The 68,621-nt window shown below is 47.7% G+C and overlaps 5 protein-coding genes across 10 annotated transcripts in view; 1 reads left to right on the forward strand and 4 right to left on the reverse strand.

The window, feature by feature from the left end:
• Window positions 1–6,486: 6,486 nt before the first annotated feature.
• Window positions 6,487–9,525, reverse strand: DNAJC22 (DnaJ heat shock protein family (Hsp40) member C22). Its single transcript, XM_016151771.2, has 3 exons — window positions 9,408–9,525; window positions 7,746–8,703; window positions 6,487–6,844 (listed from the first exon to the last, which is right to left on the reverse strand). Exons 2-3 carry the CDS (start codon window positions 8,583–8,585, stop codon window positions 6,791–6,793), a joined length of 894 nt encoding a protein of 297 aa, XP_016007257.2. The 5' UTR covers window positions 8,586–8,703; window positions 9,408–9,525; the 3' UTR covers window positions 6,487–6,790.
• Window positions 9,526–19,676: 10,151 nt separating this feature from the next.
• C1QL4 (complement C1q like 4) lies at window positions 19,677–23,831 on the forward strand. The gene is made up of 2 exons (XM_016151857.2): window positions 19,677–20,915; window positions 23,034–23,831. The coding sequence occupies exons 1-2, from the start codon at window positions 20,379–20,381 to the stop codon at window positions 23,211–23,213; spliced, it is 717 nt and encodes a 238-aa protein (XP_016007343.1). The 5' UTR covers window positions 19,677–20,378; the 3' UTR covers window positions 23,214–23,831.
• Window positions 23,832–24,458: 627 nt separating this feature from the next.
• On the reverse strand, window positions 24,459–31,044 carry LOC107514245 (trophinin associated protein). 6 transcript variants are annotated; one of them, XM_036237053.1, is made up of 15 exons: window positions 30,837–31,044; window positions 30,429–30,583; window positions 30,147–30,333; window positions 29,464–29,621; window positions 29,243–29,380; window positions 28,969–29,051; window positions 28,413–28,465; window positions 27,849–27,970; window positions 26,781–26,897; window positions 26,590–26,673; window positions 26,446–26,505; window positions 26,053–26,187; window positions 25,261–25,891; window positions 24,792–24,985; window positions 24,459–24,631 (listed from the first exon to the last, which is right to left on the reverse strand). In XM_036237053.1, the coding sequence occupies exons 2-15, from the start codon at window positions 30,570–30,572 to the stop codon at window positions 24,584–24,586; spliced, it is 2,154 nt and encodes a 717-aa protein (XP_036092946.1). In that variant the 5' UTR covers window positions 30,573–30,583; window positions 30,837–31,044; the 3' UTR covers window positions 24,459–24,583. The 6 variants fall into 6 exon arrangements, with proteins under 6 accessions (XP_036092946.1, XP_036092945.1, XP_016007253.2 ...); XM_036237052.1 differs by lacking the exon at window positions 30,837–31,044 and having other exon boundaries at window positions 27,849–27,952; window positions 30,429–30,830; XM_016151767.2 differs by lacking the exon at window positions 30,837–31,044 and having other exon boundaries at window positions 30,429–30,830.
• Window positions 31,045–42,722: 11,678 nt separating this feature from the next.
• On the reverse strand, window positions 42,723–52,689 carry PRPH (peripherin). The gene is made up of 10 exons (XM_016151765.2): window positions 47,883–52,689; window positions 45,656–46,274; window positions 45,219–45,279; window positions 44,920–45,015; window positions 44,369–44,536; window positions 44,144–44,269; window positions 43,844–44,064; window positions 43,686–43,735; window positions 43,385–43,464; window positions 42,723–43,127 (listed from the first exon to the last, which is right to left on the reverse strand). Exons 2-10 carry the CDS (start codon window positions 46,195–46,197, stop codon window positions 43,062–43,064), a joined length of 1,410 nt encoding a protein of 469 aa, XP_016007251.2. The 5' UTR covers window positions 46,198–46,274; window positions 47,883–52,689; the 3' UTR covers window positions 42,723–43,061.
• An 11,989-nt stretch (window positions 52,690–64,678) lies between these two features.
• LOC107514243 (tubulin alpha-1C chain) overlaps window positions 64,679–68,621 on the reverse strand; it is a 6,383-nt gene continuing 2,440 nt past the window's right edge. The window contains exons 2-4 of the mRNA XM_016151763.2: window positions 68,087–68,309; window positions 67,796–67,944; window positions 64,679–65,768 (exon numbers count right to left, since the gene is read on the reverse strand). Of these exons, the coding sequence (XP_016007249.1) occupies window positions 64,794–65,768; window positions 67,796–67,944; window positions 68,087–68,309 (1,347 nt within the window). The 3' untranslated portion in view covers window positions 64,679–64,793. The remainder of the gene's footprint in view (window positions 65,769–67,795; window positions 67,945–68,086; window positions 68,310–68,621) is intronic.

A 68,621-nucleotide genomic window follows, 5' to 3' on the forward strand; every position in this document is an offset into this window, starting at 1 on the left:
TAGCTGAAACCCTACTTAATTTTCTGCTTTTGTTGTTCACAATCCACCTTAGCAAAACAAACAAAACCAGATGGTTAAACGAGTTTCAATCCCTTGCAATAAGTATGAGAAAGAGACGGCAAAGAATGAAGAGAAACAAAAAAATCAGTTTCTCAGGCTGTGAATTTCAAAAGCCAAAGCAGTGGCATGAAATATGTGTTCAAGCAAAGCTCTAACATGAAAAAATACACTGCCTCGAAGTCCCCTAGGAGATCAAATGACAACTAGAAAACATGCTTCAGTCAGAGCTTGCCCTAAATAACATCCCAATTCAACTTTACAGTTGCTGTCTCCATCACCACAAAGGGGGAGGACTGAACTCTGGTAACGAACCTACTATGGAGGTGCCACTACCAGAGCCTAAAAAGAAAGGAAGGAAAGAAAGAAAGAAAGAGAGAGAGAGAGAGAGAGAGAGAGAGAGAGAAAGAAAAAAGAAAGGAAGAAAGAAAGAAAGAAAGAAAGAAAGAAAGAAAGAAAGAAAGAAAGAAAGAAAGAAAGAAAGAAAGAAAGAAAAGAAAAGAAAAGAAAAGAAAACTCAAATGAGATTATTTTACCCTTGTGACAGCCTTAAGGCGCCATCTGGAGTTCTTAGCTAAGACTGCAATAAGTTAGGAACACCGACTGTCAAGAGAAAACAAAGAAATATTAAATTGAAGTCAGGGAGTCCTCAAAAGCCCCTGGGGTCAGAGTAAATGCAAACATAGCTTTAAGACACAATGCCTAGGAAAAGATCTAAGGGCCTTATTGGCTATGAGCTCAATGAGCAACCAAAAAAAGCTAATAAATTCTTAGGCTGCTTGATTTAAAGGATGATATATTGTCTAGACCTTGAGAACTTAATAACCCCATAGTACCCTGTTCTGTCTGAACACATCTGAGAATTGCATTTAGTTCCGGGTACCGCAATTTAAGAGCAATATTGACAAGAGCCATAAAAATGTTCATACCTTTTGACCCAGTAATCCCACCCATGAGAATTTATTCTGAAATAATTCAAGAGAATAGATGAATTAGAAGCATGAAGATATTGATGCAGCATTCTTTATAACAACAAAAATATATATTAATAGCCTAAATGTCTCACAAACAAGGGGGAGACATATTATACAGTATTAAAATATAAATGATGCGACATTTGAAAAAAATGTGATAATTCATGCTACGAATGGATGAATCTTGAAAATATTATGACCAGAAGAATACATTGTATAATTCCATTTACATAAAATGTTCAGGATAGGCAAAATGTCCAAAAGGAGACATTATATGATTCCATTTACATAAAATGTCCAGGATAGGCAAATCTACAGAGACAGAAAGTAGATTAGCAGTTGCTGGGAGTTGGGGAGAGTAGAGAATGGAGAGTGATTGTTAATGGGTATGGGGTTTCTTTTTGGGTTGGTAAAAACGGTCTGAAATTAGATAGTATTGATGTTTGCGCAACCTTACGAATATATTAAAACCCACAAGATAGTATACTTTAAAAAGATGAGTTTTATGGCATGTGAATTACACCTCAATAAAATACATATATATGAAGATTCATAGTAATATATATAAATGCTCATGATCCCATGAGGGAAAAAAACAGTATACAATTATATCCTTGATCTGATTCAATCATATAAAATTACTATGTAAATTCATGAATGAGGACTAGAAGAGGACATGAATAAATGAAAACAGTTTGATATAAGTGAATTTTTTTATTGCGGCAGGGGAAGGAATGGTGGCCATTATTTTGTTCTTTGAGTAATGAAATATTTTTCTTCCTAAGACAGTGTCCACAAGAGGGCAGACAAAAGATGACAAACCAAACGATTTAACACAAACAGGGGCTGAAAAGAACCCAGAATCAGGTGTTGAAAGCAATCTTAAAGGTCATTTGAGTCCAACTTCCTCATACTGCAAGAAAAAAACTGAGGCCCAGAGTGATGAAGTGGCTCATACCAAGTCTGCCGACTTGTCATGCAAGAGGATGAAGTAGAATACTAACCTCCTTACTTCTCCATCCATGCTTTCTACCAAATTACAGTGCTTCCTAAAACAAGGCAATGTTTAATCTAGAAAAGAGAAGGTTTAGTGGAATACGAGATGAAGGGTCAGTCCTCACCAAGAAAGGGTTTTTTGTTGGTTTTTTTTTTTTTTTTGTAGTAAAAGATGGCAAATCTAGAAAGAAATTGCAGAGAAGCTAATTTTAATCCAATAAAATAACTTTTTAACAATTAAGAGTGTCCAAAAGGTGGGACAAGAAGATAATTTGTTATTCAAGCAAAAGCCAAAATGGTCCCCTCTGAAGCAAGCTATTCTCAAGATTCTACACTGAATATGTACTTGAGATAGAAGCCTTCTCAGTTCTTTCCAACTCCTTTAAAAGATCAATAAATTTCTTTTCTGTGGCGGTGGGAGAATATGAAATCAATGGATTTCATTAAATCAACTCAGGTAGAGAATAAGGAAAACGTCTTGTTCACTGATATCTTATTGTTATTATTTTTAATTACTTTAGCAAATTTCTTTTAACTTATTTTCAGTATGTCAGATCTTTTGGGAAGCATATCCCCAGGAAAAAAATCTCTCAGTGATTATGTCCCAGGGTTGGAAGCAATATAGTATTTCCTTCCAGAGGTTCTAAATTCACATAATTTTATACCATTTCTTCCTTTGAAAAAAGAAAAAATGACTGTTTACAACAAAACTGATGGACCTTGAGCGCATTATGCTAAGTGAAATAAGTCAGATAAAGAAATACAAATACCATATGATCTCACTCATATGTGAAATCTAAAAACAAAAATAAAAAAGCAGCTCATACAGAGAATAGATTTGTGGTTGCCACAGGCAGGGGATAGGTAGATAGGCAAAATGGGTGAAGGTGGACAAAGGTATAAACTTCCAGTTAAAAAATAAGTAAGTCATGGGGTTGTAATGTACAGCATGACAACTATAATAATACTGTATTACCCATTTGAAAGTTGCTAAGACAGTAAATCTTAAAAGCTCTCAATCACAAGAAAAAAAATTTATAACTATATATGGCAATGTATGCTAACTAGATTTATTGTAGTGATCATGTCACAATATATACAAATATTGAATCATTGTCGTACACCTGAAATCAATACAATATATGATAATTATACCTCAATTTTTAAAAATGAAAATAGAAATAAAATGTCATGGCTGACAACACAAATTTATGTCACAACTGTCAGAATTTAAACCCCAGTTTAGCCACTTAAAAGTTATTAGATAAATTACTCAATGTGCTTTGACCGTCTACTAATCTATACAGTAAAAATAATAATAACCTTCCCTGAGGAGTTGGTGAAATTGCTTGATTAACATCACCATATGTATCGTGCTTTACAAGTTGCCTAGAATCTAGAAATAGTTCAATAAAAGGTTATCGAGCTATACCATTGGCTATTAGATATATGAACAGATGCCCTCTGGGGTGAATGGGTGGTTTAATCCTGGCAAGGATGCAATTTCAGTACCTGCTCATAGGCCAGAAGAAGGAAGATGAAATTCAAACATGGTTTGATCAGTCTTTCATACAAAGAGGTAATAAGCATTCTTTAACCTCGTTCTTACTTCTCACCTAGCGTCCTAGCCCCTATCCACAAAACTCTTTCCTGTGGAAAGCTTAATACCAATCCACACTGAAGTGACCAACGAGAATAAGATTTGGGAAGCAGACCACCCATACTGTAGCACCTTACAAAATATAAATAGCTCTGCTTTTCTGCACAGAACTAAGACTCCAAATGTCAGGAAACAGCCTCTCTAACTGAAATGAATCTGCCAAAGATTGACAAGAGAGTTGTACAAGGAGAATCTGCAAGTGAAAGAGCCATTTTACAAGTAGTTCACCATCTCCTTCCCTTGAAATTCATCTTAGCTTCAGAGTCATCTCATTCTGAGGTCTTCTGCCATCACAACTGGCTCAGATGAGCTCTGCCCACTTTAAAAATACAGCCCAAGAATAGCCAAATGCAAACCACTTCTTGTTCCTCATAAACAGCTGAGAAAGGCTGAAATTTTCTTTTCTAAATTATAAAATAAGAAAGAGAGTCTAGACAAGAGTGGAGGCGGGGGGGGGGGGGGAGGACCACTTGTAATCCTACCACAATTCAGCATTCTTATTTACTTCTTTCTAATTGTTATCTGTAAGCATTCATACACTTATTAACAGGAAATGACAGGAGAAAAATTTTTAATGTAAAATATGCTAATACACTCTCAGAAAATTCAGTCTTTCAGGTAGAACCTTCATTCTGTACCAGTTAACTCACTAGACACTCAAGCCCCATTTCCTTACAAAGGCTGAAAATGGGAAAGGTAGCTGCTGGTTGTATTTCCTCACTCTGCATATGCTATCTTTTTTACCACAGCAAATCTTTATAAGTACATATTACTGTCTCAATTTTAGAGAAAACTAAGGCTAAAGAAACCTAAGATCACATATCTAGAACATCATGGAACCAGATTCAAATCCTAATCCTAATCCTTCTCATGCTCGGTAAAAAGACAAGTCATAGGCTGGGAATACCTACAATGCATAAAAAAAAAGGGTTAAGGTTTCTAACAAGCAAAGATACCAACAAAACAGATTTCATGAAGATAAATAGGAACACAATTTTTTTTTAATGTAGATAATAAGATCAAGCAATTCATTAAAGAGGAAGTACAAGTGCCCAATAAACATTTGAAAAGATGCCAAACTTCCCTACCAGTCAAGGGAAAGGCAAATTAAATAAGGAGTTACTACTGCTCACCTATCATCTTGGCAAAAATTTAAGAGTGATAACAGTCCATGTCAGTTATAAAGAAAGGGCCACTTTCTTACACTGCTGGTGGAAGTGTAAATTGTTACAATCTTTTCTAGAAGTAACTGGATAAAATATCAATCAAAATTTTAAATATATATTCTGTTTGACCCTACATTAGCACTTATTAAAATCTAGCCTCAAAAAAAAAACACAAAAAGCACCAGTACACATATTTAAAGATATTTATTGTAGCCTTGCTCATGTTGGAAAAATAGAAACTACTCATCAACAGCTCCCACTTAAATAAATTAAAATATACCCATATTTTTGTAACAAAAACTCATAACAAAATTTAAGGACAGTAAAAAAATTTTTCAAATCAAGTAAAGCCCCTAATCATTCCTTTTCCTCTGTTTCCTTATCGACTATTTTTAATATACTTACATTTTACAGATGTAGTACTACATATCATGTTAATAAGTTACTAATTAATAGCTTATGAAAATGCCTCATTAAAATTCCATATGACAATTTGACAAATCGTAAGTATTTTTCAAAAAAATGGATATCATTTTTGGCAACTTTTAAAAGGTAGGAAAGCTAATTTGTTCTTGAAATTAAAAAAATTAAATTTTTATGTTTGAATGCAAAGAAAAAAGTCTACAAATTTCATTGCTCTAATTGATCAGAGCTTTTTTAAAAATTTGTAGAGAATACTAGCCAAAATAATTTCACTTTTAAAAAATATATACACTTCCCAGAGCTAACTTCCAGAAAAAAAGAGGAGAAAAAAGTATGAGATACACACATACACAAAAAAGAGGAAGAAAGTGGTGGTAAAGGTACATAATTTTAACATTGTGTGCCTGGTCTCCAGTCTTCCTCTGCATCCTGAAATGTTTCCTCTATACTTGACTAGTTACTTGGGAATTAAATAAGGCTCCCTTAAGATGCTCAAGCTGTTGGTTCCCTGGGGTTTCCCCAAAGTCCCTAAAAGGCTTTATGAGATATAAAAACCAGGACTTTTTCCATGAGTCCCCATAAAACAATGTCATGTGTCCCTTTTCCAACATCCCAATGCACTCTATTTACACCTTTATGACACTTAGTTCAAAACATTGTACAAAGTGTACTTGTGTTCCTATCCCTCACCAGACTGTAAGCACCCAGAGAGCAAGGTGTTGTGGCTCAGAATCAGATCCCAAGTTTTGGGAAGACCTGAAAAGTCAGCCAGTCCAACAACCCATTTAAAGTTTGAGGGCTCTCCACAATACACCTGCAAGCAGAATAGTCTTTGATGGGGGACCACCCCCTACACGCAGTGGCTTGTTCCTTTTAGGGGAAAATGTAGCTCCTAGAAAGTTCTCCTATAAATGGAATTTAAATATATTTCTAAAATTTTGAAATTTAACACCAGTCTTACCTCTCAGTAATCCACAGCATAGGTCAAATCCAACTTGTGAAATATTAGAACCTTCATATTTTTCCTTCAACGTGCCAACCCAGTGCTGTGCACATTAAAAAAAATTTTTTTTTTAAGTATATAAACTTCCTCCCTTACTGATCAATGTACCAGGGGTGGGATAAGGTGGTATATGCTCTAAAAGATATTTTATTGATTTTATATGTTTTTTGTTTCACTATGTACTTTCAAGGGAAAAAAAGTCAGAAATACAATAGCCAAAAATTCAGAAATTTAATGCATAAATATATTCTTCCACCACAATAGTTTTTTCATCTCCCCTACAAGCAGATAGTTTCTTTAATGCTGTTGGATGCCTCCACATGGGCAAAACTGGGCTGGGACAATCTGCCCAGCTCTGCCCTCAAGGGGAAGTCTCTTCTCATCTCCAGGATACCCTGGGCTTCCTGGGCTGACTCAGGACTTCATATGCAGCCTGGATCTCCAAAAAGTGCCTTTGAGCCTCTTTTGTCTGGTGTTGGTTGTGGTCAGGGTGCCAGATCTTCACTAGCTCTCAGTATCTCTGACGTATTTCTTCATTTGTTGCCCCCTCTAAGACACCCAAAACCTTAAGAAAACAGATGTTGACAAATTAGAATCCCATAAGTTGTCTGAGTACCTGGGTCTCCCCTTCCTCCTTTACTAAATAGGTTATGATATCTCTGGAGTTGGCTTCTACTTAGGCTTAAAATTTCAGCCTTTTGAAACATGGACAGGCTCTGGATCTCATGGCAAGAACCAGGGTTTGCCTTTAATCGCAGCTACCCACTTTCTAATCTGGAACTTCACACCCTGGACAACATTGCCTCCTTACATGAGAAATAAGCATATATATCGACCAAACACATGTATAAGACTGTTCATACCAGCTTTATTCAAAATAGCTTCAAACAAGAAACGAACCAAAGGTTCATTAACAATAGAGTGGATAAATATATTCTGGTATATTCATACAATGGGATACTATAAAATAAAGAAAATAAACACTTTACAATTGTGTGCAATAGTATGAATAAAGCTCATATACATATGTTGAATGAAAAAAGTCAGACACAAAAGAATACATACTAAATGATTTCATTTATATGAAGTTCGAGAATGGACTCTGAGGAAAGGAGTATAGATTGGGAAAGGAGCATGAGGGAACCTTCTTAGGGATGGAAATATTCCATACCTTGATCTGAGTGGTGTCTACACAGGTGCATACATAACATTAATATATGTTATACCGCAATAAAAAGTAGATAATATACACATATTTTCCCCCACTCATTATTAGAGCCTCTGCACATTCACCCATTGCACAGAGAAACCTCAAGAAGAAACCAGGACATCTTTCTGGGGCCTGACTCAGAAGACATGAAAACAGTACATAAGGGGAACCCACATAAGGGGCACCAGCTCCAATAAGGCTTAGCCTAACTCCTCGAGCCTTCTCAGACAGGAATGAGAGGGGAAAAAAGCCTTACCTGGTAAGCCAGCTGGCGTTTCTCGTCCTGAAAACTATGAACAAACTCATAGAGCTTCTCCCACTCCTGGAAGTAGTTGCTGCTGAAGCCAGGATCTCCCACTAGCAGCCTCCAAAACCAGTAAGGCAGAAGGAGGACAGACTCCATGAGGCGGCCAAGGAGAGGGAAGAAGCTAAACCAACTCAAGAAGTAGCCAAGGGTCTCTGCCACATAGCTGAGGGTGGCAGCTGTGTTGTAGAGGACACTATATGCTAGCGGGCCTGTGAAAGCGAGGTAAGCTAAGCCCAGGCGGTAGAGCCTCACACTGAGAGTGTCTGATCCAACTGAAGCTTTGTAGCGGCGATGCTTCTGGGCCGTGATGCTGGCCGCCAAGCTGATGGGCAGGATGGCTACGGAGCGGCCATAAAACATAGGGGAAGTAAGAAATGCTGCTGCTAGAGTGTTCTTAAAGTCTGAGGTCTGGTTGCCAACAGCGGCCACTAGCAAGACCCCTAAGCCAACTGCCAGTGGGAGGCCCACAATATAGAAACTAGCCATGAAGGAAAGGCTAATGAGAGCCACAAGGCCAAAATAGATGCCCACTATCATCTGGGCAGCAAAGCGAATGGGACTCAGAGGAGGTGTCCCCGTTCCTGAGCTCTGTCTCTGCCCCTGGGCTCTGTTGGCCTGAGCTACAAAGCTTGGAAGCTTCCAGAACTCCAAGAGCCAGCCCAGCCCGCCACCCCCCAGGGTAAGCATCCAAAGTAATGCATGGCTGTCTCGGCCCAGGTACAGGTGGTGGAGGCCAGCAGGGCCCCCTACAGCCCAGAGGGCATAGGTTATCAGGAGTCCCTTGGCCATATTTTAGAGGAAAGGGCTCAGAACAAGTCCAGTGGCACCTGAAATCGCTCCAAGTGCGTAAATATGGGGTCCTCTGTGAGAATCATGACCATCACGGCCCCAGTGTTATCCTTAGACCCTAAGAGATGAAAAAAAGCAGCTGTAAGACTATAATCAGGTCCTAACACAGTAATCTTTTCTACTAATAATAATCGAGTCCAGATCTTCCTGAGTGTCCCTGAAATGCTGGTTCTCCCATACCTTTTGATCTAGCACCTCATGTCTGTTTTTTATAACCACAGCAACCCCAAATTTAGGGGAGAAGAATGTTTTAAATGCCTTCGGTTGAGTAACTAAGAGAACACAGCACCCAAACAAGAAAAGCAGAAGCTTAAATTTTAGACTTCCCCTTAGACCAATGATCCTGAGAATGACTCATGGGGGAGTGGAGTGAATAGGAGTGAATACCATGCCCTTCTTAAATTTCTACACATTTTGAAAGTCCCTGCCCACCACTCCACCCCTCAATCAACATCATCTATGGCGGCCTTCATACACCTGGCCAAAGTTTTAGCCCCTCTCCAGCCTTCCCAGCTCTCCAGGCCATGAAATATTCTCCTAAGGCAAACTTGAAACAGCTCTGGGAAACTACTTTTGACCTAGACCCTGGCACTCCACAATTCAACCACCTTCTTCCCCCGGCAGACTTGGAATGTCTCTCCAAAACAGTCTAATGAATGAATCACCAGAATATCATATCAGATGCCAAAGTGTGCCTGCCAGAGTGGGCCTCATGACTACCAGCCAGCCAGTACCTGTTAGTCTCAAGGTGAGTGTCCATACCTGGGTATCCTGGCTCCCAGGCCCAGCAGACCAGTCATTTCCTTGGACCACGGAGTCAAATGGCCCTTCTTACTCTGCTTCCACTTCCATCTAAATGGACTTTGTCTTTCTGTGTTTGCTGTGTCAACAGAAATCTGCCTTTGGGGCCAGGCCCCTCCCCAAGGCCCTTCCCAGCCTCCTAGGGATCACCTTTCAGCCTTAGGCACCTCTCACCCACCCACTCGGGTAAAGTCAGTTTAAGGTTTTCTGGGCGTAGCCAGCCTCCCCAGGCTCCAAGGGGAGGCGCGCCTGCACCGCCCTGACCACCAGGTGGCGCTGCTGCTCATGGAAAGACTGGTTGAGTCCCCAGACTCACCTTGTTAAGATAGCCCCCAAAGCACTCCGGAGCAGTCAGCTATCATTGTCCTTTTCCACCTCCGTAAATGGGAAGATGTCTCTTCCATCACCTCAGGTTGCACTTTCCTCTCTCCCTACATGCCCTTGAATGGCTCCACTTCCAACTCCTCAAAGGCAGAGACACCCATCAACAGGCTGTAGAGAGATACTCTCCACACACGCGCACCCGAGTTTGCCTCACTGCCTTGCCTCCAGGCGTGCCAATTAGGGGGCACTACATCTAGACCTGAGCCTGAGACATGAGGAGACACCTGATCCAGAGGGAGCCCCAAGTGGACTGTAACCTGCCAGCTCTGGGGAAAAGGAGAACCAGGAGCAAAGGGGGTGAGGGACATCCCACCAGGAGAGCAAGGCCGTAGCCCGAGAGTAGTCTACCTTCCTACTTCTTTGATGCTGGGATGAAGCTGGGATGCAAGATGCCTTCATTTCAGTGTCCTGGGCTCCAATCCTGGTTCTGCTACGTGACCTTGGACAAGTTACGACGCTTCTTGGGTCTGTTTCCTCCTCTGTACAGAAAAGACTTGAATCTCCAAGGTTTCCCAGCCTTGACTTGGGGGTGAAGCGGGCCTGGTGGGCCTCACCCCTGTCGCTGCCTCACAATCAGCAGAGCGTTTCTGTTCCCTCCACTCTCCCAGCCCCCTCAGTCCTTACCCTGGCCCGGAGAGGGAAGGTGGCTCTCCATATTGCCCCTTACGGCGCTGGAAAAGGCCCCGAAGCGACCGGGGAACCGCCGGTTGGGGGTTGCGGTGGATGGGGCGCTGAATAATGAATGAGACTTAATTGGGCCGGCACTGCGCCGTGGCGCACTAAGCTCAGCAAACAGCGTTGGCGGCGGCTGCTGCCGCTGGACAAACAAACTAGCTCCCAGCACTGGGAGCTGGGCGGGAGCGACAGAGGTGGGAGGGGGAGGGAAGGAGCAGGCTTCTGCAGCCCCTGGGCTACAGGAGGAACCCAGGAGTGTGGGGCTGCGCTGGCTTCCCGGTGAGGCATCTCAGGAAGCCAAGACTGGAGAGTGAGAGAAGTGGATTGTGCGGCGGAAGCCAGGGACCTCAGGCAACCTGAGAGCGAGGAAAATACGGAGAAATGAGTGGAGAATGGAGGAGAGAGAGAAGTGAGAAAGGAAAAGGTGCACCAGGGGAGGAGCTGCAGCGGGGCGGAGGAGGGAGAAGAGCAGTTACCTAGGGGAAAGGGAGAGCGATGGAGGAACAAGCGAAGGGAGGCGCCAGGGCCCGGGAGAAGAAGAATTGGAGAAGAGTCAAGGAGAGGGATGGGAGGTGACCGGAATGAGAACAAGAGGGCGGCGGGGCGGGAGTGAGACACCCCTGCCTCCACCTCGGCCTGCAGCGCTCCCGCCCTAGCGCTCTCTCCAGTCGCCCGCACTCACTTTGTCACAATTACGGGGCCGTCACTAGGCCCGGATTGTTTTCCCCAAATTGTTGTTCTATAAACTGGCGTGGGGTGGGGAGTGGGGGGGATCCGATAAGCTGAAATGGCGCTGGGGACATGGTGGTGTATGTACCCACAAGCAGACCGGGGTGGACAGGTGAATCCAGAGACCCACCCGGGAATTCTGGCTGCTGCCCCAGCCTCGTAGCTGATCCGCTTTCAACCATCCTGGCCCATCTCAGCCTCACTTCCTCGGTTTCCCCAACAGAGAACTGCAAGGATGGCTTGGCAGGGACAGTGGAGGCAGTTGTAAGTGGGGCCCAAACTTCCCTGCTCTCCCCACTCTCTTTTGTTCTTCAATACTCCGGTAACAGGGAGAGGGGATCTTTCCGAGCTCAGCTGTCCCCAGAGCGCTGATCACCCTAGCTGAATGGCCAGACTCCCACCCCCAGCCCCACCCACGCTCTGAAGCCCCCAGTTCCGTGCCTCTCGGTGCCCCGTGCCACCTTGCTGTCCTTCGATTCCTCAAACATCTGTTGCGCGCCCCCTGTGAGCTAGAGCCGCGCCAGTCTTTCTCCCCCGCCCTATCCCCACCCCCGCCAAAAACTCTCCCCCGCCATCCGCCCCTTCCTGGCCAGGCTGGTCTGTCGGCTTCTTGACAGCCGGCGCTGAAGCCCAGGCCCCGCGGGAGCGGCCGCAGAGGAGCCGCCGCATGGCTGGCTCCGACACCGGCCTCCCCGGCGGCTCCAGGGGCAACGGAGGGTGGCGGCCGCTGAAGCGAGACCGCAGCTGGCCCTCAGAGTTGGCAGAGCTGGGCGAGGGAGGAAGGGACCCGTGGGTGGGCTTGTGTCCCGGTCTCTAAAGTCTGCCATTCCATTGCCCTGGGGTTCACCCTGACCTGAACGCTGCCTGGATCCTCGCGCCTAGGACGCGGTTGGCTCCCTGTGCCACCTCCCCCAGTCCGGTGATTTACACCCAGGCTCCGCGCAGCGCCGCTTCCCAATCAGGAATATCGACCCCAGGCGGGGCCCCCCGGCCGTATCGATCCCTCTAAGGCTCGGGATTTAAAAATGTCAAATTTGCCTTTTCCAGGAGGGCGGAGGGGCGAGAGCCTGGAGGAGGGCGTCTTGGAGCGGGGCTGACAGCGGGCCATCGACCAGGCGCCTGTGCCCTGAATGAGAAGAGACCTGGCCATAGCCGGGTTCTGACACTGCATGACCATCCTTGGGTTGCAGTCACCTCTGAACGGGGCAGGAAGAAAGCCCTCCTCCTTCTCCCCATTGCAATGGGCCTCGCTATTCCCCTGGACTATTTGTTCCCAGAGGGAGAAGCTCCAGAGGAACAGAGACACCCAAAGGTAGGGAGATAAATTTGGAAGAGATCCCTAAATATGGAGATATGCAGACACAAGAAGGGCTGCAGAGATAAAGATATGGAGGCTGCAAGTGATACCCTAGCTATCAGGACAAGCAAGGAAAAGGGAAGGCGGCTGAAAGACACACTGTAAACAAAACAGGGCACCAGAGATCCAGAATCACCCCAACCCTCTCCCTTGTATACCCAGGAGATTTAGGGCTGGGGAGAAAGCCAGGCTCAATCTTTTGGTGTGTTTGAGAGTGGGGAAGGAGAGTGGAGAAAAAGCCAGGTGATCAGAGTTATCAAGGGAAAAGAATTGGAATATAATTAGCATTATCCTCCCAAGTCTTCAACTAGTAACTGGATCTGAGATCCAAAAGGTAAGGGTCCCAGGCCACTAGCCCAGGCCCCAAAGAAGTGAGCTCCCTTCGAGATCTGATGATCTGCCTCTTCCCTTCCTGAGATCCACCTCCTCCTCTCTGACCCCCATCAGCCTGGGGATGCCAGTGTCACATCTTATATTAGAGACTATTTGTATATGTTGAGACTGTGTATATGTGTAAAGGCGTGGACTACAGAGAACTGGTAGTAACCATGTTCTACCCCAGGACTCAGCAACTGGGTCTCCAGACTTTGGGGGTGGGGGACATACACTGCTTTCAGGAAGCTTGGGGAAGGGATGATGCTTGAGGTGTAGGTGGTGGAAGGGACCAGATGCCCAGACCAGCATTCTCACAGTTAATATCTATCCCCCACCCCCAGCAGCACACCTCAGCTGTCACTGCGCACACTGCCTTCTCCTACAGAACGGAAGACAGAGAGATGACAGCAAGTGGCGCGTCTGGAGCCCGGCACAGACACGCAGGGAGAGATAGGGGCTCATCCTCAGACACTCGCGGCTCACACCTCTACTGACAAAATCAGGCCAACACATCTCTAACGCTGACACACACAGTCACTGACCCCCCCACGCGGGATGCACACCCATCAATGCCTGTCATACACACCACCTCTGTGTGCGCAAACGCGCACAATTCCTTGCAGGTCAGGCTGAAGGGTCTAGTCCTAAGACCTGTCTACATCCTTTCTTAACATCTCAGACCTTAAATCGCCTAACCTGAGGAGAGGGCTTAGGTCCCCAAATTGTGCAACCAGGGCCAGCCACAACAGCTGACAGGCCAAGCTCAAGGAAGTCAAGTATCAGGACCAGGCAAAGAACCCAGAGATGACCAGGCGGTGGGGCTGTTAAACGCCTCCCTTACTCTCCCTCTTCCCCGCACGTCCACTCGCGGGCCTCCCGGCCCGCCGCCCGCCTGTCAGTCGAGTAATGAATGCGCGCTCGGGGCCCCAGGCCCCTCCGGAGTCGTTCATCACTGCCAGCAACGCCCTCTTCTCTGCCGCCCGCCGGAGGGTTAAGCGATACAGGCAGCGAGAGCCCCTCTCCCCCCACCTCGCCACTAATTGTCAGATTGAGATGTTGATTTGTCAGCTGGGAGCTAGCGCCAAAGAATCTGCAGTAAAAATCCAGACTCCTTGAACTTCCTTTCGATTCCATTCTGGCTCACCCAGGCTTGGAGCTTTTCCGGATTTGATGTGGATGGGTTGGATTTCAATTAAGAGATGGGGGATAGAAGAGTAATATAATTCTATTCCGATAGGTGGCGCACCAGGCTACAGACCTTTAGTTTCCCTAAGGGGGCTAGCCCTGGGCGCATTTCCTCTTGAACAGACTTGAGGCCCAAGGACTTCGCGCTCCAGCCGCCCAGCAGAGGACGACTGGGCCACCAGCCTCCCCTCTCCCGCAGCTAGAGTTCCCGCTTCTTCAGTGGAAGCCCTCAAGCAGTATCCCCATTGCCCGCCTTCCGGGAACTCCCTGGGCCATATCTTGCCTTTTCTCTCCTTCAGGTGCCTCCCTCCTTCCACAGTCTTCCGTTCTCCCATAGGAGGCGCCCTGTTGAAGGTCCGCCCTTCCCCTGCCCTAGGCGCCTAGGCTGCAGTCCCACTCCCTCCCCTCTCCGCAGCCCCTGCCCCGGAGCTCCCCCGGCGGCCGGCTGAGTGACGGGCGGCCGGTGATTATGCGGAGCGGGGAGCGGGGTGCGCCGCGGGCAGCAGCGCTGACCCTTCACATTTCCGATCCGCCGGGACCCTCATCCATCCGAAGCTGCTCTTTGTCTGGCCGCCTAATTGCCGGCGGACAGGATGGATGGCGGGACCGACAGCCGCGGAATCCCTAATAAAGGCCGCGGCCGCCGGGGAGGGAGAATGGGAAGGAGGGGGAGCAAGAAGGAAGGGATGGAAGGAGGTGGGAGGAAGCACCCGGCTGCGGCCGCCGAATCAGAGTCGTTACGTGCAGCGCACACTCGAGACAAGCTAGCCTAGGGTTCAGGACCAGGAGTCCCGGGTCGACATGGGTCAGGGCTCAGTGGGTGTGGGGTTCGTTAAGCCTCCTGCATGTTGGAGAAAAGAACTAGGAGCCCCGGTAAAAAGAGCATCGTAAGGCTTCGAGCTTGGGGCTGTCTGCTGGGCTCTGGATCCTCAACGGCAGGCATCCCCCCTCCTCTGCTCACCTGTTGGCCTCCCAGTGCGGGATCCAATATCCCAGCGGAGAAATGAGCGGTCTGACAGCTGTCTGTGCTGCTGCTGCTTACATTTCATTTACTGGAGGCTAGAGCAAAAGAACTGTGGGGGGTGGGGTGGGGAGGGACTGAAAAAGATGTGAAAAGCGAGGCTAGGGCGAGGATCCACACTTGGCCAGGGTCAAGAGCTCTGGAAGCAAATCAGCAGCGCTCTGCGGCCTGACAGACACTTTGGAAGCAATCTCTACCCGCTCCCTGTGGAGCCAGGAGCCGATCCTCTGCCTGGTGGGTGTGGGCATGACCCTTGGAACCCAAGACTTCTCGGAGCTATGTACTGTACCAGAGGCTCCTGCGGGAGATGAGTGGAAGCCCAGTGGTGCACTTGCCCTCTGGCCCGGGACTGAGGCCTGGCTGCCCTCTGTGCAAGGGGGTAAAGTGCTTGCAGGCTCTTGGGCTGTGACTGTTTTCCCACCCGGGATGAGAAAAGGAGAAAGGTCCTAAACCCTCTCTGCCAGCTCACTACCCTTTCTCCTCTTGAGCACATTTCCCTCCCATTCGCTTCATTTCCTTCTGTGCCTTCTCCTCTTTCACCTGAACAGCTCTACTCCACAGCTAACTTTAGCCCACATCCCTTAGCTAGCATTTGAGCGCCTGTTGGTTTGTCAGGCTTCATAGTACTGGGCTTGGAAGATGCGGGACTCGCTGAGCCAAGGTCCTGCCTTGTCGACTTCACACACAGGTCTCTCCTGAGATACATCCCGATCTCACACCCCACTTCTGCTTCTCTCGCCCTTCCACTGCCTCAAGTGCCATTTCTCTTCTCTTTCCCAAGGCACTGAGAAGGAAGCCAGGAGATCATAAGTCTGGTTCTGTCACTTTCAGGGTGATACGGGAGAAGCCATTTCTCCTTTGGGGGCCCCAGTTTCCTCAGCTGTAAAATGGAGACAATATAGCCACCACTCAGGGGTGCTGTAAGGATGCAGTGAGAACTTGCATGTAAAAGCCCTAATATACAGTAAGCACTCAATAATGTTATTTCCTTTTCCATGCTATCGGTAGATAAAGTTCCTTTTTCTTCATACTAGGGGTTTTGTATCAGGCAACTCAGGCTGTTTCCAGTTCTGTATGATCTTAGATGTGGGAACTGAAATCCAGAGTGTGTGTGTAAGGGGCAGGGAGGGAAGAGAACCACATCATGAATAATCCTGAAAGGTGAGGAAGGAAAGAGTGCAAGAAAAAAAAAAAAAAAAGCACTTCCTTAGATCTTAATGGAAGATCAGCCAGCTATTCCCTCTCCTCTTACAGACAAGGAAACTGAGGCTTGTGGAGGTTTCACTGCAAGTGACAGGGGCAGATCACACTCCCAGGATCTTTCCTCATGTTAGCCCTCTATTGCTCATTTCCTCACCCGCTTTCTTCCCTTGAGGGCATCTGGGTCAGTGACAAGGAGTGTGGGAGAATGAACAAAAAGAGAGAATCTTTAAGAAGCCAGGACCTTTCTGCTAGACTTCATAAAATTTTAACATGAAAACTTCCTCAGAGTTGAAGGCACACATCACATGCAAATCATATGCTAATCACATGCTAATCCAAAGTCTAGTCTTTAAAACTCTGAGGTACGCTTGGCTGTTACTGCTGGGGGAAATTCTTGGGAGACTCTTGGTTTCCAGGAAAGGAGAGATGGGGATGGGCTCCATTGGGGTGAAGTTATGGAGTTAGGATTCATTTTAGAATTGGAAAGGAGTCAAGTGTATAATTTGGGGTTAGGGCCAGGGCTAGTGCAGAGTCAAGGGTGGAGGTTAAGGCAGGATTTAGGCTGGGCTATGCTTATAAATAGGGGAGCCTATGGGACTCCTTAAAGGCTTCCTCTCCCCTTCCTTCCCATATCAGCTTCGTCTCCCACCTCTACTGCTCATCCTATATCCTGCAACACACCTTTCTCTGCCTACTTCCCATTCTCAACCACACCACCTTCCTGGGGCCTTCCCGTCTGGCTGCCTGAGGAGCTCTGGGTAAATTGTCCTAGACCCAAGCCTGTGCCCCAGCATTTCTTTTTGAGCCCAGATACTTGGCTTCTGGCCCCAAGAGCACTGACTGGCCTTGACCCTACCGAGGTCTCTTCTTGGCCATTTATGTGACAGCTGCAGGGGAAGCAATAAGGACCTGGTGAGCTGGCAGCTTTATTCCAGAGTGTGGGGAAAGAACAACAGAACATGAATAAATTCATAGAGCTGGCCCCTCGCTCCCTGTGAGCCAAGCCCGCTCTCCCCACCATACACATTCGCTGCTGCCTGCAGCCCTGCTGGTCACCGCAGTTCACGATCTGGGCTGGGGATAGGAGGAGAAGCTCCAGAGAGAAGAGAGCTGGGACCTGAAAGGGGCCGAAGTGAGGGGCTCAAAAAGAGGGCCTTGGTGAGTAGGAGAGTGGGGTGGGGATCGGGCTGAGCAAGAGGACCTCTGGTGAGTGGAGGGAAAGGGGAGGAGGAAGGAGCGGTATGGCAAGACCTGGGGTCGATGGGGCTTGAGGATCAGGCAGGGGAGGCTGATATCAGCTAAGGCCTTCTCTCTCCTCTCTGATCCATCCATCATCCTGCCTGGGGGAGCAGATCCAGAATTAGACATGCACGGGGCCGGCATGGCCCTCAGCCCCCCGAGGAAGACAAATGGCGACAAAGACCTTGAATAAAATTTGTATTTATGGTTGGAGGAAGCCCTTCCCCCACTGACTGCCAATTCTTTCTCTCCTAACCCTTTCAAGCATGTAGGGGCCTCCCTCTATGCAGGCCCAGCCTCAGCAACCACCTTTTCCCTGCATCATTATGGGCTAGGAGATGCAGGGAAGGAGTACAGGAAACGAGAGGTGACAAAATCACCTTCCACCCAATAATCATGCTCTGGTATGCCTTGTGCCCTCTATTTTTTCACATTGTATTTCTATACATTACAGTCCTGGCTGATCCTAGTTTCTAAGAGGTTCTTTGCAGCTGTTCACATCCAGGGCCTCCAAACATCCCCACTTTGCCAATCGTGGAGCCCCTTCTCCAAATCTCTGGCCCTGGGGTCTCTGTGAGCAAGAAGTTTCCCCCAGAGGGGCCAGACCCTAAGAAAGAATGCAACCACTGGTTTTTTCTCTGGACTCTGGACCCTTACAGAGAGGGATCTATCAAAGCTGGTTCTTTCCTGGTCACCTGGAATAGCAGACACAGTCACCTCTCACAGGAGGGTGCCTAGCACTCAATCTGCATTTTGGCTAGGTAATTTGCATAAACAACTTCAAATCCCTTCTCTAAACATTTTTATGTGGGGTCCAGCTTCTCTGGGTTTCCATGTAACCACAGACCTCTGAGGAAGGGAGAAGGACAGTGGCAGCGGTTCTAGGGGCTAGATAAAGTCTGGCACTAGGGCAGGACTAAAGCTGAGCAGGGCTAGGCAAGGCAAGTGGGACAAGAACTTCCTTCTGATTCTTTTCCCCAGTAGACTCTCTACTTTAGTTCTGAGATAGGAGGAGCAATGGCATTCATAGGGTCTCACATTTAAGGACTAAGAGGAAGACAAATATAAAATCTTCCTTCAAATAGCCCTCACGCATACACACAAAGACAATGCACAATCTACAATCCCACTCACCCAGGGTCCCATGGCCATATCCACACTTGCAGACCACTGTCACAATGCACAGGCCCAGAGCCTACCACTATGCCGAAGAAACGCCCCGCCCCCGCATCTTCCCTACGGTTGATATGTCACATTGGAGTCCGAACACGGACCTGGGTGTCTCTCTGCAGCGCGCCATTTACATTTCTCTCTCTATCTGTCAACCTGTCTTGGCTCCCGTCTCTCTCTCTCTCCGTCTCTGTCTCTCCCTCTCCCCCTCTGGGGCTGTCAGTCTCTTTTCCAAGCTTTGTCTCTGTCTCTGTGTCTCTATCTGGTTTTCCCTCTCTTTGATTTCTGTCGCTCCTTCTCTGCTTTTCTGTCAGTTTCCTCTTCCCTCCCACAGGCTGATGTGTTTTCTCACTCTCTCTTGCTCCTTCACTCTCTCGGCTGCTCTGCCTCCCACCACAAACACACACACTGGGGTCGAGGGTAGGGATGGCTGGAGATTTACCTTTTCCAGTTCAGGCCAACATGTACCCGTTGAACCCTTTATCATATGTTATTTGGTTATGGGTACTGAGGGGTGTGGAATGGTGAATTTCTCTTTTCTCACCCTTCTTGTTTGTTGGATTTCATTTTCCTTTTTCTTTCTTTTATCCTTTTTTTGGGGGGGGGGCGGGGAAGGGTCTCTTTTTACCTCAGGAATACCCTTCCGTCTTCCCTGCGTATTCTCTGGGCTCTGGGAATACCCAACTCCAGGTAGAGGGTGAAAGTAAGGATAGGTTGGGGTATAGTAAACCTGCATAATAAGGTTCAGAGCCTGGTAGCAACCGCAAGGCTGGGGGCCCGAAGGTGGGGGCCGCTGCCGGCCCCGCCCCCGAGCTTTCCTCTTTGGACGCCAGGGGTCGCTCCACCCCCCAGCCGCTTACAGCAGCTCTGGCACTGGGCTGCTCACACCACCCGCACCGCGCCCTGGGAGGGAGGGGTGGAAGGTTAGGGACGCAGAGAGGGAGCTCGCTAGCAGGAGAGAGACGCGGGGCCAGGGCTCTAGCAGGGGCTGGAGCCTCGGCTGGGGTAGCAAAGCGGGTCAATGCTCTCCAAGAGCCGGAGCGCAAATCTACGAGGAAGTCCAGTCCGGTGGGCACTACCCGAAGCGCAGAGCCCGGGACGTCCAGAGCGCGGAGAGTAGTCCCCACTCCAGCAAGGAGCGATCCGTCTGGGTAGCTGGGGATCTAGGCGCCGCCATCCTTGAGAAAGCAGCTGTCCCGAGAGCAAGCATCCTAGATCTGTAAGAAACCAGCCGTCCGAGAAGCCGCAGATGTCAGGCGCCCGGGAACGTTAGGCTGAACAGGAGGGTAACAGAGGACCGCGGGCTCTGAACCGTCGGGAGCTGCCCCTGGCTCAACCCACGCGGGGACCTCCGCCTTGACGGAAGGTTTGGGGAACGGCACCGCTGAGGAGGGAACCTGCGGGGGGGGGGGTCGGGCGCAGCCGTCGGGGGTGTTCCGACCCAGGCCTGAGCCAGGTCACCGCCTCCGGGGCTCGCAGAAAGCCCCGGGCCTCCGCCGCCATTGCTCCCAAAAGTGAGGAGGATCTGCTGGCCCTGGCTGCGTCGCGTCTGAGCCGCCGCAAGCGGGTCGCGGGCGCGGCCGTCGGGGTGGCCATGGTGCTGCTTCTGCTGGTGGCTATTCCGCTGCTGGTGCACAGCTCCCGTGGGCCGGCTCACTACGAGATGCTGGGTCGCTGCCGCATGGTGTGCGACCCACATGGGCCCCGAGGCCCAGGACCCGACGGCGCGCCGGTTTCGGTACCCCCCTTCCCGCCGGGCTCCAAGGGAGAGGTGGGCCGGCGTGGGAAGGCAGGTCTGCGAGGGCCCCCGGGACCGCCAGGTCCCAGAGGGCCTCCAGGAGAGCCCGGCAGGCCAGGTCCTCCGGGCCCTCCCGGCCCGGGCCCCGGCGGGGTGGCGGCCCCTGTCGGCTACGTGCCTCGCATTGCCTTCTACGCCGGCTTGCGGCGGCCACACGAAGGTTATGAGGTGCTGCGTTTTGATGACGTGGTGACTAACGTGGGCAACGCTTACGAGGCGGCCAGCGGCAAGTTCACCTGCCCCATGCCGGGTGTCTACTTCTTCGCTTACCATGTGCTTATGCGCGGCGGCGACGGCACGAGCATGTGGGCCGACCTGATGAAAAATGGACAGGTGAGATGACCCTTACTCACCCAGCCCCAGATCCGCGGGGTCGCTTTCTAAATCTCCCTGCACTCATTATGCAACCCAATCCCCTTCCCCAAACAGCGTCACTGAATACAGGAATGCCAGGCTGTTAAGAACTTAGAAATCGTTTCCTTTAGTCAAAGAGAAATTGGGGCTGGAGAAAGGAAACGACCTGTCCAGGGTCTCACAGAGCGTTAGGAGTGGTGTCAGAATTAGAATTCAGGATTCAAAGCGTTATGTCTGCAGCCACCACCTCACACTCCAACTATAGGCACCCGTACACCAAACCTCTTTGATGTCCGGCCCTGCCATTTAGCCTCTTCTGTCCTTCTGCCTTGGGCTACTCTCTCTTCTGCAGCAGCCCTCCAGGACTTCGGGTTTCCCAGCCCTGTTATGGGTGATGAGTTACCTGGAGTCTGGCACCTTGAAATTAGAATGGAATCAGGGACCAGGCAGTGGGCAGTCAGCAGCGATTCCATGGGGGCATTCAGCTTGAATTTTTGAGGAATATGTAGAAAAGAAGGAAAACACTGGCTCACTTGCCAAAGCTCTACTGTTAGCCCCAGGATCTGGGGCCAGTTCTAGAGAGGGGCTAACCCTCAGCTAATACTGGACTAGTAGGCAGGGATGAGAAGTGGTATGACAGCTCAGTGATCAGCCAGGGCCCTTGAAGAAATGGGTTTGGAGGAGGAAAGAGCAAAGGTCAGATAAAGCAGAAGTCTTGGACCCCACCCTGGTCCAGTAGGCTGCACATTCTCCTTGGAAACCTCTGGCCTCCAGATTTTGCTGCTCCCTGCCTCTGTAGTCAGAGTCAGAGTTACTGCCACCTTGATTCAGGAGACTAGCCCCAAATGACTTAGCTGGCAGACTGGGACACACCTAAAGGAGTGATAGGCCACAGGGGTAGGGATTAGGTTAGGTGCCGGGGTAGGAGTATGGTTGGGGTTTAGTGGTGACCTCCAAATGCCTGTGTAGTTGGGTGGTGTTGATGGTGAAGCATCAGGCCTGCTCATCCTGATTGTCTGAAATCTGGATCCTGCTAAGGCTGCAGCACCCTCCTGTTCCAAGACCTGTAGGCATTACATTGGGGTCTCATTCCAGCAGGGCCGCCCCAGGAGCCCAGGGAAAGGGAATGAGAGTGTACGTGTGTTTGTATGGGAGTGAGATAGAGTACGTGTGCAAGGGAGTGTGAGTGTGTGTGTGATGTGTCTCGGTATGGGATGTGAAGGTGTGAGAATAGAGCATGCCTATCTGCTTGTGGCACTGAGTGGGTGTATATGGTCTATGAAGGGTATCTGTGAGTGAGTGAGGGGGGCAGTGTGTACCTGGAGTGTGTCGGTTTGTGGGGGGACATGGTGCCCCTCCACTTTATATTCCGCAGCACGGGCGCTGCAGGCCCTGAGGATGGTAAATAGTGATTAGAATAATGTTGAATAATTAATGAGTTAATAACCATCCCCTGTGGAACAGGAAGAGGGGGGTTGGGGCGGGGCTGGTGGCCAGAGGCAACCAAAAGCAGGGAGCCAGAGTGGAGGAGGGGCTACCTGTTGGGGCAGAAGGTGACCCCTAGATGGGGGCTCTAGAGGCACCTGGGAGGCAAGAATGCATCATTGCATCTTCCCACCCTTGCATACACACAGATACATCTGTGCCTTAACACTGGGGGAAGGGACCACGAGTTTAGGATGCCAAATGGGGTTCAGAATCTTAGAATTTATTCTATTGGCTAATTTTATTTTTTAAATGATAATAATAGCAAAGCCTTACAGTGTTTTGTATATATAGTAACTCATTTATAAGTAGTAATTCACATGTAGTAACTCATTTAATCTTAACAGACTTAGAAGGTAGGCTCTTTTGTTACCTCCCACCTTATAGCTCAAATTGAAGACCAGAGAAGATGTGAAACTTGCCCAGGTCGCACAGCTAATGAATGGCGGTGCCAGTGAAGCTCAGCGATCTCCTGGCCTCTACTTGTCCTCCCCAGCTCCTACAGCCATCTACCCTAGTGCCGTTTTCACAGGCCTAGCTACACCTACTTAGCCTCTCATCACCCCAGCTCCGCACAGGCCATAAGGCGGTTGTTGTGTTCTCTCTTGATAGGTCCGGGCCAGCGCCATTGCCCAGGACGCGGACCAGAACTACGACTACGCCAGCAACAGCGTGATACTGCACCTGGATGTGGGCGATGAAGTCTTCATCAAGCTGGATGGCGGGAAGGTGCACGGAGGGAACACCAACAAGTACAGCACTTTTTCTGGCTTCATCATCTACCCAGACTGAGCCGGGCCCCATCACTAACGCGTCCCCTTTTTCTCCGCTCCCCTCCTTATCCACCTTCACCCCGCCCCACCCAAGGGGCCACCCCCATCCTATGAGAGCCTGGCAGAGGGGCAAACCCTCCCGCTCCTGGAGGCGGCCTTAATGGGCGGACTCTTGGTGTTCCGGGGTATAAGTGGCTGGGGAGTGAAGGAGGCCGGGCCAGAGGAGGAGCTGAGCGGCTTGGAAAAGGAACTGAAGCGACAGTGAGCATCGGGCCTATGAAAGTCCAGAGAGGGGCGGAGGTCGTGGCCCTCTACTGCGCCAGGCTAGAGTAATCTCACTAGCCAGACCTGGCGGCATTTAGGGAGGGAGAGACCAGAAACAGGAAACCAGAATAGGCGGGAGAAGACGTTTGGACTGGGTAGGCACTGGTCCTCTGTCATGACTTTTTCTCAACTTCCCCTCCTCCCCTCATTTCCATTTTTTTGGCCCAGTCTGGCAGCCTTCTTGTGAACTGGAGGAACCAGTGAATTCTTTCCTGGCATTTAAAACTCATTCTGTACAGTCCCCATTTCACCCCCATCCTGGCTTGGCCTTGGGGTTACAGCTGTTGTTGCCTCATCCAATAAAGTGAAGTTAGAGAACATGCGTGCCTCTTAACTGGAGCACAGAGTGGGGACAAGTGGCTGACCCATTTCTTTACTCTTCTCAAGGACTCCCACCCTACCAGAGGCAAAAGTTCAGTTCTTCCAGGCAAGGCCTGCCTCTGGGAGAGAAGAGAAGGATAGTAGCTCAGGGCTTCTGCTGCGATATGGAAAGGGGGAGGCGGGGTGGTTATCAGCTTCAGGGGAGCTTTGAGCCTTACACTGTGGGGAGACACCAACCAGAGTAACACTAACATGAGAGGGTTCAAACGATATGGGTCTGGTTCCTCTGCTTTCTGCCTGATGCAGGAAGAGTTTTAAGAGGAGCACTAATAGGGGATGAGGGAGTTACTGACCACTCCTGGAAGTGGCACTGATCTCAAGAACGGCAAGTCCACAAAGGTCCACATTTGACCCCAACACACTTATAGATCTTGCTGAGCAGTAGGGTGGGCAGGAGTGGGATGACTTCCTCCCTTTGGGCCAGCTCCAAAGTGAGGGAGCCGGGAAGAGCCTGAGAACCCAGGGCTGGCTCTAAGATGGAGGACACTGCCACCATGTGGGCAATTGGAGAACAACAGCAGTAGCTGGCCTAGGTCAGACTAGACGGAAACAGACATTCTCAACTTTGTAGAAACTTTATTAAAGGACAAAAGGGCATCGGTTCCCAATCCCTTGGGGCGGACCGACAATAAATAAGGGCTAAAAGGAAGGAGAAAAGCAGGGCAGGAGCAGAACACAGATGCTTCATGATGGAGAATCCCGAAGGGCAGCAGAACCGACTGGAATAAAACACTGGAGAGAGAAGACGATGTCACAGCCCAACCATCCTTGAATGGAAACAACCCTTCCCCACTGACTAGTGTAAAGGAGCTGAGGTTGGCCCCCTGCCCCACTTCCTACTTCCCACAGGCTTGTTGTACAGGCACAGCCTGGCTATGGATGGAAGTCTCACCAGGGCTTCCTGCCATTCCAGCAATGTAGCCACAGGGTTGGTGCAGACCCTGGAGGGGACTGAGGGTGGAGCTCGGCTGGTGTAGAAGGCGCACTCATCATCCAGGCGTGCCTCATGGAAGCAGTGGATGGCAGTCAGACATGCTTTGAGGCGCTGCCTCAGGGCCAGGGTTCCAGGAGCCAAACTGCTGGGGCCTGGGGGCCAAGGACCACAGAGAGTTCAGGGTGGGCGCTGGAGTCCTATACTCCCACCATTTATTGCCTTTCTCATTCTCCCACCAAGCGCCAAACCAATTAGGAGCACAGGGCTGGAGGCCCAGCTCTGCCCTTCTTCCTGAAGGAGAGCTGGACTTGGGCAGGGTAGGTGGAGGAAAGGAAGCATGGGATCACCTAGTACAGGGCAGGGGCCCCACTCCCAGTGAGAGATGAAGACCTCTTTTGTTCATAACCCCTTCCGACCAACTCCTTACCTGTCTGGCCTGTGGGGGGCCTCATAGACTGGAGTGAGCGGATAGGGGGACTGGCACAAAGTGGGCGCTGAGAGGAGAATATTACGCTGGTGGTCGCTGGAGCCCACAGACTGCAGCAGGGCTGTGGGCTGGACTCTGGATTACTAGGTTCCGGGGAGGCCTCTGATGCCCCAGGCTCTGCCCTAGAGGAGGTCTCTGAGAGTCCAGTCTGCCCCTGGGGGCGGACCTGAAGGGGTCCAGCCTCTACCTGAGGGAAGGCCTCTGATACCTTAGGCTGTTCCTGGGTGGTAGGCTCTGGTATCTCAGGCTCCCTCCTATGACAGGACACTGGGGGGCCTGGGTCTGCTATAGGGCAGAGCTGAGCTACCTCAGGCTCTGCTCTAGGGGAGCACTGTGGTTCTCCACACTCCTCTGCAAGGCAGGGCTTAGGCAGTCCAGATTGTTGTAACAGTTCAGGAAGGTGGAAAGCCCCTGAATCATCCTCTGGGACATTCAGAGTTCTAGGAATCTCAGCCAGCAGGGACTGAAGTTCAACCATATCCAGAGAGGAGGCTTCATTAAGACGGGCACACTTGCCCTGTGCCAGCCCTTCTACCTCCTGTTGCAAAAGCTGCTGCAGGATACTGATGCGCTGTGGGTGGGAAAGAGTATACCCCAGTGTGATGTTAAGATGTGAGTTCAAGTCTCTACCCCACACTGTCCTCTTCTCATAACACCTCTCTTTCTGTTTCTCCCTTCCCCAGCCCAGTCACTGCCCATCAGGCACCAAAGCTGTTGCCGACACAGACCCACCTGCATCTTGAGCTCCTGGAGGTTGGGGGGTGTATTGTGGTGGGGTCCATGTGGAGATGTCACAGGTGGTTTTCCAGGCCCCTCCTGCAACCTTACACAACTCTCCTGGTCAAATAACCGGACTGCAATCTGCTCCTGACACATGAGAAGAGAGAGTCCACATGAGGAAGCCTGGCTGGGGCAGGAAAACCAGCCTGAGTCCCACCCTCATGAGGAAGGGATGAGGTCCCTAATAGACAGGCCCTAGACTGAGATTAGGAGGGACAGCAGAGAAGCAGGGAGAGTTGGAGAGTTAGGTAGCTTTCCAGAGAGCCCACCTGCCAGATACTGCTGGGCCTCAGGCCAATAGGATAGAGTGCAGGATCATGGCATGGAAAGACTTTGGGCACTTACCCAGGGCGGGGCAGGCTCTTCAGGGCAAGAATGAGGGGAGAGGCCACTCAAACATCGGGTCTGGGACAGAAGTGAGATGTCATAACTCTCCCTGTACCTATTCATTCCCTTCCTATGCCAGCTACCTCCCCTTCCCTCTTTTACCTGCTGAGCTCTGGGGGCCGATGGGATGGGCGTGAACTGGGTTTTGGGGTGAATGGCGAGACGCCGCAACGCTGAGTATGAGCTCTGGGGAGAGATGGGGGTGGCTGAGCAAGGACAAAACCTAGGCCTAGCAGGGATCCCAGCCAGACCGTTCTGCCCCTGCACAGCCCCTAGGAGCTGTGGATACAAACCGGAGCTGAGGGGCCAGGGGAGGCGACACGCTGAGCCAGTCCAAAGGGGGATGGACGGGGAATAGATGTTAGCAGCAAACTGCCAGGGGAGGGCATCAGGTTGCAGTTACGACTGTCCTGTGGAAAGGAACAAGTAGAAAAGTGATCCCTACCCCCTCACCTTCCTAGGACTTGCTCTCACTACAGCAGCCCATGTGATTCTTTTAAGACCTAATCAAATTACATCACTCCCTTGTTTATTCCCCCTCTCCATGTCTTCCCACTCAGGCCAAGTAAAAGCCACGGTCTTATACTGGTTTATAAATTCTTACCTACTCTGATCCTGTCATTGCTCTAATCTCACTTCCTGTCATTCTCTTGACTTGGTTCAGCCTTGCTGGTGTCTCACTTTTGCTGATCCTTAAATACACTAGGCATATTCCTTCCTCAGGGCCTTTGCATCTGTAGTTCTCCTGGAATGTTCTTCCTCCAAATATCTGTATGGCTCACTTCCTCAACCTCTTCTGGTCTTCACTTAAATGTCATCTTCTCGATGAGATCCCCTGACTAATCTATTTGAAATTGCAATACCAAACCCCACCCCCACTTCCACTTCCCTTTCAGTGCTTAATATTTTTTTAGAGAGTATTTATCACCATCTGACATACTATACATTTTACAATGTATTTACTTTTTGTCTCCCCCTTCTAGAAGGTGAACTTATTTACTACTGTATATCCAGAACCTAAAACAGTGCTTGATACACAATAGCTGATCGATACATACTTGTGGAGTGAATGAATAAATGCTTTGGTTGACAAATATCAGTTCTCTCAGCACTGAACTGATGGTGAGATGAATATATACTAGACTGTGATCTCTCATTCCCAGTCCCAAAATACCTGGTGAACGGAGGCTAGTCTCGCTCTGGATAGGGCTTGGGCCCATCGGAGTAAATCCAGACCCAATTAACATCCGAGGCCCAGGACTGCCGGGCTCTACCCACAATCTTCAGTGCTGGTTGCTACTGGAGAATCCCCAAGCATCTCCCTTCCCCACTTTCTCCATCCCAGGAGGGTCCCATCTCACCCTAGTGTGGATTATCTCTCGGGTTTCTCTTAATGGAGCCCACTGTGCCAGACTGAGGGGGCGCCCTCCTCCTTCATCAGAGTGAGTGACAACTTCATGTTCTCCTTCAGGGAGAGAGGAAGCTAGGAGACGGGAAATTTGCTGTAGCATTTGCAACACTCACCAAAATCTGGTATAGGCTTTGCAACCTCTAACGAGGGTACATCAGTTTGATAGCCCCCACTGCCCCTTGGGGACCCATCCAGCATCCCTCTGGAGCCCAGAACTATCTCAATAATCACTTATTAATCTGAGCACCTTGAGTAAGGGTGTGATGGCTCTTATGGGCTGAGGAAAGAATAGTGAACAGAAGGTAAATCTTGTAGGAGGTGGCAGGAAGAATTTAGAAATGGAGTCTGCCTTCTTTGTCACAAATGCAACTGGGCCAACCTGGCCTATCAAGGTCTCTTTCTCTCCACCTCCTTCTGATCTGGCCTTTCTCCTTTCCCCCAGCCCACTGAGCTTTCTCATCTTGCTCCCTACTGTAGGCAGCCCTGTTCTCTCCCCATGGCCAGATACACTCACCAGACTGTACTGGGGTCTCCAGGAGCAATCCTGAGGCCTGGCTCACTGAAGTCCTGATGACAATAAGAGAAGCACTAGCAGTCACCAAATTACCAAGTATGAGCTGGGCACTGTGCTGTTTTACAAACGTCATCTCATTTCATTCTCACAACAACCTCTAATAATGACATAAACATTATCCTCATTGAACAGATTAAGAAATTGAAGCTTGGAGATTCAGGCAAGCTTGCATAATTAATAAGTGCCAAGAGTCAGGAATCAAACCCAGATTCCATTTATTGCTACAGTCTGTGCTCTAGCCACTAAAGAAGAGACAGCACCTCTCATTTTTGTATCTGTCCCCCAACAACCTGAAGAAACTGATGTCCTACGGAGGCCTGGCTATGAAGCTCTGAATCCTATTCCACGAGCTCACCCTGGGCAGTCACAGGTTCCCCCACTTCCCCTCCTGGGTTGATGGGAAGTCCAAAAGCCACTGGAGGGCCCCAGCTCTGAACAACCCTTGTATCAAACACTGGATCATTTTTTTTTTTTTAAATAACCTCTTCCTTCTCACCAGTTGCTGCCACCTGTCTCTCTTCTTAGCTCCTGGAGACTGGGGCGAGCGGAGGGGTGAAAGGAAGGTCCTGAAGGTGGAATCTGACTCATAGAAGCAAAACAAAAAAGCAGAATCAGAAGTGGTCCCAAACCTTCGGGCCTCACCACCAACCCCATCTGCCTCCATAGAAACCCTTTGGCTCATCATGAAGTATCTTCTCTCCCAAGGCCCAGCTTTGTTCTTGGAAGGCGCTCCCAGAAACACTGAGTATCAGCCCCTCAAAGCCACTCACCAGAGCCTCTAGTCTCTGGGCACGCAAGGTCCGGCTGCGGGGTCCTGGTCCCTCAAGCCTCGAAAAGCAGGAAGCCCTGGCAGGGTCTAGTCGGTGTGTGGGAGTTCTGGGGGCCGAATATGCAGAGACCCGGGCACCCTGGGACCCCAAAAGAGGCAATCAATTTAGGATTCCCTCCTCAGTCTACCCCAGCCTGATCTCCTCATATCCTGTCTCATTACCTGGCCCCTCCGGATGGTGCCTCCCTGGCTCCCTCGAACCAGTACTCTCTGAGCCAGACTGGGCTGGCGCCCCAGGCGACAGCTCTTCACCCCCTCACCTGACAGGATGGTGGCCAGGGCCTCAGGGTCAGCCACAAACTCTACGACTCCTGGAACCTCTGCAAGGGAAGAGAAGGAATGGTGAGAAGGAACAGGAAGGGGGAAGGCTGAGGGGCCAGGTACACTAGTGTGGTCACCTTGAGGTTCAAAAGTAGCTAAAGAGACTCATAAATTGGACTCAACTCACCAAATGTTCACAGAACTTTGTTCTATGTAAGTTAATACTCTAGGTCCTGGGGCTCAGAGATGAATAAGACAAAGACTTCATCCTCAAGAAGCTATTAGCAAACTATACAGAGGTAACAGACTCAGGCCAAAGTATGGACATGTTATAAAAGAGTATTGCAAGCTATTAGAACACAGAGCAATTGATTTTGACTGGGGAGCTGGAAAAGGTTTTGGAAGTGAAGACATTTTGCTGAAGGAAGGAGAGAACTTCTGAGAGCAAAGAGCTTTCCAGGAGCAGGGATGAGTACTCATTGTCAGCAGGAGACTGGAATGAGTGCAAAGCCCTAAACCCCACTACGTCTATCCCACTCTCCCACCCAGCCAAGGAGACTGTGTTGTAGGCCTCCAACAGGTACCTGTCTGGGGAGAGGGCCCAGGCCTCACATTTTGTCCCCTAGGGCTAGGCCCGAGCTCCTCCAAGGGGTTCCGGAGCTTAGCGCTCCCCACCAGTCTCTCTGATTTCTCTGTTTGATGTGCGGCTTTCCGTCTGGGGCCTGCTGAATCAACGTGGGGACGCTGAACACTGAACTTCTGCTCCAATCTCTGGGGGAAATGAAAACAGAAAGTTCAGCGTTGGGGTGCACTGCTTGTGTGTGCTGCTTTCTGTAGCTGCTGTCTTCATCTACAAGGGCCCTTACCTTTGGATCTTGGTTTTCCTGGTCCAGGGCGCAGGCCTTGACTGTGGGGAGAGGTGGGCATCTCTTCGAGCGGACCGGAATCTTGCTAGGGGTGGGTGATACATTCCGGAGGAGAGGATCCCTCTTGGTTTGGAAGGTGGCCATGACGGCTACAACTGAGATGGGAAAGAAGGCAAGATCAGAGGTCCAAGTGCAACCAGTTCGAGGTTTCGGTCCGGTCCTCACATTCTTGATACTCCCACCGTAGCCCAAATTCATGCTCCTAGAAAACTCGGCGCCTGCAAGGCCGCTCTTCTGGTACCACCTACGAACGACTTGAGCCTACTCTTTCGCCCCGGGACCTTGAGCTGCCTCTCTTTCTTATGAACCTCCACAGCCCTCATTTCCTCCAAGATCCCTGTGCCGCACCTTCCCCAGAATCCCTCAGAGTCGCCCCCACTTCTTCGCTTTCTCCCTGACTTGAATTCTGCAGCAGCTACTTCCCCAATTTGTAAAATACGCCTAGCTCCTGATTGGCTCGTCCGCGCTCCTGCGGGAGGCGCGTGACATCTGACTCAGCCGTCCAGTCCGCAGGCTTCGGAGGCGGGGTCCAAAACAGGACTAGTTGTTGAACCACTTTCTGGCCAGGAAAAAAAAACTGATCTGGTTCAATCAGTCAATCCGAGAGCGGAGAACGGCGTGGAAGGCGGGGCAAGAGGAAGAAGGAGGCAGATCTGAGGCCGGGAAGGCGTGGCACCCCGAGTGTGGGCAACAACGGGCGCCTTCGTACTCTCGCGAGGTCTCGGGACTGGTGAGGGAAGGACCATTCTCGCGGCATTTTGGGCAGGGCCTGTCATCCTGATGACGGATGTCTGTGTCGGCTGCTGGTGGGAGCCACCGACTAATCTCTAACCTGAGTGTGGCGTCAAGCTTTGGGGTCGCCATTACAGACACATAAAAAACATCGTGCCAGGGAGGAAGCATCACTGTCCCCCCTGTACTCTGCCTTCCAACTCCACTACCTATTTCAATTCCTCAGATTTGTCCTGTTTCCTGTAGTCTATGTGTGGAATGCTTTTTGTTTGTTTTCACTCTGCTTATTCGTGCCTCCAAATTGATAGTCACTGTTCCTTAGGCCTTCCTTGAACCCCTTTACTTACACTAACCCTAATCTAAAATGATTCCTAGGTTATATGCTCTCAAAGAACAGTGTTTATTATCTCAGCATGTATCTCAGTTGGTAATTGTATATTCATCAGTGTGAACATAATATGTTTATTAAACTCCATCTCCTCCACTAGACTTCCATGAGGGTGGTGACCCTTTATGTTTGGCTTGCCATCATGTTTTCAATGCCTTGCATTCTGCCCAGCTTGCAAAGGTGCTCAATGTTTGTTGAGTGAGTCAATGGATGAATAATTGATCAAATGAATGCATGCAGGGACAAGGAAGATCTCCAAGAAGTAATATTTGAACCTCCTTTTTAAACAAGTGAACACTATTCTCGTCACTACTTATCTGCAAAGGCAAGAAGACATGAAAGACTATGGAGTGTTCAGAGAATACTGAGTTAGCGGTAAATGCGAAGTGAGAAATAAAACTGGCAAGATGGTCTGAGTTCAGGGCAAGGGACGGTCACATCATTCCACCAACAGGTACTGTGAATGTGTCAAATCCAACCACTAGATCTGCAGGGATGACTACTAACCATGTGCCTATTGTGTGTAAGATCCTTTGCTAGGCATTCAGGATCTGAGGAGGAATAAGGCTGAAGTTTGAAGGATGCAGAGGCACCAGGATGGACAATGTTGGCTGCACAGTAGCTTTATATGATGTTAAGGTAGCACGGTGCAGGTTCATCTTCATGAACCTGGAAACCTGAATTTGTCAGGCTACCCAGAGTAGATCTTCAGACTGATTCACACTAATCAAATTCATGAGAGAAATAAAGTGCTTTACCATGAGTGATATACCATTCAATGACCAAAAATATTTATGCCTGTTCCTGAGGGCACACAGAATCGAGCAAGGTACAAAGGAGACTGATTTTATATCAGAGAAGTCTTTAAAGGAACCAATGCTCAGAATATCTGCCAAGCCTATCTGTTTTCTGCATAGCAGTCAGAGTGACCTACTTCTGTTTGTCTTTGCTGGACCTTTCCTACGGACACTTGAGTTAATCCTCTTCTTTAGGTTAGAACACAGTGTTTTCATAATGTGCTAACCACCTGTCTTGTTTTATTTTGTCATCTGCTTTCATTCCCTGTCTGCTATCCTATTCTCCCCCAAAGACACTATTCATGTGTACTTGATATATGTTCCTAACTACGCATGTATGCTTGTAAAATATGTAGAGTTATGTAAAGTTTCCTATTACTGCTATAAAAAATTGCCACAAATTTAATGACTTAAAACAATACAAATTTATTCTCTTTTAGGTCTGGAAGTCAGAAGTCTAGATTCAAGTGTTGGCAGGGCTCCATTCCTTCTGGAAGCTTCAAGAAAGAGTCTGTTTGCCTTTTCCAGCTTCTAGAGGCTGCAAGCATTCCTGAGCTTGTGGCCCTTTCTTCCATCTCTATACCTTCTTGCTTCTGTCATCATATTTAGTTACTTCTGCCTCCCTCTTATACAGATTCTGTAATTGCATCAGCTCTACCCATATATTCCAGGATGATCTCTGCATCTCAAGGTCCTTAACTTAATCACACCTTCAAAATCCCTTGCCATATTCCAGGGATTCACAGATTTAGGGGATTAAGAGATGCACATCTTTGTGGGGGTATTATTCAGGTTGTTTAGTGTATGTGTTTTTAATTTGCATAAATGGCATTTTTCAGTCAACTTTGTGTCTAGGATCCATTCTTATTACTATATATATATAATCTAGTTCATTGTTTATAATAGCTACATGAGATTCCATAGCAGGCATCCATTGTACTTATTCATTCCCCACTTCTATGAACGTGATAGAGGATTATCTTCTTAAATGGTTCCCTTTTAACCTATTCAAGAACTTCAAGTGGAATTTTGAGGTCATGAGGCTTATACACATTTAACTTCACTAAGTACTGCCAGATTATTTTTCAGGTCTGTAGCTGTTTACACTCTCAATATTACTTGAAAGTTCTTAGTGCCTCTATCCAATCCAACACTTGATACTATACAACTTTCTAATTTTTACAGTTCTACTGGGTACTAAAAGGACTCTTGGTTATTTTAAATTTCATTTCTCTGATTACTAGTGAGTTTGAGTGTTACTTCAAATTATTGTTAGTCAATAGAGCTTCACCGTTTTTGAGGTGCCTACTCATACCCTTTGCATATTTTTTTCCTATTGACTTTCTTGTCTTTATTCTTGCTGATATTTAAGACTTCACTGTATATTCACATATTAATCCCATGTCCACTTTAGACATTATAAATATTTTCATTAGGTCTGTAGAGGAAGATAATTGATTTTCCATCTGGCAACCTTAACGAACTCTTTTTTTGGTGTTCCTAGTTGTCTATTGATTCTGCTGGGTTTTCTATAGAGATAATTATGTCTTCTGCAAATAAAAACAGTTTTATATGTTCGCTTAGAGCCTTTACTCATTGTTGGGTTTTTGTTTGTTTGTTTGTTTGTTGTTCTTGTTTTGTTTTATTTTGTTGGGTTTTTCTTACATCATTGTACAAAACTTCCAATATATTAAACAGTAGCAGTACCCTTGGTAACTTGACTTGTGGAAAACTAAAATTTTTCCAAAGAATAATTTTCTTTTTATTTTTTCCACCTGTTTTTGTGAAACTAACTCAAACTTACAGAAAATTTACATGAATGGTACAAATAACTTTTTTCTCAATCATTTGAGAGTAAGTTGCCCCATCTCCCTCCAACACTTTAGTGTATATTTTCTGCTAACAAGGACATTTTCCTACATAGCCACAATACAACCATCAAAACCAGGAAAAGGACACTAATACATTTCTAACTTCTAAACCTCAGACTGCATTAAAGTTTCACCAGTTTTCCAAGTTATGCTTTAGGTTATTGCTGCTCCAGGCCCTCTCAGTGGACAGAGCTAAGGGATACACTCTACACGCATATGCATGCACACGCACATTTTCATTTATACTTATTTCTATATCTAAATACATTGAAAACCATAAGTTCAAGATTGTGTCATTTACCTGCTTTAAAATACTTCAAAGCTTTCTATTGTTGTTCCAAATATCTTAAGAACTTGCTAAAATAAGGTAAGCCCTCTTCTTATTGCTAGATTTCATTGAGATTAAAAAAAAATCAATGAAAAGACAGATCAGCCAAAGAAAGGTATTTTTTAATGGTTATTTTATTTAAAAATTAATATTCCCAACTGTTAAGTCAGTGTCAGGCATAACCTTCAGCGGTTTCTTAGCCTTCTGGTGGTAAGGTTTATCCTTTTATTTTTAATATTTGAGGTACCTTTGTCTTAAAAGAGGTAGCAAAGATAGATTCATTTATGGTCATGTTCTATGCATGTGGCCTGGTAACCGTTTCCTAGAAGAATGGAGTCAGTATTCTCCTTTTGTAATCTTTGCTAGTGCAGAAATGACTAGCAATGATGACAACCAATTGCAACTTTTCCTTTCTCATGTGCGGTATTAAGAAGTCAGCATTTTCTATTCTCTAATGGCAATCTTTAAAAGTAGCAAACATACTAGTTTGATCAAAGAGATATAAGAATTTTGTTGTATGTTGTCAAATGTATAAATTATCTCCTGGACTAGACACACCTTAATTCAGTAACAATAGTTATAATTTACCAATTCCATTTCTTCTCCAGAAAAGGAAATATTGTAACATGTTTTATCCTAAAGAGTCCTTTGCAGCTGCAATCAGAATCAACCAGTTTTTCAGAGTTGTATAACTTATAAGGCTCTGCACGATCTCCTCCCCACCTCCTCTCCAATCTCATCTCAGACTTCTCTCTTCTCTCATTATATCTTGGTATATGTTTTGATTTATCCAAATGAGTACTTGTAGGGCCTTCCAGTCTGGAGACTTACACCCATCTTCTGTTTTGGAGAATTTTTATTAAAGCATCAGCATTTTAATAAGATCCTCACATGATTTGTATACCTTCTAAAGTTTGGGAAGTACTAGCTTTCTCTATTCTCTCCCACTAAAACTGCTGTTGGATATATTTAGGATTTTCTGCATTTATTATCCATGTTTTTTAACTTATACTTTCTGTCTCTTTGTTTGTATTTTATGGAAAAATACAGCCCTAATTTAGTCTTTATAGGATCTGGAATTCTTCAGATGAGCTGTATAATATATGTTATATATACATATATATACATATATATATACATATATATATAATTTTTTCCTTTATATTATGATGTTCTGACATCTTAAAAAACAAAACAAAAAATTTTCTGACTAGAGAGAGACTGCCTCTTTAGGGTTTGCCATTTCTTAAAGATAGCAAAAGAGCGTTCCTTTGATATGTAAATTAACCAATCCAGAGCCGTACTCCCTCTATCTTGCCCATATACCCCGGGAGGCAGTATTTCTTTGCCTTAATCGTCCCAGGACCAGGTATCAGGCAACTAGGGACCACTGCTATAGTTTAGAGCCTGCCTGAATTGTTCAGACTAGCCAAATTCTAAACTGTTCACCCTGCTCTGCCTTGCCTTTTCCTTGGGAAACTCCAGGATAGGTGGCAGTGGCTTAAGCTCTCCTCTCCTCCCCCACACCGGGTCTTCTGTCACTAGACCAAAACCCACAGCTTCCCCTGTGACCCTGAGTTACCTGTGATGACTTTCTTCTCTAGGACCTGTGAACACAATAGATGTTGTTTTTCCGTGCCTTTGCTGTGTTTCCTCTTGTGGCCACACCTGACTGACCATCACATGAAAGAATACAAGTTAAGCGTTACGCCTAAACAATTATAATATTTATTTCCAAGATCTTTATATGTTTTTTCATAACTTCCTATTCTTTTTTATGGAGATTATATTATTTCTTATCTCTCTAACAATGCTAATTATATTCATTTGAAAAACTGGTTCTACTTGGTCTTAGCTATAAGCGCTTCTTTGTTTTTTTTTTTAATTGAGGTAAAATTCACATAACATAAAATCAACCATTTTAAAGTGAACAATCAGTGAAACTAGTACATTCAGTGTTGTATAATCACCACCTCTATCTGGTCCCAAAACATTTCATCACCTCAAAAGAAATTTTATACCCATAAGGCAGTTACTCTTCATTTTCCCTTCACCACCATCTCCTGGCAACCACCAACCTGCTTTTTGTTTCTCTATTCCAGATATTTTGTATAAATGGAATCATATATATGATATATAATCATATATAAATATATATCTATATCTACATATCTCCTCTTGTGTCTGGCTTCTTCTACTTAGCATAATGTTTTCAGGGATCACCCATGTTGTAGCATATATAATTATTTCATTTCTTTTTATACTTGAGTATTATTTCACTATATGGATAAAGCACACTATTCATCCATTCATCCAGTAGACCAAAACCCACAGCTTAATGGACATTTAATAGATATTTGGGTTGTTTCTACCTTTTAGCTATTGGGAATGGTCCTGCTTTGAACATGCATGTACATGTATTTGAGTACCTGTTTTTAATTCTTTTGGGTTTATATCCAGGAGTGCACCTGCTGAGTCATACAGTAGTTCTATGTTTAACTTCTGGGGGAACTAACAAACTGTTTTCCCCAGCAACTGAATGATTTTATATTCCTACCAGCAATGTATGGGAGTACAATTTCTCCACATTCTCACCAACACTTGTTTTTTTTTTCTTTTTAATAGGATTCTAGTAGGTGTGAAGTGATGCCTCAAGGTTTTGATTTGCATTTCTTTAACCACTAATGATGCTGGGCATCTTTTCATGTGCTTATTGGCCATATGTGTTCCTTTTTGGAGAAATATCTATTAATTTCTTTGCCCATTTTGTAATTGATGTGATTAAGTTAAAGCTTTTAAGATAAGAGAGGTAATCTTAGATTATCTAGGTGCACCCAATATAATAACAAGGATCCTTATAAGAGGGAAACAGGAGAATCAGAATCAGAGAAGATATGATAACTGAAGCAGAGATCTGAGTGATGTGATTGCTGGCTTTGAAGATGGGAAGGGCCACAGGCCAAGGAATGTGGCCATCTTTAGTAGCTAGAAAATGCTCTTCAAGAGACTCTAGCAGAAACACAATGTGCCGTCCCATTTTAGATTTCTGACTTCCAGCGTTCTGAGATAATAAATTTGTTGTGCTAAGCCATGAAGTTTGTAATTTGTTACAACAGCAATAAGAAATTAATACAGGATGAAAAAAGGTTGCAGCACATGCTCAAGCTTTCCCCTTGAAACAGAAAAAAAAAAAAAAACCCTTGATATTTACCCTGCTGGAGAATAATTGAAATTGTGATCCTTAGTTTACAATTTGTGACCTGCCCCTTGTTACCCTCCTGAGGGCAGAGTTCAAGGGCCATATCAGCCCATTTTCCTACCTACAGGATGATCAAGTCCACTCAACTCCGCATGAATCATCTCATTTAATCTTAACAATAAGAGTATGAAGTAGCAGCTATTGTTGTCTCCATTTGGCAGGTGAAGAAACTGAGGCAAAGAGAGGTGAGGTGCCTTTCTCAAGGTCATGCTTCTAGTAAGTAGAAGATCCAAAATTTAAATGTGGATTCTTAACCACTGTGCCATCTGTTAAATAAAAATAATACTTTCCACACTCATCATTAGTTTAAAAATATTTGCTTGAACTATGGAATTATATAACAAGCATAAATGTCAAAAACAGGTTTAGGAACAAATACAGCCAACATTTGTTATGCATTTAAAAACATTCGTTCAACAGTGAAAACAGAAGTACATAGGGGTGAGAACAGCCTATCAGCCCGAAGAGCTCAGTGCTTTGGATATCTGTTGGTATGTCTCATAGAAGGAATGGAGAGTGTCAATTAATCTGGCAAGGCTAGTAAAGTAGGCATCTTCTGTGATAGGAAGTGAGAGCAGAACCAAAGAAAGCCCCAGAAGTCAGCATGCAATTGCTATTAGTCCGTGGAAGCCATTGGACAATTGAAGCCATAAATAAGAAGAAACTATGAGTAAGCAAAAACTAGGATAGAGGGCGATCTCACTTGCTCATTGCGACAAGAGCAATAGCAACAGCAGGACCGTAGGTCAGAGAGCAATGTGTTTCTGTTGCTGAGGGAGTTTCCTGTCACCTCTCAGCCTCGGTGAAGCCCAACAGGGCTGCAGAGCCCATTCTTTCTGTGAGGCCAGGTCACAGAGGTTTCTGGGTTATTGTGAAGCAACTCCCACTCCACCTCAGGCAGCTGCAACTCTTGTCTCCCTTATATCCATGTGTAACCTAACAATGAACTCTCCCTTGCCTGAGATATTTGGTTAGTCTCTGTTCTTTGCAACCCAGATAATTGAACTCCCTCTTCCACTTACTGCTGGTGGCCCCTGAGGAATTACCCCTGCTACAACAGTGGGCACCTACTTGGGGCCCAAGATATAGGTGCCTGACACAATCTGGTTCTCTCTTGGAAGAGTATGGAATAAACGTGGCGACATCCTTGCTTTTGAGATGAACTTATTATAGATATCCTGAAAACTATCTCCCTTCTCCCAATAAGCAGAGTGCAATAACATCAATGTGGAATAAGTTTTCTTAATTACACTCAAATCCCAGGCCTGACTTCTTGAGGTTAACATCAGATCACCTTGATTGAAGTTGGATTTTGAGTTTTTTCTAAACTATTCAATCTTAGCCAAATCTGAGTTTGTGTCATTTCAGTAGATAGCTGGGCTCACTCATGACAACTTGATTCTTTCTGATTCTCCCAGCATCTAAACATCTTCAAGTCTGATCATTTTCATTTTTTTAAACCAAAATCTAAGATAAAAAATGAATTTTACATGACAACCCGGTACATGTCTATAAATATATTGAAAATAAAAGTTTTGCCAGACTCTAAGTTTATTTATTTTTCTTAAAAAATGTTGATCTTGACATAAAGATTTTATAATGATGTTTCATGATCCACAGTTTGAAAATTATTAGTCTAGTTTCTATTTTCTTCAAAGTTTTACTTCTCAAACACAGTTTTTTCTTTGCTCTGGCTCTTTTCTTTTAACAAACATCTTGAGAGAGTAGCCTGCTCTCCCCTTCCACATCTCTCATTTACTCTTCGATTGAGCAGGTGTTGTCTCTGACCCTATCCTGATTGAAAGCTGCCCTCACCGAGGTCTCTAACATCTTCCTTGTTAATTAAGCCCTCAATTTTCCAACTGTTATCTATCCTGGGCTTCCAGCATCCTTTAACGTGGCTAGCCGCTCCCTCCCGAGAGTGTTCTCTTGCTGTGGATTTCTGATGCCACCCTCTTCTAGTTTTCCTACTACATCTCTGCCAGTTAATTCTCAAGATTATCTTCTGCGGCTACTTTAAGAGTCTCCCAAGGCCCTTCTCTTTTCTTGCTTCATACACCGTTCTTGGGTAGTTTCATTTCTTCTCATGTGGGACACCTGAAAGGTGCCATGCCCTTGTCAGCTAAATCTCTCTTCTTTGTATCCAGAACAAATCACAGCCCACAGACTCTGATGTGAAAGTTTCCAACCTTGAAATTTTGCCTACTTGAGAACCTAAACATCCGAAACTCTAAAGCTTTTACCTGTTTTTCTGTAGTGATATTTCTCCTTCGAGGTAATAAGTGCCACTGAATGAAAAGGAGAAGGCAGGGGTATAAAGAATGTGAATGCACAGCCATAAAGAATGATGACATATCGCTATTGTCAACAACATGGATGGATCTTGAGAATATCATGCTAAGTGAAATAAGTCAGACAGAAAAAAACCAGCAGGAGTGAACCATATAATTTCGCTCATATGTGGGATAAAAAACAAAAAACAACAAATGAACAAACAAAACAAACTCACACACACAGACAACAGTATGGTGGTTACCAGAGGGGAAGGGGATGGGGGGAAGATGAAGAGGGTAAAGAGAACAAATATATGGCGAAAGAAGCAGACTAGACTTCGGGTTGTGAGCAAACACATAACATATAGATGATGTATTATAAAGCCGTAGACCTGAAGCTTAGATGTTATTAACCAATGTTACCCTAATAAATTTAATTTTAAAAATGAAGGAATGTGTGCCTGTGTGTGGAGGGTGATGATGGTGGGGAGCCTGAGCAAAAATTGCGGTGGACATTGTGGTTGATTCCTAATGTCTTTCTATACCAGACAATTAGCTCAAGCAAATCAGTGCCTTCCCCCCTGGCAACGGCTATTGCTCCAGGAGTGGACACACCAATGACTTTAGCCAGACAGCCTAAAGGAAAGGATTTATATCTTATACCTGGGAGGAGGTTTTTCCCTTTTCTCTACTGCATGTGAAAAGAGAAGCTTCACCCAATTACCCAGTGGCTTCTGGTAGCCATATTGGGCCTGTGAGCATCCCTTCCAAGGATGCTCTCTTCCAAGGAGGAAGGCTGAGCAGAACCATGGACAGAGCTTGGCTTCTTGATGACATCATCAAGCTTTTGATTCAACCAACATGAGCCTGCCTATCTCTGGCCCCTTGTTACACAAGATAACTACTTTACTTCCTTTTTCTTTTTTAAAGTGGGGTTGTATGCTACTTGTAGCAGAAAGCATTCTTGACAGATTCAGTATCTCAAAGTATCTCACCACACCTAACTCCAGACCCGTGGATCTAACAGCCCGACAGCCCTTCCTCTTGGTTGTTCTATAACATCTCACACTCAATAAGTTTAAAACTGACTTTGTTGTCTTGGGTCCCCTCATCCCCCTGCTTCAATCTTCTCTGTTTCTCTAGGAGTTCTTACCATCTGCCTGGTTGTTAAAGCCAAAATCCTGGGTCATCTTTGCTATTTCCCTTTCCCTCACCTGCCAATCTCTCTCTGGGTACTGCAGATTCGACCCCTTGAATATTTTTCAAATCTATTCAGTTCTCTACCCACCATCATCTCTTGCATATTTCACTCCAACAGCTTCTAAACTGGTCCTCCATCTCCTTTCAATAATTTCTGCACACTACAGCCAGAGTGATCTCTCTAAAATACAGATCTAAATACTTCATCCTCCTGATTAAATCCTCTTCTTTCCCTTTAGGATAAATTCATGTTTTGATATGACATACAAGACCTTCCATGACTGGCCTTCATTTCATCTTTCCAATGTCAATACTATTCCTTCCTTCTATCTTTCACTCCAGCATTTTAGAACTACTTTCAATTCCCAAACTTGCATTCTTACCTTCTGGCTGATTTATCTACCTAGAAAGTTTCCTCCTCCCCCTGCTTCACCTGAATAACTCCTGCTTGTTCTTCAGTGCTCGGTGCGATGGTTGCCACTTTGGGGAAGCCATTCTTACTATAAGCCTGGATAGGTGCTCCTCTTCATCTTCCCACAATGCTGTCTTTTAATCCTGGTCATAGCACTCATCGCGAGATTGGAATTGTCTGTGTACTTGTCTATCTTCCTCACCCCAGACTGTGAACTCCTTGAGAGGGAACTTGGGCTTATTCCCTGCACCTATCACTGTAATTGAGTGAAGAAATTCATTTTAAATCTAGAAGTGGATTTTGACTTGAAGGCAGGGATCATATGGAATGAAGTTGGAGGACAGAATGGAAGTTGACATTTTCAAGCGGGGGTGAGAGGTAGTGGTGGCAGAATCTGACTTGCTGGCTAAATGTCGAGTAGGTTTAGGTCGGTGGCAGGGCCCGGACAGGAAAAAGAGCAGTGAGACAAATAGTGTAACCCACAAGAGATGATGGTGGCTTAGACTAGGGTGGTGGCAGTGGAAATAAGGAGAATCAGACAGTTAGGAAGTAAAATGAACAGAATTGCCAGTGGGGAGTAGGAGCCGAAGAAAGGAAAAGGGTATAAGATGAGGTGAGTTCTAATTTGGGCAACAGAGCTCCTAGTGGTGTCTTCTTCTATGTGGGGAACCTAAAAGGAAGAACAGATTACAGATGGTGGAGAGGTTTATCAGGAGCTCTGTTTTGGACATGTTAAATTTGAGGGGCCTGTGGGACACCCAGAGGCCCCTGGATATTCAGGGCTGCAAATGGGAAATAGAAATTGAGAAAGAATGAACAGAAAGGTAGGAGAAAAGTCAGAAGGGTAGATAGGAGTCATAGATGCCAAGATAGTGGGATTCAGAAAAGAAATGACTAGAGACAAGGGGAAAATACTGCTGAGCCTTTTCCCCACAGGTACCTCCACTTCCATAGACACAAATACACTGGAGGGGTTTCTCTTGACAGCATTTTTATTTCATTTGAAAGTGAAACTCAGAACCTGGCCCGCCCCACTAAAATTGGGATCATGGTAGGAGCAGGATTGACCTGAGGATCATTAGTCTCTTACCAGGGTGAGAACAGGGGTACATATGGGTCATATCTCTATGTTAGGACAGGGAGAGGCCCAGCTACTGCTGGGTAGGTAGGGCTTGGCTATAGGCCAGGGAAGGGGTGAGTTACCATCCGCTAGACACATGCAGAGAGAGCAGAGACTCATTCAAGGACTGATGTTAGGGTGTTAGGGTTTGAGAAGACCTAGGGCAGGATCAGGGAGCTCTGGACCAACAGGTTCAATAGCTGTGAGTAGAAGACTTGTCCAGCTCACTGCGCTGCTCCTTCTGGGACTCTGTCACCACCTGCTGGGAGTAAGGTGTGTGAAGGGTACAAACCATTCAGTACCACCCTTCCTCCAGCTCCTTTTGGGGCAAGATGTCCCCCTCTCTGGCATAACCAGCTGAGAATCCAGTCTATCCGTCCACCTTCTCTATCTCCCTGTCTCCCTCTCACCCCAAGAACTGATAACCCATAATAACCTAAGATCAGCTGTAGCCAGGCTAGACTCAGAAATAATATTGGAAACGATGGAGTTCTGGTCTCAAATGACCCATCTCACCTCCCCATCCCGGGTCTCAATGGTCTTGATTAGAACCATCTTCCGGCTGTGGCTGTCCTGGGGAAGCTCCACTTCAGGCACTGGAAAAAGCAGGTGAGGGGTGGGAGGGAAGAGGCTTGGGATTTCTCTCCTTTAAAACCCTCATTCTCGTATGTGAGGGGCAGAGCTTAAGGGTCGAGGGCAAGAGTAGACCAGGACTCAGTAGTTCACCAGTCTCAGTACAGAGCCATAGCAAGAGTCCGGTCAGCGCAGAAGCGGACAATGAGACAGGAAGGTTGGAAGCCAAGTATAAGAGACTCACCAGTCGTCTTTATATTTAAAGATGCAAAGGAATGGACGGGTACGGAGATCCTGGAGGCAAAGCCAAGTGGTCAGCTACTCTGTGTATGCCACTCCCCATCCATCTCTGAACAGCCCATCCGACCACGCCCTACCGCCCTCCCGCAGCCCCGCTCCCACCGGCTCTCCTCGCCCTCCAGCAGCTTCCGGTAGGTGGCGATCTCGATGTCCAGGGCCATCTTGACGTTGAGGAGCTCTTGATACTCGCGCAGGTGCCGCGCCATCTCCTCCTTTAGCTGCCGCAGCTCCTCCTCGAGGCGCGCGGCGCCCGCCTGGTACCCGCCGGCCTCCAGGGCAAACTGCTCCTCCAGCTCCCGCAGCTGTCTGAGCAGCGCCTCGTTCTGGGGGGTAGCGGGGGTCAGAGGGAGGAACAGCCCTCACAGTCCAACCTCAGGCACAGGTGCGCAACCTGGTACTCACTGTGCCGCGCAGTCCGTCCACCTCGCATGTCAGGCTCTGGATCTGGCGTCGGGACTCGTTCATCTCCTGCTTGGCCTGGCGCAGGGCTTCGTGGTTCCGATTGGCGGCGTCAGACAGGTCTGCATACTGCGGAATGGGGGCAACTCGGGTGTGAGTGGACCGAATGAGCCCTCGCCCCAGCGCCCTATCCCCCCAAACTTCCCACATCCTCCGGGTCTCTCGCACCTTGGACTTGTACCATTCCTCTGCCTCCTGCAGGTTCTTCGCCGCGATGCTCTCATACTGCGCGCGTATGTCTCTCAGCGCCGCTGTCAGCTCAGGCTTCACGGTCGCCTCCACCTCTACCTGCTGCACCTGCTGGTTCTCCACGCTCACCTGCAGGTCTCGCAGCTCCTGCCGCCCAGGGCAACAAGACGTCGAGTTCGCAGCGCGGATCCCACGCGGATGGCGCAGTTCACGCACAGAAAAGAGCAGAAACATTTGAATCAACAGAAGGGGGCGCCAGGGAGTGCAGCGCTCACGGAACTGCACACCCTGCGCACGGTCCGCACTGAGCCCGTGGCTAGATTACCAGGTGCAGCTCCGCCGCTCGCCACCAGGCGGCGCAGGGGCGGAGGCAAACCACCTGTAGGCTGCGTCTACCCAGCCAATGTCGCTTGGCTTCCCCAAGGCAATTCTTCTGCTCCGCCTGCCAAGCTCCCCCAGAGCTTGCCTCCTAGCTCTAACGCGACAACCTCCAACCTCCTAAGCCTCCCTTGATATTTGGGTACACGCACCTCATCATGCAGCTTCTTGAGGAACTCAATCTCATCCATCAGAGACTCAATCTTGCGTTCTAGCTCCAGGCGGGCGAGTGTGGCGTCGTCCACGTCCTTCATAGGGTGGCAGTAGGGGTTCAAGAGCAGGGAGGGCTGCTCAGCCGGGTCCGTTCAGCCCGAGGAAATGCCAGGCCCACCCTGTCCGCCTCTGTAGGCTTCTGGTTACCTCCCTGCACCCACAGATCCCACCCTGAACACGCAGACTAGGGGTAGGGGTGGAGAGACGGAAAATCTATCTACACGGGCCCCGGGTTCACCTTGCGGAAGAGCACGAGATTGTGCTCAGCATCCTCCCGCTTGCGCGTCTCGTCCTCCAGCCTGGTGGGAAGAGCGGGCAGTGGCTGATATGTGGGGGCACCGTCCTCCGCGCTCCCCAGAATCTGGAGTAGAGACTGCGACTTGCCCAGGACTCTGAGGAGGGGTCTTCAGGCTGCCTGATGGACTCGCCCCATTTTCTAACAGTCTGGGCCCCTTTATACACAGGGGAGACATAGTCGCTCCTGCTCCCTCGCCTCCCCAGAGACTCAGCAAAATGATCGGGGTAGGATGGAGCGGGGCGGGGGGCGGGGGGCGAGGATGCTGCCTGCACATGCCTGCCTGGGTTGACCAGGGAAGCCACTCCCTCGGGTGGCTGGTGGGGAGGGAAGCGAGGCGCAGCTGCCTCGACGGCCGCCGCCCGGTCCTGCCCCCTGACCTCTGCTTGAGTGCTGCCAGGTCCTCTGCCAGTCCGTCGCGCTCCACCTGCACCCGGTCGCGCTCGCGGCCCAGCAGCTCTAGCTCCCTGCGCAGCTCGCGCAGCTCCTGCTGGCACAGCTGGTCGGCGCGCGCCGGCTCCTGGCCCCGGGCCTGGCTCAGCTCCCCGCGCAAGGCCGCGTTCTGCTGCTCCAGGAAGCGCACCTTCTCAATGAAGTTGGCGAAGCGGTCGTTGAGCTCCTGCAGCTCCTGCTTCTCGTTGCTGCGCGTGGCCAGGAACTCCTGGTTGAGGGCCTCGGCCATGGAGAAGTCGAGGCGCTCCGAGGGCAGGCGCAGGAGGGCGCCGGCGCCAGACCGGGGGACACGGAAGCTGCCCAGGCGCACCGAGGAGCCGGAGGACGCCGAGCCCAGCAGGCGGCTGCCTGAGAAGCGGGAGCTGGACGAGTAGGAGAAGGCCCCTGGAGACAGTGAGGGCGGTGGCCCGAAGGTGCGGCGGTAGGACGTGGAACTGACGCTGGCCCGGAGGCCCGACGGATGGCTCATGGCGGCTGAGGATGGGCAGTCACCGCTGGCGGAGCTGGTCCCGGAGCTGCAGACCTCTGTGAGGCGGCTTTATAGTCCTGTGGACTCAGGGGGGGAACGGGCAGCTCCTCCCATTGGCCTGACTGTGCGGCTAAGTGGGGAGGGGGACGCCCCACCCCTGCGGAGCAGTAGGAGCGCCGCGCCCTCCCTCTCTGGTTGCTGGCGCACTGCCTACTTGGTTCCCCCTGTTGCTGATGGGGAAGCAAGCAGGGATGGAGACTACAGGCCACAAGGCGGGGTTGGAGGTCAGCGACTTCCAGCAAGCATCTAGAGCAGCAGTCTAGCATCGGCCTGGTTTGAGCTGGGGTCCCTGCCTGAAAGAGCTGGTAAAAATTGGGGGATAGGAGGACTGCAGTTTAAAGGACAGGCTGCTGGCACATGAATAGGGAGGAGGTGGCCCAGGTGGATGGAGAGCTGGCCTGGCTTAGGCCCCAGAGCCCGTGCCTCCATTTGTCCCCTTAAGGCAAGCCTCTGCTTTCACCTGCTGTCAGCTACCCATTTTGTCACCACACCCAGGGAGATATAGGGGACAGGAGGGCAGAAACAGCTGAGGGGGGTGGAGAAGGGCTGATCTCTCTGTAATCCCCAGGGCCCTGTGAAGGGTTGCTGCCTGGCGCCAGCTCCTCCGCTAATGGATTGGCCACTTCCCCTCCCCCGCCTCTGGACACATGGCCAGGGGGTGTCTGCCCAAGTCTCAGCTTTAAAGACACAGCTCCCAAACCTGGATCTACCCCAGAGCCCCAATAAGGTGGGCATACCAGAAGGGGCTGAGGGCGACTGGGCCCACCTCGGGGTCCCACTGGGCAGGGTCCGTGCCCTGCCAGAAGCTGAGCTGAATGAGCCGGTGTATGCTGTCTGGCTTTACTGGATTCTCCCTTCCCCCAACCAACTGCTGCTCAGTCACTGTCTTACGGGAAACAGGGTGATTTCTGAGGTAGGTAGGGGAGGGGGCTGAGGAGTGGTAGCTACTGCCAAAGCTGAGAGATGGATGGACTGGCAGGAACTGGTTTCTGGTATTAAGGACCTGCAGGTATCCAGAGATGGTCAGGGCTGAATGAGGATGAGATAGGAAAAGAGAAGGTGCCCATCCCTAAAGATTTAAGGACTGAAAGCAGAGAAAGGCCCCAGAGCAGATCCACAAGCTAGTGCACACAAATAGATGCATGCATATAATAGCACTGTGTACCTATGTCCACACATATTACACAAACACCCTCCTCCCCTACATATATTTTTCTACCCTCCCCACCCTGGAGTTAGCAGGAAAGCTGATGTCTGGCCTTTGCTTGTAAAATGATTTCAGAATGCAGCAGAGGCTGCCCAGGAATGGACAGAGGCAGCTTGGAAGGTCTGCAGGAGCCAGGGTGCTGAGGCCTGCCGGATTCGGCAGGAGCCACTGAGCTGCAGCCGCTGGGGACTCCAGGGCTCTCCAGCAGGGTCAGGTCTGCTTTGGATTGGCCCTGGGGACAAGAGCTGGGTGTGTGGGGAAGTAGGTTTGGGATTCCGAGTTAGATCTTTGGCTGAGGCAGTGAGGAGGGTGGCTCCCTGGCGGCCAGTTCCTTCAGCATTGCAGGGCAGAGAGGCCTCCTCCTCTTTGTGTGTCCTCTAAGATCAGCCAACGCCCGCCTGCCGGCTCACATCCTTACCGCCTTAGTCTCCTTTCCAGGCTCCTCCTTCCTTCCGGGCCATTAGTCTCTTCCTGCACAGCTGCCAGGTTCTTCTCCTTGATGGGTCGGGTTTGGTTGCCAGGGGAATGGGAAGAGGATGGGAGAGAGGGGACAGATGGATAAACCAGGGCCTGTCCTCTCTAACTCCTGGGAATGGAGAGGGATAGGGTTCTTCACAGGTTGGAGGTAGGGGGTTTGACAGGTGTGAGGAGGGCCTGGGGAAGACTTGGTGCTTTCTGTGGCAGTCCTAGGCTCTGAGCCTCAGCTGCTGTTGGCCTGGAGCCCCATCGATTCCAGCCCAGGCCCTGCCCTGCCCTTGCCTGCTATCCTCAGAGAGCAAACTGGGAGTCTGAGCTTGTACCACATGTGGAGGGGCAGACAAGGCCTAGGAGGACCAGCTCAGGCCCTGTCTTTATAAGGAGCTGCTGGTAGACCTGGGCCTTTGAATATAGAGGCCCCTTGGGCTGGGCTTGAGGAATTCTAGTTGGGGTTCCCATCCCTCCTCTGCTTAAGCTCCCATCTCATCACCCAGATGCCTTACAGTAGGGGGGACCAGGGCTTCTTCCGCAGGGCTCTGGGAGCTGTGGAGGGACTAAGGCTGGGTCTGGTTTGGTTGCTAGGGGAATGGGAAGAGGATGAGAGAGGGGACAGATGGATAAATCAGAGCCTGTCCCCTCTAACTCTTGGGAGTGGGGGCGGGGGAGGATAGGGTTCTTCATAGGTTTGAGGTAGGGGCCTTCACAGGTGGGGGAACCAGGCTTGCTGTCAAAGCCAGGGCCCTGGCATCCAGCTGCCAAGCTTCTCATTTGATTTGACACTCTATTGTACGAATTTAGGCTCATTACTATGTTCTTCCATGTCTTTCCGTAAAATGGGGATAATTGTAGCTTCCATCTCAGTGTTCTTGGGAGGATTAAATGAATAAATATGTGTAAAATACCTAGAATACAACTGAAAATGTAAGCTATTTTTATTGTTATTACTATTATTATTTATCTCCTGAGTGATACTATCAGCCCCTAATGCAATGAGAATCTGAATTTCTTTTAGATTGTCCCTAGTAGTGGCTGTGAGCAGTCCTGGACCGAGTGGAAGGAGCCAAGTACTTCCTGGCTGATGGAGAGAGTGGAAGGTGACCTCATCTTCCTCTGTACTGGGCAAATAATATACTAATGAAGACGTGGACTCTGGGTTTGATTAAGACTGCATGGGTTTGATCCCCGTTCCTCAGCTTAATAAGCTGTGTGCTTTGGTTTGGGTGAGTGATTTAACCTCAATTTACCCCATTGTCTACATCCACAAGTGGGGATGATAATACTAGTGCCTCCCTCATACTGTTGGAGGCTGAAATGACTTACAATATGTGAAGCACTTAGTGCTTGGCACACAGGACTTGCTGTATAAGTATTAGCCAGTGTTATTATTACCCCTCCTCCTTCTGCTGCCCTTGGCTGCTCTTCTGCTTGAAGGCTTGGAGAGAAATGACAATTGGATGCATTCAGAGGTTTGCAAGGAAGGCAAGCAATGAAGTTTAGGTTACTGGCAAGAGAGCTACTGAATGATGGGCCATGGACTCAAAGCTGAGTGAGGAGGGGTGTGTGGGCAAGAGACAGTGGGAGATTGGCAGAGTAAAGAGGTCCATAGCTGGACTCCAAGGCAAGGCCGAGGAAGTACAAAGAAAATACAAGGCCAATGTCATAGTACAAAGAAATTGAAAGAGACACTGAGAGGGTAGGAAGTTGTTTTCAGAGAGCAGGATGCATGAATTCATGATTCTGGAGCTGGGGTATTAATGGATAAGATTCCCGGGGAATTTCTAAGGGAGTGGGCAGCTGAGGCTAAAGTGAGTTGGAGGAAAAGGTCAAAGGAGAGAAGATCAAGGCATCAGCCTGGGCACTGACTAGCTGTGTGACCCTGCGCAAATCACTTGTCCTCTCTGAGCTTCAGTTTCTTCATCTGTGAAACCCGGAGGATGACACCTTTCTCCCAGGGATGTTGTGCGATCTGCATGAGGTATTGTACATAAAACAGCATGTCGTGAGGCTCATAGCAGGTGCTCGACACTGTTGATTGTTTTCTTTTCTTCCCATGTAACAGAAGAAACAGACACAGAGGAGCAGTGTCAGCTGGGATCTCCCTGCCTCTTGAGGTTTGAGATTGGCTCGACCTCCATTCCACATCCTGGGGAAAGTCCAATGGCCTCCCCAAGATCTCTATGCCTTCCTAGTACTTTCTCTTTACATCCCTAGCTCCATGTCCCTGCTACTCCTGTACTAGCTGACTTTACAGCTGACTCTCAAAGTGTCCCTTTGTGGAGCTCAGGACCATCCCTTGGTTCCCATGGTCCTCTTTTGCATCACAGGTAGGACCTGAGGCTCAGAGGGACAAAGTTGCCTGTCTGAGGCTGTGCAGTGAGCTAATGGTGGCTCCCTTTCCAGGAAGGCTCAGCCTGGTGGGTCAGGCCCTGCTGGTGTTCTGTGCTCTGGCCCTGCAGGAGCCAAGATGAGCGTCAGCCAGAAGGAGTCCAGTTCCATTCAAGGTGATCTCTCTTGGGCCGGTCCAGCTGCAGGCTCCCCACTGACAGAGGGGCTCCACCAGAGTGGAATTCTGTCCCCATTATCTTTTGGGGCTCCACTTTTCCAGGTAGGGAGCATTCTGGATATCTTCTCTGTCTCATCATTTCTCTCAATGTATCACATAGTAACTAATAGCTAACGTTTCTTATGTGCCAAGCACTTTTTAATCTTCACAATAACCCTATGGCATAGATATTATTACTATTCCATTTACAGTTGAAGAAACTGAGGCACAGAGAGGTTAAGCAACTTGCCCAAGCTCACACAGCTACTTAACTGTTTATATGTCCGACTCCCTGCCTCGCCCTGCTCTGACAATACGATCTTTGAAAGCAGCAATCAGGTCTTATCCACCTTTGTGTTGGTGGTGTCTAGCACAGGACCTTGTTCAAATAACTTAGTTAAACTGAAAAGTAATCCTGATGCACCTGAAAAAAATCTTTCGTTTGTCAGTCTGGAAAATAAAGAGATGTGTTGCTGCCACCTTCTGGCCATTAGCCAGAATGACATCTGCAGTCTGAATGCAAGGCTAAGGGAACGCAGGAATTTGGAGGATGCTTTAAAATTATTATAACCTTCTTTTCACAGGTGAGGATAATTAACCAAGGGTGTGTAAAATGGAATAGCAGCACTAGTATTAGGATTTTGGAGCCCTGATTTTATTCTTCTTCTGCCCCTACTGCAGCCCCCAGAAGCCAAAAGTCAGAGAAGGAGGGCAAAATCTGTTCCCACTCACCCTGTCCTCTACTGTGTCCACAATCTCCAGTCCTGCCCACATTATCAAATCACTTCTCTGCCTGCTTGCCTTCCAAACAGATACCCATCAAATGGAGAACAGAGCAGCTTATGGCCACAGAATGCTTAACCTTCCTTCTCATGGTCTGGCCTGGGCTGTGACTCAGAATCACCTGGGGATCTGTTCAAAAGCAGATTTCAGTGCCCCACCCAGACCTTCTGAATCCCTAGAATCTGTATTTTAACAAACTTCCTAGATAATTTTTAATGCATGTGAAAATTTGAACCTACCTGGATTAAGATTTTTTTCCTTTAAATTGTCTATTTTTCCCCCATTTTATTTTGATTTTCAAACTCATAGAAAAGTTGAACGAATGTTACTATAAACATTACTATAGAATCTTCCAGATTTACCAACTGTCAGTATTTTGCCACAGTTCATTTGAAAGTGAATTTTAGACAGCATGATATTTCATCTCTAAACACTTCAGCATGCAGCTCTTACAGATGAGGACATTTTCCTACATAACCATGGTACTATTAACATGTTCATTAACCCAATATACAGTCGATATTCAAATTTCCCCAGTTGTCCCCATAATATCCTTAATAGCTATTTTCCCCCAATCCGGATTTAAAGATCAAGAATGGTATTTGGTTGTCACCTGTGCAGAGGAAAGAGCCAGAGCATAGGGGTGAGGCTGGGATGAGCTTGGCATGTTTGAGGAATTGGAGAAGGGTCAGTGAGGCTGGAGAGAGGAAGAGAGAGGGAAAGGTGAGGTTAGAGGAGTGGGAAGGAGTCAGAGCACGTAGGGCTTTGTAAGTCAGAGTAAAGAGTTTATGGCTTATTTTACACGCAATGGAAAACTATTTGAGAGTTTTAAGCAGAGGACTGACTTGATCTGATTTATGACTTTAAAAGGTCAATGTGAAGACAATTTTATATTTGAGACACCCTATAAGACAAAGACTCCTAGACTCTTTGAGAAGTGAGTGTCATTTAAAAAATAAACAGTAGGTATATTACTTTCCTAAGAATGTCATAAGGAATCACCACAAACTTGGTGGCTAAAAAAAATAGAAATTTGGGGAACATTTGAGATCTCCCTCCCTGGCATATGTCATCAGTTTGGCTCAAATAAACATAAAAATTCTCTAAAACAAAAACAAAACAAAATCCCAAAAACAAGTTTATTCTCTCACAGTTGTGGAGGCTGGAAATCTAAAATCAGGATGCTGGCAGGGCCGTACTTCCAAAGGCTCCAGGGGAGAATCCTTCCCTGCCTCTTCCAGCTTCTATTGGCCAGGAGTTCCTTGGCCTGTGGCACCATCTCTAATCTCTGTTTCTGTGTCCCCATGGCCTTCTCCTGTGTCTGTGTCCTCTCTTCTCCCTCTTATAAAGACACCCGTCATTGAATTTGGAGACCCAGGTAATCCAGAATGATCTCAAGGTCCTTAACTACATCTTGCAAAGATCCTTTCCCCCAAAATAAGGTTACATTCACAAGTTCTAGAATGTGGACATATCTTTTTGGGGAGCCACCATTCAACCCGTTACAGCTGGGGGATTGTTCTAGACAAGAAAGAGACTAAGAGATATAACAACTAAAAGCAATGTTCAAATCTATATTGTATCCTGGATTTGAACAAAAATAAAGGCTGCTGGAGCAATTGGTTATTATATGCTTTGGAACTATTATTCTGTTTTGAAGTGTGAAGATGAGAATGCAGTTGTGTAGGGAGACATCCTTGTTCTTAGGAGGTACCTGCAGGAGCATTTAGGTCATGAAAAGTCATGCTGTCTGCAACGCAACCTCTCTCTAGTGGGTCAGTCCCATTATCTTCAATGTCATTGTGGTGCAAGGCAAAGGCTCTGGCTACCAGGTGAGACTGAGAAGAAGCAGTTGCAGAGTTAGCCATACTGCTTATCAGAATAGAGCCCAGGATTCTCGTCCTAGTCTCTGTCCCGACCCGCGGGACTTGTTATTCGTGGGGGCGAGGAAGACCCAGCCTGTAAAGAAAAACGGGCGGAGAAAAAGGAGCGGAGGCAAGACAGTGTTCTGATCAAGCCTCAAATTTTATTTTCGGATAACAAGCATATTTGTACAGCAAGAACAAAGGGGGGCAGGCAAAGGGTACTTGTTGCAATATGATTGGTCTTCAGCTGGTGGTGTGAGGAGCGGTAAGAACAGGGGGAAGTACGAGGTGGAGGGGAGAGCAGGAGCCTATCAGCACCTTTGGTGGTCTGCCAGCTTCTTGGAAAGACTTGTTTATCATGGGTTTGGTTCTCACAGCCTGAGGGCTTGAGAGACCAAGGGCGCAGCTCCCAACATCTCCTCCTTTTCTATTTTAGAAAGGTGGGCCTTAACCGAATGGGGGAACATTGACCTGGTTCCTCCCGTGGGCTACATGTGCCCATCTATTGTTGGCTCTTGGTATCTTTTGGGGAGGAGAGGCAGAGCTGGTTTTAAATGGTGGTTTAAGATACCAACCTCTATGCAAACCAGGTATGTTCTCAGGGAAAAACAGAGGGGACCCTCTGATGGGGGTCTTCCCTTGCAGTAGCTTTGCATCTGCACCCATCTCGATGCCCATACCTTCCCTTGGTCTATCAAAAGGTGAAGGTAGACATTCCTCTGTCTCTTATGTCGTTCCCCGTAGGGAGGGAGCGTTTTATCGCCACCCTCTGGAATACCAAGGTTTGTGAATATCTTCAATGAGGGTGGAAAAGTGGAGGGGGCTCTTCGACATTAAGGCGGTGATAGTAAACTGTGAGATTTTTGCAGCAAAGCGTCTACTTGTTTTTTAACAAGATCTGTTATGCGTCTGAAAGCCCAGGGCCCAAAGGTTAAAAGAAGAAGCAAGCCAACCAGGGGTCCTAACAAACTGGGTAGTAAGGTGGAAAACAAAGGAGAGGTAGAGAACCAGTTTTTGTACCAAGATTCATCCTTTTCTCTCTGTTTCTGTCTGGCTTCTAAACCTTTCTTGACTTTGTCTATGCTGTCTTGGACTAATCCTGTCCTGTCTTTATAAAAACAGCACTCCTCTTTAAGGGCGGCACACAGCCCCCCATCCTTAAGGAATAAAAGGTCAAGGCCTCTGCGATTTTGCAATACTACTTCTGAGAGGGACACCAGAGACTCTTTCAGGTTGTTGAGACCTTCTTGTAAGGCCTGGATATCTTTATCTATTGCCAGACTAAGAGTAAATAATTGTTGTCTTGTGGATACAATAGAGGCTATACCTGTCCCTGCACCGGTGGCTCCCAGGCCAAGAAGGACAGCGAGGGTGATTGCTGCTACAGATTCTCTTTTTGAGCGCAGGGAATTAGAATAAAAAGGAATTAAGTCTGTGGGGGGACGAATAGAGATTCGGGGTTCTAGCATAACTACCACACAATATTCATGATTTTGCGTTAATAACAGAGGGACGATAGAGGGTGTTATTCCAAATGAGCAAGCAAAATAGGTTCCATTAGGGGCTACCATGAATTGATAGGAAGTATTAGGTGCAAGAGAGGAATTACAAATAGGACTTAGTTCAGGGAGGAGGAGCAAGTCGGAGCCATGAACACAAATGCCAATTCCAGACAACTGAGATAGCGTTTGCCCAGGAGAGACTTGTGACTGGGGAAGGCCTATCCTGTGCGTGAGGCCCGAGTCATTAGTATAAATGATTTCTTGAGTTATAATTGCGATGCCCTCATAAAAAGGGGGGACAGGTGAAAAACAAATCCAACAGGTTTCATAAGATGAATTTGTAAGAGATAAGGCTGTGACATTTGCTAAAGACATTAGGGTGCTACCCGTGGAAGGCCCAGCAGGGGGTAGGAAGGCTTGGAATGGAGTGTGTTGGGTAAAAGGAGAGCTGTAACTATTATAAGTGGGTATGGGAGAACTTCGGGGACGAGGGGGAGCAGGATACAGGGCTTTATTCTGCCCTAGGATAATTTTATTTTTCGTATTGGGTATTTTTTTTGGTTAGCCTAACCTTAAACGTGAGGCCCGAGTCCGTCCCACTCACGTGAATCCGTAGACCCCATTCGTGCCCTCTCAACCATCCTTCAAGGGGGGCCTTTTTTCCGGCCTCAGTAAATGTAATAATAAGAGGGGTGCACCATCCTTTTGTCTGATGACTTTTTTGGCATTCTGTTGTAACTGTGGAGGTGTCATTACGTTTAGAGTTATGCCATCCTTTTTTTATAAAAATATAATCCCAAGTAGAGCTAGGATGCCAGTAGGCGTCACCTGTAGTCTCACAGCCCCAGGAGGCACAGAAAAAGGATTCTTTATAGCCACACCTGTAATTAAGGGCCCTATCTCTGTGTCCACCCGGACAGACATAAAAGTCGGACTCCCTAAGGCGAGTTCTCCTTAGGGCTGAATTACATCCCGCAGGGGCATAAAATTGGTCATTAGCACTAGGAGCTTGGGGCGCCTCAGAGAGGGGAAGGTATGTATCTGGCAGTCCCCAACCTGGGGACGCCCCTGCGGCTAGGCGACAAAGGTCTGGGGTGAGTGAATTCCAAGGTGTGGTGGCCGCCAGTGAGGAGGCAGAAAAGGCGACATCGCCTGCTTCATTAATAATCTGCCAGGTGTAATTAAATATTTGATGGGCTAAATTCGAGGGCAGCAGTATACAAAGTAAAAGTAGGAACATATTGTTAAGACTGTGAAAGGCTTGTAGGCTTTTGGGACTAGGAAGTACCTCTTTCTGTTGGGTGTGATTGACCTGGTTAAATGCAGGTGCAGAGTGTGCAGACCCCTAAAAAGGTTAAATTACCTAGTAGCAGGGCCAACCTGCATTTGAGGGGGATTGCTGGGTCGACACAAAGCAGGGTCAGATTCAGGATGAGGAGGAAGCTACGGCAAGGACAAGAGTGGCGGGGGACCAATCGCGGCAGTTCATATTTTTTCTTGTGATCCTCCGGTAACTTTCTGCAAAAGAACACATGGTGAACAGGATTCTCAGGGTTTTGGATCCCTGGGTAGGTTATAAAGTTTGATTAATCGGTCCGGAAGCCATCTAGCATTTTGTGCTTGGGTGTCATAGACGCAAGCATGTCCTTTTCCCCAGATGAGGATGGGGTCAGGGCCTTGCCATTTGTTGGAGAGGGGGTCTCTCCACATGGCCTGTGCATAATCAGTAGCTGTAGACGGATGCCAAAGGCGGTCGGCAGCAGACTTGCCTGTGGCATCTAACGTTAAAAAATTTAGGACAAACAATGCATGATTTAACAGTGTTTTAGAGTTACCTGTTTTATTGTATATGACTTCACCCCCAGACTGTAATTTAAAGAGCATATTTTTAAGAGTTTGATGTGCTCTTTCAACAATACCTTGTCCCTGGGGATTATAGGGGGTACCTGTGATGTGTTTGATGCCTAACTGGGCACAAAACTGTTTAAAGCCAGTGCTACTATAGCCAGGGCCGTTGTCTGTCTTAAGAATTTTGGGTTGGGGGGTAGTCTGAATGGCAGCCCCTACGGCAAGATGTACAGCCTGGGACACTTTGGATGTAAGCGGGTCCGTGGCAAGGTGCATAGCCTGAGACATTTTAGATGTAAATGGATCTACATCGCGACACATACGGAGCATCTCATCAAGGGTTTTATCTCTAGTTTTACCGCGGAGAACTGCTCGACAAGAGGCGTTAGCATTTTCATAGGCCAATTGTTTGACTAATCTATCATTGGATGCCTCACCTCCCAGCGTTCTCTCAGCTGCCTCTAAAAGTCTGCTGACAAACTCACTATAATCTTCTTGGGGTCCTTGAATAATTTTTGTTAATGGGGTGGTGGCTGCTCCTGTGATGGGAAGTGCTCGCCAAGCGCCAAGGGCAGCACTTGTAGTTTGTGACAAGAGGGCAGATGGGAAGCGCCTTTGTTTAGCTTCAGCTGTATATTTTCCCTGTCTGGCAAGTTTTTCAAAGGTCCAAGTTGCAGAGGGGGAACAGGGGTCTCTTAAATTAATGACCGCCGTGGACTGGCAGCATTCTAAAAAGTCTGCCCTCCATGTTAGAAACTGTCCACGGGTAAGCACGGCCTGAACAATGCGGAACCATTCACTAGGGAGAAGTTGACCACCACGAGACAGGGTTTCTAAAACTGACAGGGTGTAAGGAGCATTAGGCCCATATGTTTTAACAGCCATGTTTAGTTCTTTTAAATTTTTAAACTGTAACTTATGAAATTCCCTGTGTTTAGTAGTAGGGGCAGGCTGTTCCTCATCCTCACTTTCGTTTTCTTGGGCATTTTCATTGTCGTCCTCTGAGTCCGTAGCGGGGGCTTCTGAGGTGGCCTCTGAGGTGGAAGTAGGGGGAGGACTAGCGCGAGTGGACCGAGTAAGGACGGGAAAGGTTAAATTTTTACTTTTGGGTGTTTTATTAGTTATCTTTTTAGAAGGTTTTGAGGGAGGGTCAAAGACTGTATTTTGAAGGGTAGCTTGTAGGGAAGTTAGCTCAGCGGACATTTTTAAAATTTGTTTTACCTTTATTATCTGAGTTGAGAGCCTCTTTTCAGCTTCAGAGAGCGTAGAGGGTGAAAGCATAGGGGGCAGGAGGGCGAGGGTACAGGACTGGGAGACATATGGAGGGGGCCTCTGTAGGGGCGCTGAAGGCCAGTCTGGGTTATGATGTCGTGCAGCCTCATCCTCTAAGATGGCTGCATCTCCGGGGTCCAGGGGAGTATCCCCCGGATCTTTAGCAATCATAGGAAGTGTCATTTGGGCCTCCGAAGGGGGGTGTTCTTCGGGGAGAGGGGGGTACAAACAACCCGTGGGGGTGATCGGTGAATGATCGGTCATGTCTATTATCACCGAGGGAGACTTAGAGGGGGGTTTTTCACCGGGGATGGAGGCGACTGAAGTCGCCTGAGGTAAAGGCCGGAGGCAGTACTCCGCAACCGACAATAGTTGTTGTTTATCTGGGTCATCTGACGCTGCCTCTACTATGTCTCTAATAAGTCCCCAATACGAAAAAACAGTAGCAGGGACAGCATCAGGTCCCTCTCGATGTAATTTATCATTTAGATCTCTCCCTACCTTCTGCCATTTTTTGCAGTGTATTTCTGGCCCGTTGACTATGAACCATGGACAAACCTCATCAACAAATATAAAAAACTCTACAAGATCCTTTTTTCTTAACTCGAACTCCTCTTTCTCTAAGGGATTCCTTAAGGTCTCTTATAAAGACCGCTTCCTTTGACAATTTGTGGCCCATTTCTCGGAGACGGACGAGGGGGTACTTACCAAGGACGAGAAACTCTCATGAGCGGTGAAAGCAGTCCTCAAACTTCAAAGTAATGGGGGGCCCGGGCGTCAGGGGTCTATCCAGGGGTCCGTCTCGGCGAGGGTCTGTGCCTCGAGCCCCACATTGGGCGCCACTTGTCCCGACCCGCGGGACTTGTTATTCGTGGGGGCGAGGAAGACCCAGCCTGTAAAGAAAACCGGGCGGAGAAAAAGGAGCGGAGGAAAGACAGTGTTCTGATCAAGCCTCAAATTTTATTTTCGGATAACAAACATATTTATACGCAAGAACAAAGGGGGGCAGGCAAAGGGTACCTGTTGCAATATGATTGGTCTTCAGCTGGTGGTGTGGGGAGCGGTAAGGACAGGGGGAAGTACGAGGTGGGGGGGAGAGCAGGAGCCTATCAGCACCGTTGGTGGTCTGCCAGCTTCTCAGAAAGACTTGTTTATCATGGGTTTGGTTCTCACAGCCTGAGGGCTTGAGAGACCAAGGGCGCAGCTCCCAACAAGTCTCCACTTGATTCTGTAGCTCTCTTATGAGAGACTGTGCCTGATGAAGAGTTTCTCCCCATTTCCTGATGGAAGATGTGCAAGAAACCTGATCCCAGGCCGGGGCCTTGCTTTCTTCATTAGCAAAACAAAGGGCTTGGATGAAAAGATCTTTGACGTTCTTTCCAGGAATATAGGTTGAGTAGAGGACTAGGTAATTAAAAAAGATTTACTAAAGATTGTGGTGGGTCTCAGAGCACTGGTCCCAGGAGCTTCGAGCTCTTTCTTCACAGAGTTATGCCTCAAGATCCTCCAGGTGGGAATGTGTGGCAGTCCCTATACAGACAGGGGAAGGAAGGACTGAGGGAAGTGGGACAGCTTGTCTTGGGATGGTGTGAGCTGAAGCACCCATGTGATCTCATCCGCAGTGGAAGGTTCCGTGTTCAGAACAGACCACAGTCGGGGAGTCCAAGGAGGGCAGGGATTTCCTCCCCAACCCCCAACTCCACTTACTGGAATCGCTCAAAAGAAATTCAGACTTTATGCTGGTCCACTTGGCAGACACCCTCTTGCCACTACACAACTTCCATAAGTTCCTCAGCCTGGAATTCCAGAAGGTTAGAACAGGTGGGAAATTCTGGGATCCCGCAGGTACCGCTCCCTCATTTTCCTAATGAAGATGAAGAGATGGGAGGCACTACCTTAGGATTGCATGGGCTGTGAAGAGATATGGCCCTGGCCCCTCCCTACCCAGGTAGAGGCCTGACTTCTATGAGATAAAACAGGATAAGGACTTATGTCTATCAGGTCAGTCATCAGGATGCTCTTTTCTGCAATCATGACACTCTGCCATCCCTCTCACCTCATCTTCTGCAAGGAGAGGCCAGGTGACAGCTGAACAAACAAGTTCAAAGAGCCTGATGCCTTACAAACTGCCCTCCCTCCCCTCTGCCTGCAGGCCATGAAGGCCCTCATTTGACACCTGGGCCCAGCCAGAGGATCTCCCAGCTAGCGAGGGCCAATTGTCAGCTTCTAGTAGATGTTCTCTCATTCCCTGGGTGAATTCTGTCTGCAGCACACTGCAGTGCAGGCACCTGGCTGGAGGGAAGAGAGGTGATGGAGGAAATGGAGATGAGGGTAGGGTGGGGAGAGAAACGGAAGGGGAGGTAGGAGAAGATGAGGGGTAAGGTAGAGAGGGGACAAGAGAGGAAGAGTAGAGGAAACCAAATGGGCCAGAAAAGGAGAAAAAGCCTCGGGCTTTCTCCTTTCAAGGACCCGAGGGTTACTAGAGAGGGGAACAACCAGTAGAGTGACTCCTATTCATACCCTAAAGCCCCAAGAATCTGGTCTGGTTCTTGTTCCAAGAGTTACCTGGTGCCACCCTCTTGTCTGCACGGGCATTTCAAAGCCCCTTAGGCTCTGGAAGATTTGGGACGACCCTGGGATCAGGGTCCTTCTGGGCTAGGCTTCCTGAGAGGGGGTGATTCTTTCCCAGTGGTCCTCCTTGCTCTTCTGTAATATGCAGATCTGACGACGGCTCCATTCACAGTTGCATGTAAAAGGGAAGAAGGAACAGTTTTGGGGCTTGCAGATGTTCTCTGTATGCTTTCAATTTATGGTTTAAGTTCAGCCAAGACTCCTGGAAACACTGACAGGAAGAAGCAGATCAGTTTACCAGGAACTGCAGGCAGGGGAAGGGCGAAAACCAAGGAAAGGGCACATGGAATCTCTGCTCTCTCATGGCAATGTTTGTACTGGAAAAGGGTTATACAAATTTAATATTTTTTATTATTTTATTAAATGTTTCTATGAACTATTGTGTAAGGCTTTTATATTAGTTAGAATACTTTTGGCAGGAAGCAATAGAAGACCCACAGCAAAGTGTCCTGAACAATAAGGGGATTTATAATCTCACATAATGGAAAACCCAGAGGCAGAGAAGTTTCAGGGATGGTTCATTCAGGGACTCAACATCCTCTCAAGGGACCCAGGGGTTCTTTTCATGTTTCTGCTGTGTCATGTGCCGTGTTAGCTTTTGTCCTCATGCTTCTCCCCTTGTGGTCATAAGATGACTGCAGCAACTTTAAGCATCATGTGTGCACACAATAATATCCAAAATGAAGAATCCTTTCCCTGCATTCCTTTTTAAGAGCAAGGAAATTTTTCCAAGAATATCTTCTCCCCAGCCCCCGATCAACAGACATTACCTCACCTCTCAGTCCCATAAATGTATCACATGTTGGTTCTTTAACCAATCCCTGGCAAGAGAGCTAGAATTACCTCAATTAGCCTAGATTAAGATTTACCCTGGTGGTGGGGAGGCCCAACCTCCCCTGATGCACATGGGTGCCTAACAACTGAACGGAACTGGGCTGTGTTGGCAGGTAAAGCAACCAGCTGGGATAGCTTTGCAGTAGATATGAAACAGTGGCTGTCACATGTGATCATCTCTTCTGACTTGTGGCATGTACTGCCTTGAATTAGGGTTGTGCCTAGGTGATCCGTCTCTAGTCTGAGGGCGACAAAAAACTAAATATATTCCCTGTAGTACTTGGCACAGTGGCTTGCACCAAATAGGTGCCCCCCAAATAATGAACAAATGAATTAAACTTAAAAAGTGAAATAATTTTTATAAAAGTATAATGAATATGGTTACTTTTGCCAAAGGCATTTCCGTATTAGCTTATTAGATGTCAGGCTAGACATCTCCTGTGAACCAAATGAGATATTTGATAAGAACAGAGTGTGAGGAGGGAGGGGTGATGGCAGTGAGATTAAATTTATACCCCTCCAAATTAAACTGATTTGTGAATGTAGACACAACTCTGTGTAATTTTAAAAAGCTTTATACTCTATTTTCATTTTTAAAACAGAAAAAAAAAAGTCTTCTGGTGATGAGACAAGTATCTAAAAGCAATTTCTATTTTATGACAGACTAAAGACATGTTTTTAGTTCTGGAAATTTCATTGCTGCTGAATATTTCTCTCCTGCTGCAAACTCCAAAGAGTGTTAGAGGAGGAAAAAACTGTTTTCCCAGGACTTGCTCAGGACTGACGGACTCAGAGACATCATGCTCTTGGAATGAACCGGGCAGTGACAGGCTAATGAGACGTCGGCAAAGGCGACGTTCTCCATGGGACTGAAGATGGGACCCTTCCCCACCCAACACAATGGGTCTGTTTTCTTTCTGTTACCCTGTGTCTCCCAGACAGCCACCCTGGCACTGGGCTCCAGGAGCCATCTGCCTGGGTTATCTTTGTCAATATCACTTTGTGGCCTCGGCTGACAGGAGTTGACCATTCTGGGCCCAGTGTGTGGGGATGTGATGCCCCAGGTGTGAGCTGTACTGTCTGCACTGTGGCTGGTGTCTCGTCGGCAGGAGTCCAGAAAGGTGGTAGCAGCTACCCTGCAAGGACATCATATTTCTATGATCTGAGAATTGATTAGCTGAGTTCAGAGAGAGGCCTGGACAAAAAAGCCCCCGTACTAGGAAAGCTAGTCTGGCTAGTGGGGACCAGCTGGCTTTGTACCTCTGAAACAGCGTGCTGTCACCTGGACTCCAGAAAGGAGCTGCCGAGAGGAGATCTAACAATCAACAGCATAGTGAGAGCTCCTTTCTGTGGCTGTGGCTCCATCCAATGCCCCACACAAGGGCTGGCCACTGTGGGCCTGTTGCCTGACAAGACCCAGGACATGGCCCTAATCGCCTAGAGCTGGAAAGGCTGCTGGGTGTGGTGACCACTTCCCCTGGCACTGCTTGGAGGCTGCTGGGCAGAGTAGAGTCAGAGTTCTGGGGTCAAATTTCATTTCAGCTACTTGCTCTGTAGCCTTAGGCTAGATACTTAGCTTGGAGCTTTGACTTTCTCAGCTGTGGAAATGGGTGTATCTCCTCACAGGGTGTTATGAAGATCATGGAACCCTCCCACCCTGACAGAACCTCCCCTTCCTCCCATAACACCTTACAGAAGTCCAAGACCTGAAGACAAGCCCTCTCTAAACTTGAACACACCTGACCACCTCTGGCCTGACAGTGGGCTGTTTGACAAATTCTGCCGGAGCAGGGGTATTTGCCAGCTGCTTCTCACATAGGATGACAGGTAGCTAGGCCAGCATACCAACCCCCTCACAGTCATTCTTTCCTCCTCACCACAGCTTAAAGCAGCTATGCCTGGGCCTGCTGGGTCAGTAGCTTCCATGGGGTATATGCAGATTGCTCCTCCTGTCAGTTCAGGCTAGAGCACCCTAAGCTCTCTGCCCACATAGCCAGAAACTGGGGCCCCAGCCAATCTCAGAGCCTGCACCACATAGGCTATCTCCATTTATCCACATCAAGCCTCAGACATTAGCAATAGCTGCAGTTGTGAATCCAGACTTTCCATTTGTGCTCAAGGGCAGATCAGATGATTGTCAGCCACAAAGCAGTGACCTAGACCTTGGGGTATATTTGTTCTTGCTGCAGGCTAACTTCTATTCACTCTCTCACCAACACAATAGAGGAAAAATTATCATTGCAAGGACAAATCCTTCCCCAACCACTGGCACTTAACTCTTCCAATTCCCCAGGCTGTCCTACTGGAACATTTTTTCTCAGCTAAACTCTTTTCTTATCACCCCACCCCCCAACCCCCAATTGCAGCTGCTTCAAGGTTTCCAATCTTTTCACATTTTGGCATAATGAAGTAACTTACCTGTAAGGCTTACTGAGGTCACTGAAGGGGCCTCTCATGGCCAGGGGCGATTAGCACAGGGAGCCCCCGGATCCCAATCTCAGGGCACTGGGCTTGGGAAACACTGGCTCAAAGTATGGATCTCAGGTATCATGGGCTATCATGTGCTCAGCTGAAGCTGAATTATCTGCTCCTTCTCAGCTGAGTCTCCTATCGCCTCCAGTTGCCCCTCTGGTGGCTGGGCTGGGTGGCCGGCCTGTCCGTTTTCATCTCAGACTCAGGCTGCAGGAGGCATCTGGCCCATGTGATAAGCAGGAATAGCTGGCTTTGTACTCAAGGATGTGACAGGGCTACGCCTTGCCCTGGAGGGTTTAAGACTAGGGTTGCTCTCCAGATGAATGATGTAAGACCCTCCCCCAGCACAAAGTTGAAGCATCTCAGGCTAGAAGCAGTGCCATTAGTGTTCCAAGATAGAATGGGTTGTTTTTTAGATGCTCCCTTCCTAAAAGTAAGGGGGCAGAAGTGAGCAAGGGGTAAGGGGCAAGAACACCAGTGGGAAAAAGATTCTGGTAACTGAGCACCGTGAGAGTAAGGGAGCAAAGGTGAACACATCCGCAGCTCTGTACCTGCCCCCATCTCCTGTCACTTGTGTGGCATTTCCACTCTGGTCAGCATCCAAACTGGTTCCTCCCTTCTGCATGAGGCTTGGCCCCTTGGTCCTCCATGTCCATTACTCAGCTTAACCTTATAGGCCATACCACTGGTACCTCAAGTGCCACCACAGACCTACAGATTTGGGTCTACATTTTAATATCTACAGGGTATTCACATCCACACTGAAGTTTGAGAAGCATTGGCCCAATCTATCTGAGCCTGTTGCCTTACTCAAGAAATGTTTTTATTACCATTAATTTGGGCCTGAGTGAAACAACTGAGCACAGTATATAGCACACAGAAGCCACTTGAAATTTTAATCAATGATCAGTTGGATCCTTTGCCGGCCTCCATCTCCAACTGGCCTTGAATAAGTGGGGCAAGTATTCACTGTGATACAGAAGGCAGCTTGACATTAAAAAAAACATCACTTTTATTGACAAGTTAGGGACATAATGGACAACTTCACACAACAGAAATAAGATAGTCCCAAGACACTGGAGTGTAACACTGCAGCAGACAGGTTAATACTCTTCACCCTCATCCTCTCCCTCAGCACTATCTGCTCCAACCTCCTCATAATCCTTCTCGAGGGCAGCCATGTCCTCACGAGCCTCAGAAAACTCTCCTTCCTCCATGCCCTCACCCACATACCAGTGAACAAAGGCACGCTTGGCATACATCAGGTCAAACTTGTGGTCCAGGCGAGCCCAGGCCTCAGCAACAGCTGTAGTGTTGCTCAGCATGCATACGGCTCGCTGTACTTTGGCTAGGTCTCCACCAGGCACCACAGTGGGAGGCTGGTAATTAATGCCAACTTTGAAGCCAGTGGGACACCAGTCCACAAACTGGATGCTGCGCTTGGTCTTGATGGTGGCAATGGCAGCATTGACATCTTTGGGAACCACGTCCCCACGGTACAACAGACAGCAAGCCATGTATTTACCGTGGCGAGGGTCACATTTTACCATCTGGTTGGCTGGCTCAAAGCACGCATTGGTGATCTCTGCTACAGTAAGCTGTTCATGGTAGGCTTTCTCAGCAGAGATGACAGGGGCATAGGTGGCCAGAGGGAAGTGGATGCGAGGATAGGGCACCAGGTTGGTCTGGAATTCTGTCAGATCAACATTCAGGGCTCCATCAAATCTCAGGGAAGCAGTGATGGAGGACACAATCTGGCTAATAAGGCGGTTCAGGTTAGTGTAGGTTGGGCGCTCAATATCAAGGTTTCTACGACAGATGTCATAGATGGCCTCGTTGTCGACCATGAAGGCACAATCAGAGTGCTCTAGGGTGGTGTGGGTGGTGAGGATGGAGTTGTAGGGCTCAACTACAGCTGTGGAAACCTGGGGGGCTGGGTAAATGGAGAACTCCAGCTTGGACTTCTTGCCATAATCGACAGAGAGACGTTCCATCAGCAGGGAGGTGAACCCAGAACCAGTTCCCCCACCAAAGCTATGGAAAACCAAGAAGCCCTGAAGACCTGTGCACTGGTCAGCCTGCAAAAAAAAAAAAAAAAAGTTTTAATTTTAGCTTTGGTGAAAGCTGTAATGACTTCCTTAAATCCATAATTATGGTGATCGAGATTTTAAAAATCTTTTGAATATTTGCTAAGAAAGCAGTTCAAAGAAAAAGCCTCTACAGTGCTAAGTGATTCAGAGAAACTTCACAATCAGCTCCTAGGAGGGGGTGAAATCTGCTGAGGGGTATTTAAAAACAAACTATTTACATTTATGTAGGCACAACAATCATAAGGACTGGAATGGATCCAGGGCCTAAGTTTTAGTAACTGAGAGGGCACTTTCTGGTGCCCTTGCTGTGACCACAGAACAAGGGCAACTTATCAGTTGGAGCGCTACCAAAGACAGGCCTGGGACCACCAGCCCTATACAGTGGGTATCTTAAAAAGGTTTGGCGGCTGCTTTCTGAGCTGGAATATGGCAGAATAGCTAAGTTCCCATGCCTTGGTGCTCGAGTCAGGCTGTACCAGTTCTTTGCTGTATGACTTTGACACAATTCATTTCTCAGTCTCAGTTTTCTCATTCAGTAAATAAGGAGAATAGTAATCTAGCTCAGGTTGAGAATTTAACAAGTACTTGGAACAGCGCTTGGCACAATAACACTCGTTACCAGAAAACCTATTCATTCTGGGAAAGGTGATTTGCTGTCACAATTTCGGGAGACCTTATGTCACTGGGGCTTTCTGCCACTTAACTGAGCTATTCTAGTTAGCACATAGCAGCTCCATGAAAGAGTGTTTTTGACCTTTCTGTTGATGACTCCCACTACTCAAAGGTGCTCAAAGATTTGTGGACATTCTCCACCAACCCCTCACTGAATGAAATCAATGTACAAGATCCTAGTCCACCAATTGCATCTATTAAGCCTCATGTGGACACAGTAATATTACCAAGGAAAAATGCAATTGTTTTGGTAGTTAATGAACTTTACTCCAGAACCTCAATGGCTTTCACCAGGCTTATCTGTTGCCAAAGGCAGGTCCTGATTTCCAAGTCAGTGCTTATAGCTGAAGTTTGACTTACAAACAGGAATCATTAACCCAATTTTGCTGAGAAAACTATGATAAACATCTGGAAAAGTATGAAGCCATGAATGATGCAAAAACATTCTTTTTAGAATAGACCAGTGTGGTTAGGCTTAGTATAATGTGATTTTCCTAACAAGGTACTTCACCCCAGCCTTCATTATTGGTTTCTGGTTAATTACTTACAAGCTGCCCACATGTCTAGGAGCAGAGAGTCAGCTGATTGCCAGACTCTTAATTAAAATGACCCAAATGGAATACTTATCAACTTCATGGATGTGAATAGTTGCTTAAGATTTTTCTGCCACAGGGCCAATCCACACTACCCCAAGCTCTAGTAGAAAAGCAAGCCTACTGCTTTTAGTGTTTATATCTCAATGCCTTCCAAGTTTCAATGAGTGATACTTGTTTCTGTAAGGGAGCTCCCCTGACTCTACTTTCAATGTTGGAATTTTCTTTCCATTATGGCCATTTCTAGTCAGTGTTATACTGGCCTCTTGAGCTCTGAACTTTTTGTATTAACATAAGGCGCCAGTCCAGATTTTTTGTTTTGTTGTTTTACTAGTTTGATCAATTAGTTACATGTCAGAGTCAGTCACCTACTCATTCAGTGTGACTAAACTAAATGGGATGTCTTAGCTTGAAGTAGGGAAATTGATTAATATGAATAAGAATGTCTAATGGTCTTAAATGTCAATAAAACTGTTAAGGCCCCCTGGTTCTCACCTTGACTCCAGGTAAACTGCCCTCACTGAATGAGCAATTGCCCAAATGTGTCTTGTAAGACATAGAAATAGGCTAAAGCGCACTTATCCCTGCCCTAAACAGTTTTCCCATAACCCAGGATTGTCTGGTTTAAAAGTCTAATTAGTTAGCAGAGTAAGTCCTGGTTTAGTGTGCAAAGAGTGATTCTTGTAGTTTGGCCTCTCCTAAAACTGTAAGAGAAAACTCTCACCCCACTTTAAATAAAGTACTGTTTACCAGCTTCCGAATTCGGTCCAAGACAAGGTCAATGATCTCCTTGCCAATGGTGTAGTGTCCGCGAGCATAGTTATTGGCGGCATCTTCCTTGCCTGTGATGAGCTGCTCGGGGTGGAAGAGCTGGCGGTAGGTGCCAGTGCGAACTTCATCTGGAAAAGGGAAACAAAGTGGCCATCTATCACCAACAACCTGCACAAGCCTGCTCAACCCCAGGGCATCAACAGAGGCCCCAGGACACACGTCCTGCCCCAGACCCTTGGGATCTCACTTGGGTTACTGCAGTCAACTCACCAATGACCGTGGGTTCCAGGTCTACAAACACTGCCCTGGGCACGTGCTTGCCAGCGCCTGTCTCGCTGAAGAAGGTGTTGAAGGAGTCGTCTCCCCCCCCAATGGTTTTGTCACTTGGCATCTGGCCATCAGGCTGGATGCCATGTTCCAGGCAGTAGAGCTCCCAGCAGGCATTGCCAATCTGAACACCAGCCTGGCCAACATGGATGGAGATGCACTCACGCTGTGAAAGAAAGGAAATGTCAGAATGACACATCAGATGGGATATTTAGGAATGATTCACACCTACATGACTAATCAATCTTCAGGACAGATAATTACTTTTCTGGAGGTAACTCCCTCCCTGAACTATTGCAGAAGTAACAGTCTTTTCTGAAAACTAATTCAGAGAAAATGCTTGAAAAAAAAACAAGCTACGTTAATGAACTAGGCCAGACCAGAGACTAGACCCTTCCTATGTAGCCATATTAAATATTCAAGGTCAGGTTTCTACCATTTCAGAAAGACAAATCTGTTCTATAACAATACATTTTCC

Source organism: Rousettus aegyptiacus, unplaced genomic scaffold, assembly GCF_014176215.1.
Source record: "Rousettus aegyptiacus isolate mRouAeg1 unplaced genomic scaffold, mRouAeg1.p scaffold_m13_p_2, whole genome shotgun sequence".
Classification (NCBI taxonomy): Eukaryota; Metazoa; Chordata; class Mammalia; order Chiroptera; family Pteropodidae; genus Rousettus; species Rousettus aegyptiacus.

What these genes read in the sequence shown, in the direction of transcription:
- PRPH (XM_016151765.2), bottom strand. Translation starts at nt 46,197, where the DNA reads ATGAGCCATCCGTCGGGCCTCCGGGCCAGCGTCAGTTCCACGTCCTAC. An exon ending in ATCTCGTGCTCTTCCGCAAG is followed by an intron (nt 45,016 to 45,218) that starts GTGAACCCGGGG and finishes CACCCTATGAAG; the next exon opens with GACGTGGACGACGCCACACT. An exon ending in AGGAATGGTACAAGTCCAAG is followed by an intron (nt 44,270 to 44,368) that starts GTGCGAGAGACC and finishes CCCATTCCGCAG; the next exon opens with TATGCAGACCTGTCTGACGC.
- DNAJC22 (XM_016151771.2), bottom strand. Translation starts at nt 8,585, where the DNA reads ATGGCCAAGGGACTCCTGATAACCTATGCCCTCTGGGCTGTAGGGGGC. An exon ending in AACGCCAGCTGGCTTACCAG is followed by an intron (nt 6,845 to 7,745) that starts GTAAGGCTTTTT and finishes TGTTTTCTTAAG; the next exon opens with GTTTTGGGTGTCTTAGAGGG.
- LOC107514245 (XM_016151766.2), bottom strand. Translation starts at nt 30,686, where the DNA reads ATGAATTTGGGCTACGGTGGGAGTATCAAGAATGTGAGGACCGGACCG. An exon ending in CCCAGAGACTAGAGGCTCTG is followed by an intron (nt 29,052 to 29,242) that starts GTGAGTGGCTTT and finishes TCTATGAGTCAG; the next exon opens with ATTCCACCTTCAGGACCTTC. An exon ending in GAGACAGGTGGCAGCAACTG is followed by an intron (nt 28,466 to 28,968) that starts GTGAGAAGGAAG and finishes TATTGTCATCAG; the next exon opens with GACTTCAGTGAGCCAGGCCT.
- C1QL4 (XM_016151857.2), top strand. Translation starts at nt 20,379, where the DNA reads ATGGTGCTGCTTCTGCTGGTGGCTATTCCGCTGCTGGTGCACAGCTCC. An exon ending in ACCTGATGAAAAATGGACAG is followed by an intron (nt 20,916 to 23,033) that starts GTGAGATGACCC and finishes CTCTCTTGATAG; the next exon opens with GTCCGGGCCAGCGCCATTGC.